General features: G+C 33.9%; 1 protein-coding gene and 1 long non-coding RNA gene across 4 annotated transcripts; one reads left to right on the plus strand and one right to left on the minus strand.

The window, feature by feature from the left end:
* The first annotated feature begins 6,256 nt into the window (after positions 1-6,256).
* Positions 6,257-7,782, plus strand: LOC148762555 (uncharacterized). Its single transcript, XR_016026258.1, has 3 exons — positions 6,257-6,335; positions 7,165-7,230; positions 7,701-7,782. It is a non-coding gene; the product is annotated as an uncharacterized LOC148762555 (long non-coding RNA).
* A 32,493-nt stretch (positions 7,783-40,275) lies between these two features.
* GCT (RNA polymerase II transcription mediator) lies at positions 40,276-59,854 on the minus strand. 3 transcript variants are annotated; one of them, XM_088806279.1, is made up of 22 exons: positions 59,399-59,854; positions 58,267-58,340; positions 57,986-58,125; positions 57,778-57,864; positions 57,480-57,567; positions 57,317-57,397; positions 54,607-54,684; positions 54,420-54,499; positions 54,236-54,314; positions 53,763-54,092; positions 53,259-53,318; positions 52,123-52,357; positions 51,151-51,420; positions 49,424-50,794; positions 48,936-49,203; positions 48,707-48,854; positions 47,069-47,156; positions 46,866-46,944; positions 45,397-45,692; positions 43,244-44,348; positions 42,588-42,956; positions 40,276-41,183 (listed from the first exon to the last, which is right to left on the minus strand). In XM_088806279.1, exons 1-22 carry the CDS (start codon positions 59,420-59,422, stop codon positions 40,576-40,578), a joined length of 5,958 nt encoding a protein of 1,985 aa, XP_088662405.1. In that variant the 5' UTR covers positions 59,423-59,854; the 3' UTR covers positions 40,276-40,575. The 3 variants fall into 3 exon arrangements, with proteins under 3 accessions (XP_088662405.1, XP_017976626.2, XP_088662406.1); XM_018121137.2 differs by having other exon boundaries at positions 57,986-58,134; XM_088806280.1 differs by lacking the exons at positions 57,986-58,125; positions 58,267-58,340; positions 59,399-59,854 and having other exon boundaries at positions 54,669-54,684; positions 57,778-57,830.
* Positions 59,855-72,089: the final 12,235 nt, after the last annotated feature.

Genomic DNA, 72,089 nt, shown 5'->3' on the forward strand with positions numbered 1-72,089 from the left:
CCTATTAGAGGGGCACGATAACCCTAATATATTCATACTTCAGTATGAGAGGCGCTGTTGGATAACTCCTGAGGTTAAAACTTTAGAGTTCCCTTCACGCCAAACCACCACGTGAGGGTGAACTCAGCCAACGCCAAGGTACAACTATGCTTTCAAAATAAAAACATGATTTATGTATACATAACTTTTTAATAGCCTTGGCGGTCTCGGTTGGGATAGCCCTCAGCCAAGGTATCCTTGATAACTAAGTATGAGAATGATTTTGGCACGAGCCAAAGTTTTAAGAAATTCATAAGCCATGTTGATTACTCGATTTATATGAATTGATTTTATTTTGTTGAAATGAGTTGAAAAGTGATGAATTGCAGTATGTTAACCTATTTTATCTGTCTTTATTTACTCAGCTTTAGATATTTTAGATGGTATTTGTTTACTCACTAGGATTATATAATCTCACTACCCTCTTTTCCACCCATTTCAAGCTCAGGATAGTCCGTAGATAACTCATTTCGTTGAGGGCTACAGTTAGACTTGCATCCTCAAAAAAAAAAAACTGTAGGTTTACCTCTTTTGATACTTTTGGTCATTCGTGGGCCCACGTGTCACTGTAAATTAAATTTTATACTTTGGTTATCTATATTACAGTATGTATGAATTTATTTAGCTTTTACGTTACAAAAATTATTTACTGGAAACTCTATAAATATTGTTTTATAAGAAAATAGAATATTTTATTGAATATTTTTATTATATTCAAATAGTCATAATTTCACTTTAAATGAATGTTTTAAATATCTAAACTTATTTTTGATTATGAAATATGTGTTTTCCACTTGTGTACTACATTTTTAGCTGGTTTCGAGATTTTTGAGGAAAAATGACCAAAATGTCCCTGTGTGACAGAAATAATTTTTTTTATTGATTTAAGTTGGAAATAGCTTAAAATCTTTTAGAATATGATATTTGGTAACGGTTACTCACAGAGGAAATGAGAAACTGATATTAAAGTTTTGCAGGGTTCCGGTTGACATTTCAGGTAATGAGTGTCAATCGAGATACCGCGACGGTTGTCACGGGCTCGAGGGGAGTACCAGGTCATGACAATTAGAGTGGTATCAGAGCTTTTGGTTTTAAAGATTAGAGATTTTGGGTTTAAAGTTGTTTTAAAAACCACAGTGTCAGTGTGGCCCAAGTTAAGTTAAGTTAAGTTAGGTTTGATAGAATAGAATAGGTGCATCTGCATATAGAATTTGAAGTTGTTTAGAGTCGTTCTGTTTCTTCTTATAGATCTTATGGGAGCATAAGTCATAGACAGGGAGCTATATGAATTCCTGTTCCCAGTAATCCACTTCCTTGTTAATGTCATGCAAAGGTCAGAAGTAAGGCCGTTGTCCGAGTTTAAGATGCCACTCGTGACCCGAGCCAGTGTTAGAGAGATCTTAAAACGAATGCTCTTAATGAAAGATTAATGAAATGATATATCCCTCCGATTAAGGATAGGGAAATTTGGAGTTGGACTAATAGGCCGTGATAATTTATTCATTTGGTGGAGTTATAATTGAACTCATGGTTGTCAATTGACAAAAAATTTGGGGACTATGGATTGTATTGGGGTTAATATAAAGGAGCACGTGTGATAATGGTAATAAGGGGCGCACTTTAATTAGAATGAATAATGATGGTTGTAATTCACTTGGAGTGTATAAATTAAGCATTGAGGTAATAGTAAACCCATACTTATGTGCATGAAGATAAGAACACTATGTTAATTGAGCTTGTTATGCCCATATAAAAGTGATGTTGGGATTTTGAAATATTTTATATGTGAATATGTGTTGAATAGGTACAGCAGCTTAGAGGGAACTATTGTTGATTTCAATTAAGCGATTGTGATATTTTAAGAATTGATTGGACCTATTGTAGTTCATGGATATAAGCACATGAATTAACTCGAGAGTGAGTATCAATGATTACTATAATTGATGTGTGGTTATGAAGTAAGAAGTTAGTAAACAAATATGCTCTAAGGATGAGCTTGAACTTTGCTATGCATAACAGGGGGAGACAAGGGATTAAAGGATTAGATGTGGAATTGGCAGCTTGAGGTTAAATGACTTGGAAATGTCAAATCTAGTCTAAGTGCCATATGAAGTTCTATAATTGAGACTGGTATACGAATTACTTGAAAGATCAATTTAAAAGTTTATTTGGTTCAAAGTGTGGCCTATGATACGAATGATCAGTCTTGAAGGTGATCTCTCCAGAGTAAGGAATTTAGAAAATGTTGATGTTTGGATATACTCTAAGAGAGAGAACTTCTGCATCCTAAGTTTAGGACAACTTTGATCTTATGATCGCAAAGGCAAGGTGTAATAACTAAGTAAATTATTCACTTAATAAATGTGATTATTGATGAATAAAGTCAAGATCTGAACATTTAGTGGTATACAATTTGATAATTATGTATTTTAGAGTTATTTGGAGACAATTCCTTCATCAAATTTGCACTAAATGCTATGGTAAAGGCATATCAATGTTAATATGGAAACGTATCCATGAATGATCTTAACATACCACCAAAGGAGAATTAAACATGTTGAAATTAATTTTTAATAGTGTGCACATGATAGAAAGCTAGTTTGTAGGTTGTAGTTTTCATGATCATGAAATATATAAAGATTATCAATATATGGACATACACTTGGAGTTGTAATTTACAAGTTTGAAATATTTAAGATATGATTAAATGGAATTAGCATTAGTTAAGGTACGTAAATCTTTTAATTAATTTCTGTGGAGTATGCATGATAGTAGAATGGAGGAACATAGTGTCGTGATAATATATGGTGAAGTTACTATACAATATAGAAAGAGTATTCTAAAGTGGGATTTATTAATTGTTGACAAGTGTTATAGGATGAGATAAATTTGAAAATATCGACTTAACCTATTATATGCGATAAGCACAAGAGGATATAAATGGTTATGAAAATTGTGACGTAAGCTTGGAGGGAAACCAAACTATTGAGAATGACTAGTGTAGTAACCTTAAATATAGATGAATCACATTGATTAAGTAAACTCCAACAGCCACCATGCCGCGGTGCTAAGAACACTTCATGTCTAGGACGCATGAATAAATTGAGACAGATGTGAAGTTGAACTTACGAGTTGACCTAAAGTCATTGAACTTGATTCTAAGTTTTGTTAACTGGAGTTTTAAGGTTTTGGAAGGTATCAATATGAATGAGTTAAAGCTGAAATGGTTAAAGGCATTCCCTTCGAGGGGGGAGCAAAAGGTCTGGGGTTTGAAACTTGGCGAGAAGGTCCTACAGGGCTTGTCATGCCTCCCTTAGGTGCGGGGTTCCGAGTAAGTCAAGTGATGGGGATCCAGACATAACAATACCTTGGAGTGGGCCTCGAAAGGGATGCCACGTAAATGGCTAAGGTACGGGTTAAGTGATCACATATTATGAGACATAAGTTTAAGATAGATATCCCCAAGGAAATACTCAAGAGAAGTTCTGCCATGGATCTCGTGAAAGCAAGCACTAAGTTATGCGGTTATAAAAAGGAAGTTGTAAGTTTAGAGTGATATTCATATTAACATTGAAAGGTACTTAAGGAGAATCTAGTTTCAAGTTTTGCAATTTCAAGTGCAATTTATAAATTGGCTAAGGGAGAATGATGTTATGTTCATATGAAAGAGTGGAGCAAAGGATGATTGAAGTTGACCTTGATAATGAAGTCAGATAATGAAACTTTCCTAATATATTATGTAAAATTGGAATTCGAAAATGCTTGAGGCATACATGATTTAAATGAGTCTGAGTCTTAAGTGACAAATCAATATCATAATGCAATAAGGATACAATATATGTAAGAGGCATGAAAGATAATCGAGGAATAAGGATGACTCTTAGGAATTATGGTATTGCATAACATGCAATGATCAAGTCAAGGAAAATTTTTGAAGTATCAATGGGATTATAAAGCATACACGCATAATAGATTATAATTCAATGGAGATGACATTGTGATGCAATGATAAATAGTATAAGGAAACTTAAGCATATAATTGGAAATGATAAGAAGAAAGCATAAGTATGTAAATGATGTGGAACTATGCACAGTGATGATGAGAATTTGTATGAATTATGAAGATTATTCTATTGAATCTTGGTTATGGATGGGAATGAACAAAGAGAAATTAGTTTGAAGGCATTTGAAAACAGAGACCCGTATACATAATGAGGAATATGGACATTTGAATGTGCATGTATACGTATGTGTGGAGTTAGTGATGTACCCAACTAAAATGAAGAATGGTTTTAGTGGTTTGAGATTTGAACTCAATATATTTGATGAGTGTATTGGTAATGTAACAATTAAGAATCTTATCAGAATTCAATTTATGGTAACCTAAGGAATTTTGGGGAAATAGTTAAGGGAATGTAATCTATAGTGCGATTAAGCCATATAAGATGGACTAATAGGATTAAGAAGATTGAAATTTCCTAAATACAAGGTAAACATGAAGTATGTGGAAATAATTGAAACCATTAATCTTCCCTAACGCTGAGGATATGTACAGGAATGAGTATGGCATGTTAATGATGCCATAAACTACACAATAATGTATGAGGATAGGATGAATGAATGAAAGTCGAAAAGTTTGATATGGAATAATGTAAAACCCGACCCTATAAATACATGTCATGACATAAATGCACTGAGTAGTATGTTATTATGCTAGGAAAAGCACCTAAGAATGGACAAAACTCGGTACCGTACCTAATGGTACACTTGAGTTGATTTAACCTCGAACTAGTTCAAATAGGAATTGTAGGATGAAATTTAATATTTTATAGTCAAGAAATGACTAAAAAAATGATTGTTCAGAGTTCGAGGGTTAATTTGGGGTAAAATTGGAAATTTTGATATTCAAGGGCAAAATCGTCATTTTGCCACCTAATATAATAATTTGATCATGGAGTGAAATTTTTGACCAAGATTAACTTTTTGGAGTATATTTTAATGATAGGAAGTGAAAAAGTTTAATTTTGGTGATTTCTTGAGTGTAGGGGCAAAATCGTAATTTTGCCACCCACGGATAAAATTTGAGATTTTGAGAGAATTTAGATCAAATTTGACAAATTGGAGAATGGTATGAGTATAAGGGATGAAAAATATGTCTATGGGCAATTTTTCAGTTTTTTGGGCAAAAATGTAATTTTTCACTTTTACGGGGGCAAAAGTGTAAATTTCAAAAATTACTCCACCGAGACTTTGGATAAGTCTGAGAATTTTATCTAAGCTATGGATATGTGGGACAAGTGTATGGTGAAAATTTGGAAACAAATGGATGAAATTTTAAAAATGGGCCAATGGGAAAGTGACACGTGGCATTTTTAAAAATGAAATAATATTATTTTAATGAAAAGTCAGCCCATTTAAACCCATTTTAAGTGCTGGCCGGCCATAAGGAAGAACAAGAGAGGAAATAGAGAGGAAAGGAAGAAAAAAAGAAAAACCAAAGAGAAACAAGAAAATTCAAAGGGAAATTCGCGGTTTTCGACCGTTTACGCGTCTAACGGTAAGATTTTTCGATTTTAGCTTGATTTCTACCTTTCCTATACCTTTATTTCCATTTAGCATGCTTGAGGAGAGAGATCAAAAAGTGATATCAAGGCCTGGACGAAATTCTAGGGGAGAGAAATTGAAATTTTTAGGTTTTGATTTTTAGTTAAATTGATAGTTTTAGTTAGTTAAATGTGTTTAGAAATTAAATTGGGCAAGAAATCATTAAATTTTCACAATACCCACTCTTGACTGGATGCTCAATGCTGTACAATGATGATGAATTGATTTTATTCTAAGGAAAATGAAGAGAAAATGATGAAAAATGATTAAACGTGATAGAAAAACAAAGTAGAAAATTAACCGACTTAATGTCCCATTTTTTGCCGAATTTTCCAAGGAAGGGAGTGAGCTGATTTTGTTGTTTTTAGAAGGTTATTGGCTGATATTTAATGGTTAGAAATGTTGGAGAGAGAATGGGATGATTTAGAGCTAAAATGGAGCGCGTTAGCAATTTATCGGGCAAAGAGCCAAAAATAGGTTAATACCGCGTTTAAGCCGGTTTAGGCTATTGCATTTCATACCATGCATTAGTATAGGATTTAAGTTAATTATATAGTGATTTAGCATCAATGTGATGAATTGTGTAAATTTTTGTAATGTGTCTAGGAGGAGAGCCTTCCGGAAAAGGCAAAGAAGTCGTACCCGACGAGTAGTGATCGGGGCGCTTAGAAAGCTTTTAGTTTGTACAAACGGTGAGTAAACTTATTATTATTGTAAATTATTTAGAGTTTATTTTTAAATGCCCTTTATGTATTTTATGAAATGAAAACGGGATTTTTGATGTTTTAGGAATAAATGTGATAAATAAAAATATATTGTATTGATTATGAAATTGAGTAATTGGAGGCTGAAAACTGACTTGAAAAATATATATTTTCCTAGGAATGGCTTATGAGAAATGAGTATATGTGGCTATATTTTGTGAGTGCATTTGGGAAATTTATGTAAGTTGATTTTACTATGCAGGCTGGATAAATAAATAAAAGCCACGTTATATTGTCGAAATTTTATTAAAATTGGTGGGTTAGTCACTGCAGTGACGGGTTTCCGTGGACTGCCTATTAGAGGGGCACGGTAAACCCAGTTATATAGTTACTCCGGTTGTAGAGGCGAGGAGGGTAACTCCCGGGGTAGTATTAGAGCTCACTTCACGTCGAACCGCCACGTGAATGTGTAACTCGGCCAACGCCAAGGAACGGCTGGTTTTAAAAAAAAAAATGTGTTTCACGTGTGAATATTTTAACACCCTTGGCGGACTCGATTAGATACCTCGGCTAAGGTATCCCTGAGGATTAGTTTTGGCTTGAGCCTTGTTTTAATAAAAGACATAAGCCTTAACAACTGTTTTGATAAATTACAAATATTTTATGGTTTAAGAAATAAATTGGAAACATTTTGAAATGGGTTGAAATTTGTTGTTTAAACTTGCCTCCATTTTACTCACCTTTAGATATTTATGATAATGTCTGTTTACTCATTGGGATTGTAAAATCTCACCCAACTCCTTTCCACCCATTTCAGGTTCAGTATAGGCTGTAGATAGCTGATCTCATCGAGGACTACCATTGGATCTGCATTTTCCAAACTGTAGGTTCACAGTCCTCTTTACTTTTGTTTATTCGGGGGCCCTCTTGTTATTGTAAATTAAATTAAATATTTTAGCTTACTGTATTTCAGTATGTATAAATTTATTTAGCTTTTACGCTATAAAAATTATTCACGTATAACTCTATAAATATTGTTTTATAAGAAAATAGAATATTTTCCTTAATATTTCTTTTATTTTCTTATTATATTCAAATAATCGTAATTTCGTTTTAAATGAAGATTTTAGACTTTTAAACTCATTTTGAATATGAATTATGTGTTTTGTACTTGTATATTACGTTTTAGCCAGTTTTCAAATTTTTGAGAAAAAAATGACCAAAATACCCATGCGTGGCGAAAATTTTATTTTGATTGTTTTTGATCTAAAATAGTATATATTCTCAAAAAAGTCGATATTTAACAATGATTGCTCACAGGAAAGGAAAGAAACTGATATGTAAGCCTTGCAGGATTTCGGTTGGCATTCCGGATAATGAGTGTCAATTGGGACATCGCGGCGATTGTCATGGGCTTGAGGGAGGTTCCGGGTCGTGACAAATGAAGTAATAAGATAGTGATTGGTATACCTAAATTGGTATAAAATGCGATCGAAATTGATATGATTGAGATGGAGTTATGGTTCAAGTTTAATGATAGTAACAGAAGCATGCTTGGTGTCTCGATATAAGATATCATAATTGTGAAGGTTACTGTTGATCTGATTTTAAAGGATAATAATAGACATAAGTGAAGTACTCAAGTTAAATTGGAGGTAAATGAGGTGAACAAATCGAAATTCCCTATAAAGGGGAGGACATAAGAAGTCGAGCATTTGATGAGAAAACAATATCCCTATCTTTTCTTTGAGTTCAGTAAATAAAATTTTGAGGTCAAAATTTTATTTTAAAGGGGGTAGTGTTGTCAAGCCTGGCTCTACAATATGCTTATTATACCATTCTTACATAAGAATGCATGTTTGCTTACTTGGGTACCTCAAAAATTGTTAAAGGACAGTAATGTACCAAATGGTTCAATTAAGTTGAATTACGCCTCGAACTAGTCCTAATAGAGATTTTAAGATGAAATTGAGAATTTTAAAACCCTAGAATGACTTAAAATGGTGATTCGAATTTCGAGGACCGATTTGGAGTCAAATTGGAATTTTCATGACCTAGGGGTAAAATGGTCATTTTGCCACCCAAGGTTAAGATGTGAGTGTTGGATGAAATTTTTGACTAAGATTGATCATTTGGAGTATAATTTGAGTTTGAGAAGTGAAGAATTTTAATTTCGGCATTTTTTCGAGCATAGGGGTAAAATAGTCATTTTGCCACCCAAGGGCAAAATTGTAATTTTACATCACCCAACACTTGTCCAGCACATGAATTTTACCCAATATTATCATGGATAATTGAGGAAATTTAAGTGGTGGAGAGAGATTGCTTAATGCGTAAGTATGACAAATGGACCAATGGAATGGTGACATGTGTCAAATTTTCATCCATTTATTATTTGGCTTAAAAATCAGCACAAAATCAGCCCATTTCTCTTCATATGGCCAGCCAAAGCAAGAACAAAGGAATAAAAGGAAGAACAAAACCCTAGGTGGAAAAATTCAAGGGAAAAGTGTGAAAATTCAAGGAAACAAGTGAAAAAAAGGTAAGATTTTTCAATTAAGCTTGTGATCTATCTTTCTTAAGCATTTTTCTTATTTTTCATGGTTGAATCACAAGATATCATGAAGGATAGTGTGCTTATCAAACCCTAGGAGAGAGAATTTGATGATGATTTAGATAGATTTTTAAGATATATGGATGGTTTTAGTTGTTTATGGTGTTAAGTGTAAGAATTAAGCTTGAAATTCACATATTCCTCATGAGTTCATCATTGGATGAATCTTCCTTGTAGAGTGTTGATGGTGGATTTGATTTTATTTCAAGTAAATTGGTTAGGAAATGATGAATTATGGTGAGAAAATCAAGCTTGAAAAATTATAGTGTTGATGCACCCACCATGGCCGAATTTTCCAAGAGAAAATGTGAGGATGATTTTGCCATATTTCAAGTTATTTAATTTGTGTTTGATGGTTTGGAGAATTGAAAGAAAAATGGAGTTAATTGGAGTTAAATTGAACGTATTGGCTAATTAATCGGGTGATAGATCGAATTAGGCCAATATCATTTTATTTAGGTACACAATTGAATTTGTGTAAAACACCGTGTTTAGACGATAATCCGAACAATTTACATCCCATTTCATGCATTAGTATAAAGCCTGAATTGGTTTTATAACAATTTAGCACAAATGTGGTAAATTGCTTGATTTTGCATTATGTTTAGGTGGTGAATCCTCCGAAAAAGGGCAAAGAAATTGCATCCGATGATCAATAGTCGGAGTACTCCAAAAATTCAAACTCCTGATATAGTGACTAACCTTATCATCATCTTGGTTATCTGAAGTGAATTTTAATTCGTTTTTGTGATTTTATGAAAAATGAATTTAAATGGTAAATTTTTAGGTTTTATAAACAAAATGTGTTTAAATGAAATGATTTTATAAAATTGTCTTGAAATTAAAAGATGGTTTTGAAAATGGAGTAATTGGAGACTAATTACTGTGTTATAAATCATGGTTTGAATTGAATGGCTTATGATAATAATTGCATGAATGGCTGAATTGGTATTTGTGTTGAAAATGTATGAACTGTTAATTTGCATTGAGAGGCTGTAAAATAAAATAATTGCCATGTCATGCTGTTGAATTTTATTGAATTGGTGGGTTATATATTGGTCACTGCAGTGGACGGGTTTCGTGGACCAGCTTATTAGAGGGGTACGGTAACCTTATTATATTCATACCTCAGTATGAGAGGCGCAGTTGGATAACTCTTGAGGTTAAAACTTTAGAGTTCACTTCACGCCAAAGCACCACGTGAGGGTGAACTCAGCCAACGCCAAGGTACGACTATGCTTTCAAAATAAAAACATGATTTATGCGTACATAACTTTTTAACAGCCTTGGCGGTCTCGGTTGGGATAGCTTTCGGCCAAGGTATCCTTGTTAACTGAGTATGAGAATGATTTTGACACGACCCAAAGTTTTAAGAAATTCATAAGCCATGTTGATTACTCGATTTATATGAATTGATTTTATTTGGTTGAAATGAGTTGAAAGGTGATGAATTACAGTATGTTAAACTATTTTATCTGTCTCCATTTACTCAGCTTTAGATATTTTAGATGGTATTTGTTTACTAACTAGGATTATATAATATCCCCACCCTCCTTTCCACCCATTTCAGACTCAGGATAGTCGATAGATAGCTCATTTCATTGAGGGCTACAGTTGGACTTGCATCCTAAAAAAAAAAACTGTAGGTTTACCTCTTTTGATACTTTTGGTCGTTTATGGGCCCACGTGTCACTGTAAATTAAATTTTATACTTTGGTTATCTATATTACAGTATGTATAAATTTATTTAGCTTTTACGCTACAAAAATTATTTACCGAAAACTCTTTAAATATTATTTTATAAGAAAATAGAATATTTTATTGAATATTTTTATTATATTCAAATAGTCATAATTTCTCTTTAAATAAATGTTTTAGATATCTAAACTTATTTTTTTATTATGAAATATGTGTTTTCCACTTGCGTATTACATGTTTAGCTGGTTTCGAGATTTTTGAAGAAAAATGACCAAAATGCCCCTGTGAGGCAGAAATCATTTTTTTTATTGATTTAAGTTGGAAATAGCTTAAAATCCTTTAGAACATGATATTTGGTAACGGTTACTCACAAGGGAAATGAGAAACTGATATTAAAGCCTTATGGGTTTTTGATTGACATTCCGGGAAATGAGTATCAATCGGGACACCGCGACGGTTGTCACAGGCTCGAAGGGAGTACCGAGTAGTGACAATTTCAGCTACATATTTTCCTAAATCCTACCTTGACCCTAGCCATACATTACAAGCTTGATAAAGTCTTAAGGATCCTGGAATAAGTGTTAGTCTACATTAATGCAAAGAGGGGTGAACAGCAAACATATGAAACTCTTGAGTATTTAAAAATATAACACGGGATTCCATTGAAAAATGAGCTTGCAATTTAGTGAAATGTGAACTTAAATAATGTTTATACTATGCTTAGGATGTTGAGGAAATAAGATGGCTTACGAGGAATTAAAAGTGATTTTTGTAATGGTGCAACTGATTTATAGTTTAATGTTTTTGATATTCATGTTTCTTTCTTTGGTTTTAGAGTTTTGCTCGAGGACTAGCAAAATGTTACCCATGGGGGATAATAAAGATTGAGATTAAGGCCACTGAAGTGCTTATGGCTAATGGACTAAGCTTCAAGCCGTATGTTGTGGATGATGAATTGAAAAATAGGGTGAATTTGTCAAGCTAGTGACTATAAAAAAGCATTTCTCGGGAGGCAATCCAAGTTTTTCTACACAGTCATTTTTTTTTAATAATCTTCTTTATGTTTCCTTATATTCATAATTTTTAGTTTTAATTTTAATTTTATCTGCTTATTTTCTCTTTTGTAGGTATTATGAATATTTTTTTCTCTTTTATTTATTCAAAAAAAATACATAGCACCCTTAGTGTCTTGGCACCAGGCACCTAGCACCACGACGCCATGTGTCACGACCTGGAACTTCCCTCGGGCCCATGACAACCGCCGTGACGTCCCAATTGACACTCATTACCCGAAATGCCAATCAGAACCCCGCAAGGCTTACATATCAGTTTCTTGCCTTTTCTGTGAGCAATCATTTTTAAACATTCCATTTTAAACAATTTCCAGTAGTTTCCTGCTCAAGTAAATCAAAAGACAAAAATATTTTAAAAAGATTTATAGATAAATATCACTATTCAAAATATTGATTAAAATATAGCATTTTTTTATATAAAACAATATTTATAGAAACACGTGTAAGAAATCTTTTTGTAACGTGTAAGTAAAATAAATTCACATATACAAAAATTTACAAAGTTATAATGTACAATAATGGTTACAATGACAAGTTGCCCAAAATACACCCAGTGTTGGTGCTAGAAACCTACTGTCTGTGTGGTAGAGATGTCAACTGGAATCTTCGACAAAATAGGGTATCTACGAGCTACCACAGACCTAAAATGTTTGGAAAGGAGGTGGGTGAGATTTTGCAATCCCAATGAGTAACTAGACATTATCATAAATATCTAAAGGCGAGTAACAGGGAGGTAAGTTTAAACAACAAATCACAAACCATTTCGTAATGTTTTCAATTTATTTCTTAAACTATAAAATATTTGTAATTTACCAAAACAGTTGTTAAGGCTTATGTCTTTTATAAAAGAAAACAAGGCTCAAGCCAAAACTAATCCTCAAGGATACCTTGGTTGAGGCATCTAACTGAGTCCTCCAAGGTTGTTATAACATTTACATGTGAAACACATTTTTATTTTTAAAACAAGTCGTTCCTTGGCGTTGGCCGAGTTACACATTCACGTGGGGTTTCGACGTGAAGTGAGCTCTAATATTACCCCGGGAGTTACCTTCCTCGCCTCTACAACTGGAGTAACTATATAACCATGTTTACCGTGCCCCTCTAGTAGGCAGTCTACGAAAACCTGTCACTGTAGTGACCAACCCACCAATTTTAATAAAATTTCGACAGTATAACGTGGCTTTTATTTATTTATCCATCCTGCATAGTAAAAATAACTTACATAAATTTCCCAATACACTTACAAAATATAGCCATATATACTCATATCTCATAAGTCATTCATAGGAAAATATATAATTTTCAAGACAGTTAACAACCTCCAATTACTCAATTTCATAATCAACACAATATATTTTTATTTGTCACATTTATTTCTAAAACATCAAAAATCTCGTTTTAATCTCGTTTTCATTTCATAAAATACATAAAGAGCATTTAAAAATAAACTCTAGATAATTTACAATAATAATAAGTTTACTCACCGTTTGTACAAACTAATTGCTTTTTAGGTGCCCCGATAACTACTCGTTGGGTATGATTTTCTTGCCTTTACCGGAAGGCTCTCCTCCTAGACACATTGCAAAAATTTACTCAATTCATCACATTAATACTAAATCACTATATATTTGACTTAAATCCTATACTAATGCATGGTATGAAATGCAATAGTCAAAAATGGCTTAAATGCGGTATTAACCTATTTTTGGCACTTTACCCGATAAGTTGCTAACGTGCTCCATTTTAGCTCTAAATTGTCCCATTTTCTCCACAACATTTCTAATCATTAAATATCAGCTAATAACCTTCTAAAATCACCAAAATCAGCTCACTTTCCTTCTTGGAAAATTCGGTCAAAAATGGGACATTTACTCGATTAATTTTCCACTTTGTTTTTCTATCACATTTAACCATTTTTCATCATTTTCTCTTCATTTCTCTTAGAATAAAAATCAGCTCATCATCATTGTACATCAATGCACATTCAGCCAAGGGTGGGTATTGTGGAAATTTAATGCTTTCTTGCCCAATTTAATTTCTAAACACATTTAACTAACTAAAACTACCAATTTAACTAAAAATCAAAACCTAAAAATTCCAAAATCTCTCTCCTAGAATTTCATCTAGCCCTTGATGTCACTTTTAGATCTCTCTCCTCAAGCATGCTAAATGGAAACAAAGGCATAGGAAAGGTAGAAATCAAGCTAAAGTAAAAAAATATTACCGTTAGACGCGTAAACGGGGGAAAAATGCAAATTCCCCTTTGAATTTTCTTGTTTCTCTTTGGTTTTTCTTTTTTTCTTCCTTTCCTCTCTATTTTCTCTCTTGTTCTCCCTTATGGCCAGCCAGCACTTAAAATGGGGTTTAAATGGGCTGACTTTTCATTAAAATAATATTATATCATTAAAAAAATGCCATGTGTCACTTTCCCATTGGCCCATTTTTAAAATTTCATCCATTTGTTTCCAAATTTTCACCATACACTTGTCCCACATATCCATAGCTTAGATAAAATTTTCAGACTTATCCAAAGTCTCGGTGGAGTAATTTTTGAAATTTACACTTTTGTCCCCGTAAAAGTCAAAAATTATATTTTTGCCCTAAAAACTGAAAAATTGCCCATAGACATATTTTTCATCCCTTATACTCATACCATTCTCCAATTTGTCAAATTTGATCTAAATTCTCTCAAAATCTCAAATTTTGTCCACGGGTGAAAAAATTACGATTTTTGCTCCTACACTCCAAAAATCACCATAATTAAACTTTTTCACTTTCTATCTTTAAATTATACTCCAAATAGTTAATCTTGGTAAAAAATTTCACTCCATTATCAAATTATTATCTTAGGTGGCAAAATGACAATTTTACCCCTGAACATCAAAATTTCCAATTTTACTCCAAATGAACCCTCGAACTCTGAACAATCATTTTTAGTCATTCCTAGACTATAAAATATTAAATTTCATCCTACAATTCCTATTTGAACTAGTTCAAGGTTAAATCAACTCAAGTGTACCATTAGGTATGATACCGGGTTTCGTCTTTTCTTAGGTGCTTTCTTAGCATAATAACATGCTACTTAGTGCATGTATGTCATGACATGTGTTTATAGAGTCGGGTTTTACACCATGGATGCTGTATATATTTTCCAGCAAGCCCATCACCGTGGCACCAGGCACCTAGCGCCATGGTGCCATGGATGCTGCATATATTTTCCAGCAAGCCAAGCGTCCTGTCGTTGGGTCGGGGGGTCTCCCCCTATATAAGCTCTCTCTCTTTCTTCCTCTTCCATTCAAACCCTAGCTAAAAATTTCTCAATTCCCTCTCTACCAAAACCAAAACTCTCCCAAACCCATTCATAAAACCTTCAAAAAACTCAAGTTTCTTCCACAAAAACACAAAATTCAAGGAGTTTTGCCAACTTTCTTCCATTAAAGTGTAGATTTTTGTTTCAAGTGAGTGTCAAATTGTCACGACCCAAATTCTGGGTCATGACCGGCGCATGGGCCTAATGGACGTAGTCCACTAAGCTAAAGCAAGCCTATTAATATGACCTGTTCATCATTCCATCAAAAGTTGCTAAGTCACATTTCATAACTTCGAATCAAAATAATGCTAACCATTGCCAACTCATAGTGGCATACTAATCAAAATATACATATATTGTCTAAAACATCTATTTTAATGATTTACATTGGTTTTGTCTATACACAACGAAAGAGTACTTGACTTTCAGCGGAAAGACTCGGGCAAAAGTACAGCTACAGAATGCCAAGACACCTACCAAGAGTCAAATCTACGAGGACACCTCGACCTAGTTACCGACTGCCTCCTGATATGAAAACATGAAGTTAAAAACGGTGAGTACAAACTCAGTGAGTGAACATAAAAAGGGAACAAGCAAACTAGAAGGAAAGTTTAAAGAAATCATGATGCATTTATTTTCAAAACAATGCAATTTAGTTTCGTTCTTATTAAAACCCCTCGTTAAACCCTTAAATGGTTAATCACTTGATAATGATGAATTCATACATAACAAAGAATTTGAAAAATGAAAGCTTCAGTGATATACAAGCAAGTCAAATGAAACGACGAGTCCTCGCTGCAACGAAGTTTTGGCTCAAGTTATTAGTTGGAGGAGGCTTTCTCAACTGGCCGAGGGTTTCTCTCTAAAATTCCTCATTTCAAACTTAATTAGATAAACCTCTAAATGTTGGGAGTCCATGATCAACTATGATGTAAATGAAATGGAAAAATATGGCAAAAACCAGCAAGGTAGCATACTGGACAGAAAGTTTCTCGCTGTAGTGAGATTCAAGCGGCCAAAACAGAAAGTTTCTCGCTACAGCGAGAACCAGGTCAGGCAAACCCCTCAAACTTGAGAGTTTCTCGCTGCAGCGAGAAACAAGGCACCAAAGAAAAGTTTCCATTCTCTCAAGAAGAAGACCATCTTGTTAAAATGACAAAATCAATGTGAAACACTAAAAAATTCCCAAAGTTCAACATGCCAAATTTTCACATGCATTACAACCATATGCTATATTCATGAGCTTTTATTTCATAAACATATATATATACATACATGCATAGATAAACACCAATATCACCATCATCTCACCCAGCTCATGTGCATCCCCCCACATCGTGCACATAGCTGGAGTCATCGTGTGCATCCCCCCACATCGTGCACAGTTAGTGCCATCATGTGCATCCCCCCACATTGTGCACACGGGCACTACCACTATCCATCTCCCTCACCACCGTCATCATCGGCAGGTGCACACTCACCCCGCATATGCACGGTTTCATTTGTCACACAATGGTACCATTTATGACATAGTATACATATATAGCAACATTACACAGACACATATAGATTCATCACACTATCCATTTCAAACATAAAAACATTTCATAAGGGCTTGTTCCCGTGCGAGTTTTGAAGATAAAACAAACAAAACGCTTTAGGGATTCAATCAAACATACTTGTATACATATTCCAAAACCTTTTTAATGCAAGTTCACTCACCGGTATTCGTTAAATCTTTACTCAACTTCAACTTCCTCTATTGGTCCAAATTGGGCGGTGGGGCTTCGTTGGAACCTATCATCACATTGGCATCACAATTAACTCAATCCATACAACTATAATTTCTAAAAGCTATTTCTTAAATTTAGCCCCACTAGTTATTACTAACTAGCTTCCAATTATCATTTGACTAGCTATCTATTTTCTCTACTCTAGCAACACTAGAAATAAATAAACAACCTTAATAATAAAACAACTCATAATTTCAATTGTTAGCCATTATCAACAACTAAAGAAATTTAACCTTAACTTATACTCACCTTGGTAGCTTGAAATTGAAATTTTTTTCAATAATTTTCAAGCTATTGTAGAAGATCCATCTTTCTCTCTCTAAAACCCTAGCTAGTGAGAGAAAGTATTAGTTTAAGACTTTTTAGGGTTTTTTTTTTTTTGTGAGAGGGTGAAAGAGCACAAAGGTTCTATGAAAGGGTGCACAAAAAGCATGAAAAGTAGAGCTAGCTTGAGAAAGTTATGGAAGCTTGAGGAGAACTCCAATGGAGGATGAAAGCAACATGAGATGGGAGGAAGAAGAAGAAGAAGAAGCTGTTGGAAGAAAATGATATTTATAGCTCATGCTTATCTAACTCCACTTAAATTACGAAAATGCCCTCAACAAGTTAGCTTGTTTTCCCCCAATCCTTTATGTAATCTTTTTACTCATTTAACATTGAAACAAAGTCCATAATGGTCTAAAAATGCTCAGGTTCACGAAAACTTAAAATTTGTGACCCAAGATGAAAAATGACTATTTTGCCTTTATCGTGAAAATCATCATCATTTTTATTTCTTTCGTCATTTTACCCATATTTTCATCATTCATTTATGCCTTAGGCCTTAATATTATTTTAAAAACTTACTTTTAGGGGCTCATTAAGGAAATAACGAAATTACCCCTGATCAGGGATGTCACGTCTACTTCTAGCTATGAGTCTATAAAGGTCAAGGTCTCACACAAATCTTCAAGAATCTTCGTTTATGGGAGAATTGATTATGTTAGGAGAGTTTTGTTGGTAATTAATGATGGGTTTTCAATACTTTTGATATTGTGTTAATTTTGCTTAAAGTTTTGGTGATTTATGTGGTGGATTTTGAGAATTTGATTGTTGATAATAGTGAATAGTTCTCAATTGGAGGATTTTATTATGGATTGTTGTTGATTTAGTGATTCTTGGTGATTTTCAAATTGCTGAAGTAGTTTACGGAGAGAATTGAGATACTTGTTGATTTTTTGGCCATTTTTGGTGTAATTAGACTTTGTGGTTTTAAGTTGAGTTTTGAGTTTGAGTTATTATGGCATCAAAAAGGGCTAGGACTAGTAGGACCAGTGGATTTGATTCAACAAAATTTGTGTCAACTAAGGCATTTAAACGCCATACTCAATCATTAATTCAAAAGTCTCTGATGCTAGAAAGAGGCATTTTGTGCCTTCCATTCATTATAGGTTTATTTTAGATATCATTGAAGAAAGAAAGTACGAAAACTATTGTGCTCAACCTGAGGCAAAAATTATACCAGTAATGCGTGAATTTTATGCGAATGCCTTCGAGCACAACAATGATGTTGTTTTTTGTAGAGGAAAAAGAGTGCCTTTTGATGGCTAGACTGTTAATAGATTCTACAACACACCGGAGATTGAGAATGATGAGTATGGTTAATATTGGAATGGAAAGGTGGACCTTGATGAACTCATAAATCTACTTTGCAACTTAGGCACAAAATGGAAAACATCTAAGGGGGTTCCAGTGTCATTCAAGGTTAGTGCGATGAAAAATAATTACAAGGTTTCGTATCACTTCATCGCAACCAAAATGCTTCTAGTTAAGCATCTTAGCAATGTCACCAAGGATAGAGCAATGTTGTTTTATACCATTATTATAGGTAAGTCCATTAACATTGGTCAGTTAATTTTCAATAATATTGTCTTTTTTGCTCAATCAACTAGGGATGGCCTCTGGTACCCATAGCTCATCATCGCATTGTGCAAGCAAGTCGAAGTTTAATGGATAAAAAATGAGAACTTTTGCACTTGAGAGCTCTTTTAAATGCTAGCATCATTCATCGGTTTCATACTCATGAGCAATCAACAGTTGGTGTGAGTTCATCTTCTGTACCACGACCTCCACCACGCCCTACGAACCTCACCATACCATAAAAACTAGTGCATCTTGAACACAAAATGGCACACCAGGGAAAATGTGTGAAGGTGATAGAGTAGATGCTGCGGGCTTGTGCACTACATATGGGGATGGACATGGCCACTTTTCCGTCCTTGCTAGAGGATCCCATAACTGATGATGATGAGGAAGAGGAGGAAGACTAGATCAAGAGTGTATTCGTTTCCTTATTTTCAGTAACATTGGGGATAATGTTAGCTTTAAGTTGGGGGGAGCTTATGTTTAAGCTTTGATTTTTATTTCTTGAGTTTTAATGTTTTTGAATGTTGACGTTTAGTAGATTGTTAGTTTTCAAGTTGCTGATGTTTTTGTGAAAAATAATAGTAACTACAGTTAGTTGCACCATTTTCTTTGTTCACTTATCCAATGAAGAAAAATAGTTATCTTGTATCTTGTGCTCTTAGTGAAGGTGAATATTATTTGAGTATTATGTTGAATTCATTTGCTAAGTATCTTGTAGAATGTGATTTTTCCATAATTTGAGCACATGTTTCCTGCTTTGAATGATTGTGTACATTTAAAAATAGTTTATGTGAGTGTACTTTTTTATTATAGTCTAAAGTTCTAGAATTTATTTGAGTTTTTCTTGAGAAAAAATTCTGGGCTACACTTAGTCAGGGAAATAACTTAGGCAATCTTTGGATCGTTTGACCTTTTCGAGCCTACCTTGCTATACTATTATCCTTAGTCACCTTTTTTTGTGCTTAAGTTTTTTTCCTTTTCTTTATTAAACACATAACGAATTACCCTTAGCCTTTAAATAACTTCCACTTTAACACCAATCACTCCTATTTACATAAATCATTTTAGGGAGTGTAATTAAGTTAAGCAATGAAGAAAGAAAGAAAGAAAAGGTTGAGTTATTGAGAAAAATGCCCAATATTTTTGCTCACCCCTTTACCTAACATAAAACGAAATAAGTTTGAGGGTGTTAAATTGTGAAGGAGAAAGAAAAGACAAAAGAAGAAGAAAAAGATGAAAAAAAAATAAAATAAAGTGTTTAATTAAGGAAAAAGGGTGAAAAAAAGAGAAAAAGGGTAACTAGGAGGAATGAAAAATAAAGCTCATTATGGGTCCCAGAATATAATACCCCTAATTGTTTTTTACATGGCCTATATGTGATAGTGGCTAAATTATTGAAAAGTAAATTTGAACCCTGATGTATATGCATGTAGAGTATGTGTATTAACTATATTATAGAGAGAATGATCTTAAAGTTGTTGTATATTTGGAGACTTCTTTAATGATATGTGGATGTGTTAAGTGTAGGAAGTATGCCTTATGATACTTAGGCAATAATTTTATGAACATATTTGAGGAATCTAATGATGTGATGCTTAGATTGAAGCCTTGATCTTATGTTTAAGTATTTGACTAAGGATTTGAGTCATATATGAATAGTTTGAGGTTGTGAAGGAGATTTAGAATGGGTTTAGGCTTCAAAAAGAGCAAATTTTACAAATCTAGACCAAAAAAGTTAATCCTAGTGTATAGAAGGTCAATCCTGTGAAGTAAAAAGCAAAGGAAATCATACATTCTGTCTCAAGATCAACTATAGTCCCTACATAGTCAATCCTAAGAAGGAAAAATTGAAAGAAATGTGAACATTCTAGTCCAAGATCAACTATAGACCCTCCATAATTGATCTTCTGAAGCAAAATCGACTAAAAATAGACTTTCAGGTCTAGGATTGACTATAGACTATCCATAGTCGATCCTGTGAAGGAGAAAAGGGGTGAAACACAAACTTTTTGGTCCAGGATTGACTACAAACCTCCAATAGTCGATCTTAGACCTCCAAATTAGATTAAAATGGGCTTAAAAGCCCCAAAAACCCAATTTTCTCTTCATTTTCTTCCTATTTCTTCATTCTCTACCCATTTTCTCCTAAATCTTACACTCTTCAAACCCATCAGTCTTTAGCAAGAAATCAAGGATTCTAAGTGTTAAAGGAAGGAGATTTAACTCTTAAAAGCTTGATTTGTGATTTTTACTTTCTCTCTCTAAAACCTAAAGCTTTAATTCTCAAGAATGAATTTTTGAAGCACTTGGAGTTGTTTGGAGTAAATTTAAAGCTTGGGAAACACTTCTAAAGGTAAGATTAAGCATTTTCATTGATTCATTTTCAATTTAACTATTGATAACTTAGATTTGATTTGGTCCAGCTTTGAAGAAATTGGCTCTTTTGAAGTTGACTAGAGATTTGGGGTAAATATTTGTGCAATCTAGCTTCTAAGGTATTGGTTTAGCTCATTATTGAAAGATTTGAGCTTATATGTTAGATTACTAAGAATTTGCTTAATTTTAGAAAAGCTGGCATTTTTCAAAAGCCAGGATTTAATTAGTCACATAATGTTTTGATGTGTTCTAAAGGGGGAAACAAAGAAAATTGGCTCGTCGGCAAGCCAGAGGATGATTGGAGGCTAAAGCTAAGCTTGGCAGTGGGAGAACTTCCAATTTGTCATAGTGAGTGGATTAATCAAATGCTTGTGATGCATAACACATGGAAAATTTGCTGCATTAGTATTATATTATGAATGTAAGTCTAGTTGAATATGCCTAGGCTATAGAACGATGTATGTATACATGTGTGTGTGATTGCCTAGATGGTTGTTCCTATGCTAGTATATTGTTGATGTACATGTTGGTATATGTGTTTGCTTGTGAATGCCATTGGGAAGCATGAGCTGTTAGATATCTAGGTGATGTATGATTTTACTAGCTATTAGACATGTTGTGGTTAACCAGAGTGACAGTGATACTATAATATGGGATTCAATTGCGCATTGGTTGATGGAATATTGATGTATGATTCTAATGTGATGTTATTCATGTATATGCGGTTATTAGGGCATGATTAAATTAAAAATGAGGTTGTTGATGTATGTGTAGCTAGTTAGCCATGACTATTAAGGCACTTAGGACTTAATGAGCTTATTGATAAATGAAGCTTGATAAATGTGATCGCCAATATGTGTGGACATATGGAAGAATAGAGACATGATGGTCTCATTATGGAATTATGTTTTGTCCGAGGAATAAATTCCAAATGTTGATTTAACTTAAGGTTGAGTGGATCCCGTTACCCTATGACTATATGTATGCATGAAGGGATGGTGGTAAACAGGGGCTGTGGTTTAGTCTCACCTGTGATTCCCACTTACAATACCATGATTCCACCCGTCAAGAGATTACTTCAGGCGATGCCACTGACGGGAGATTACTCTGGGCGATGCTGACCATCGGGAGACTACTTTAGTCGATGATATGATTTTTCGCCAACTACTTTGGCGTTGGGCATGATTTGATTCTTCGGTCATTTCTTCGACACATGCGTGACTTGTGTTCCACTAATGGCTTTGCCTTGTGCGTGATTTGTTTCTCCACTAGTTGGCCACTGTGTGTGATTTAACTATGTCCAGGGAAGGACCACTTGTTGATTTGAATTGATTTATATACAACATGTGATAGTGTAACACCTTGTACTTTGATATGCTGATTAATAGAACTTGTCGGATATCAATTGAGGATGAATTAATAATATAAAAAGTGATTCGAAAGTGAATCAGGGCATAATAAGATATTTTGGGTGCTAAAGAGACAAGTGAAAAATTTTAGAATAAAATAATATTAAAATATTAATATTTTATTCAATGTCAAAATTTTCCATGAAGAATGAGTATATGGTCAATCTAAGTAGGGGAGAAGAAGAATGAGGAAATTTCAAAGAAGAATGACGTTAATGGGGCTCATGTGTTTTTATTAAATAAAGCTAGCGCGAGTAAGTAAATATTTAAATATTTCGGTGATACCGTGTTGAAGCATGAACTTGATATTTTATTGATAGAAGTGTTAAGGAAGAACAATGGAAAGAAATTAGAATTAAGATATTATGGGAGGATGCAATTAAAAAGAGTGAAAACCTTGGAAGGTAAAATGGTAATTTTTCCATTAAGCTGGTCAAAGCTTCCAAAGGAAGCTTTGACTCTTCATTCTTATCCCATGGCTGGTTCTTATCTCCGGCCACAAGATATTTTCCTCTTTTCCTCCATGCTCCACACCATTTTCAAGCTTTCATGCCAATTTCACCCTACCACCATGCATTTGAAAAGAAAAATGGCTATGTTTTGCAAGGAAAACCATACTCTTGGAAAGAAAATAGATGAGATCAATTGGGAGAAAGAAGAATAGAAAGAAAGAAAGGAGAAAGGAAAGAAAGAAAGGAGAAAGAAAAAGAGAGAAAGGAAGAAAAAGCTTGGTATTGGTGATTCAAGCAAGGAAAGGTAAGGATTCTTGTTTTTGGTTTGAGTAATCTTTGAAAATGAGTTAGTGACTAAGCGAAATGTCTTGTGGCAGCAAAGATTGGCTTGATTGGAGAAAAATTGGTAACATACAAGCCAATAAACCCGTGGGTACATGATGGACTCAAAGTGAAAAAGGAAAGCGGTAAGCTTAACACTATGTTTTAAAGCCTACGGTTAGTTGAATATTGTGAGGAATTATGGTTGTTGAAAGGATCTATTTGCATAAGCTAGTTGAAAATTGTTAAGTTTGTATGGCATGTCATTTGAAAGAAATGAAAAAGAAATATTGTGGATGGAGAATTGATAAACAAAGTATTAAAAGTTAGATAGATAATGATGCATATAAACTTGGAAATAATTGAGTAAAAGTGAGAATGATTGTTGCTGCCATATATGTAGTTTATGTGAGAAATACATGATGAATTTGAATAAAGATCGTTGGAAAGGTTGAAATGGGCACTTGATGTTATAAACAAGTTGCCGATACTTATAGTTTAAAGAATTACGCAAGTAAAGGATAAAGGCAACTATTGTAAAAATGTGTCAAGATATAAGTTAGTTGAATAAGGATTCATGATTGAAGGAAAAAGAGAAGTAGAAACGATGTACACTAAAAATATTGAATTTGGATTGTTGCTAGGAAGTGCAAAAGTAAAGATAGTAGACTGTGGTGGCGTGTTGGAGGAAATAACGAGCGACCGGCAAGTAGAAATAGCTAGATACACCTCCGAACTAATAGCGATGTAATATCCCCCTATCGTAAGGTGAGTGAACTTGTATTAAAATGTTTTGGGATAAATGCATACGTGTTTAATTGAATCATCTGAAATGTTTTATTGGACTTTTCTTTAAAACGTGCATGGGAACAAGCCCTTGATGAAATGTTTTTATGTGGTAAAATATGTGATTTAATGAAACCATGTGTTCCTATATTATGTGGATATGTGTGTTATGCTTTGAGTGATAATGTTGTATAATAACTATAACCGAGCACGTGAAGGTGCTGGTGGTGTGCAGTGTGGGAGTGCACATGCCGGTAATGATGTGAGTGGGAGTGCGTATGATGATATTGAAATGTGCGTGTAGGGAGTGCACATGATGATATATTGAAATGTACGTGTAGGGAGTGCACATGATGATATATTAAAATGTGCGAGTAGAAAGTGCACATGATGATATTGCCTTGTGCATGTAGGGAGTGCACATGAGCTGAGTAAGGAGGCGGTGGTGTACATGTATATATATACATATATATATATATATATATGTGCTATAGACAAGTTATGAAAATAAAAAATGTGATTGTACTATATGCTATAGAATGCCTTTCCACGGCAGCGAGATTCGCTCTGCTATGCTTGCCTTGCTTGAATTTCCTAAATGTTTTAACATGAGTTGAAAAACAACATGGCATCAAGTTTTGTTGATAATATATAAAATTGCATTGTTTTTACACAAGTGCATCATGTTTTCGAAAAGCTTTCCGTATCATTTGCTTGTTCCCTTCTTATTTTCACTCACTAGGTTTATACTCACTCTTTTTAACTTCATGTTTTCAAATTCGGAGGTAGTTGGGACCTAGATTAAATAGTCCATTTGTGTTTGCCATTTGGTAGGTACCATGGTATCCTGTAGCGGCACCCGCGCCCAAAGTCAATCCGCTGATAGTCAAGGTCTCTTATCAGTGTATATATTTATTGAAATGTAAATTATGAGATTTTTATGCACTCTGTATGTTGATTAATTACCCCTGTCGGTTAGGGTTGAAGAATGTAACCTTATTTTAGGGGATGTTATATATATATATATATATATATATATATATATATAAATATATACTTGGTTCTCATGATCTAATTTCAAAAGAACATTCATTAGAAATTTTGAGTAATAGATCTTAAAGAAAGAGAATCTTGCTTGGGTTTCGTGGGCTATGCCTATTGGGCCTTTGCACCGGTCATGGCTTGGGAATTGGGCTGTGACAGGTAGCCTTGGAGAGGCTTAGATAAACATGATATGAATCGACATGATACTCCGGCAACTAGAGTGTGCCGTGGAGAATGATGTGACTGACTTTGATTGCCTTTAAGGGTAAGCCTAATGATATGTGTGATGATTTTTAAAGGTCTTAGATATAATGATATGTCCTATATTTAGAGATGTTTGCTAGATCATGTAGATGCACTAGGAGTGCAATATTCATTATGTATATAACTTTGATTATGTGCACCACTCACTGAGCATTATAGTACTCACACATTTTGTACCATGTGTAGATAAATAGGCCACTAGACAGAGTGTGGCAAGGGTCATCTATTGACAGACTGATTTTGGCATCAGGTAAGTTCCCCATTTTGGTCATTCCAGTCGGGTTAGGTCCACACTAGCTTCCGTACTCTAAATTTCAAGCTTAGAAAGAAATATATTCTAGATATTGTAGGCACTGAGTGCCATGTAATATTCTGTACTAAAGGTTGTTATGTACAAACTCGCCTTGAATGGTCAATGTGTAACCTTATGATGATTGTATGAATTGTGCACCAGGGATATTGTCTATTATGTTGAAGTTGAACCTTATTTATGAATATTTGGTTATGAAATCCCTTGGCTATACGTTATTTGATTTTGTATCCTAAGGCTTGCTCAGGTCTCGTGGGCTTTGCCTACCAGGCTTGTGCATCGATCACAGACCACCAGACTTGGGTCGTGACATAGAATGATTATGTGCTTAAGGTGATTTGAGCTATGTCTTTTCCTAAATCCTACCTTGACACTAGCCATATATTACAAGCTTGATAAAGTCCTAAGGATCCTTGAGTAAGTGTTAGCCCATATTAGTGGAGAGAGGGATGAAAAGCAAACATATGAAACTCGTGACTAATTTGAATTTTTCACAACCATAAACCTATCCAAATGGCATGATATTCATTGTAAGAAACTACACACACATGGAATCCATTTGAATACTGTTTTCAATTGAGTTAAAATGTAAACTTGAGCAAAATTTATGCTTTGCTTTGAATAGGGAAATAAGATAACTAATGAGGAAATTAAAAAGTTGAACCTTGATTTGGTGCAATAGATGTATGATTAATTGGTTTCACCTTTCATACTTCTTTCTTTTGTTTTAAAGTTTTGCTTGAACACTAGTAAAATATTAAGTTTGGGGGTGTGATAACTCTATTATATAGAGTTATCTTGCACTATTTTTGGGCTTAAAAATAGCTAAGTCCTTGTGTTTTTAAGTTATTTTTAGGTAATTGTCATGTTTTTCATTAATAAATCCCATGCATGTTTAATTATTTTAGTTCAAGTGATTTTAATTTAATTTCATAATAAAAATCCCAATTTGAACCATCACTGACTTGTTTGCATTGTTATTGAAGGTTTTTATTTGCAAGAGAGCTCATTCAAGGATGAACCGTGCAACTTGGCTTGATGTGTTTCCTAAACATGATATAGTGTTTTCAGTGCAACTCAAGCTATAGAAGTCTAATCATTGTGATTCTTAGACCACTGCAAATCTAAGAGGAAAGGCGACAACTTTCATGTTTATCACTTTAGCTAGTTCTGGTCGGATCATGGTCAAAATTGCATTGGAAGCTAAAGAACTGCTGTAGACAACACAACAATAAATAGAGAATCTGGTGCCTAGGTACAGGCCACCCTTCAACATGTAACAACTAGGGACAGAGAGCCTAGTCCCTAACCACCAACCTCTCGGTGCCTAGGCACCAGCATAGGGAATTAATTTTGCACATGTCCGTTTTTATCATTTAGGGCTTTTTAGTGGGTGATATACATATGCCATTTTAAGTGGGTTTTTGAAGGCTGGAGGTAGAGAATATTTTCTAGAAAAAGAGGGTTTCTACAAAAGAATGAGGGTAAATCAAGGAGATTTGCTTCTAAAAGCTATAACAAATCATTTCTCTCACTATTTTTTTCTTTATCTCTCTATCTTTTGTTGTAGATGATGGGTTTGGCTATGAACAGCATGCTCAAAATACGCAGCGAAAAGAAAATTAAAACCTCATAACTAAACAACTAAAACATGCCTCCACCCATGGATCACCTTGGTGATATTAAACACATAAAAGCACAAAATAAATTATTATTCAGAAAGCTACCTTGCCAAGTAATTTCGTAATCACAATGGCACTTCTCGAAGCAATCTTGTGAACACCACAAGGAACAAAAACCCCAGCCAATAAGTGTTTGGCTTCTAACGGTAGTACACACGATTGCACCTGAACCTTCATCAAATGAGAGAGTTTTTAACTATACTTTGTGCTAGCAAAGATGACAACAATTGTCCTTCTTTTTCACAATCTTAGCCAAACCTTTCCTGAAAATTGCTTCATAAGCAATTTTCTCTTTCACACAAAGGGAGTGGTTGCAAAAAGAGAAAACGTTTTTCTTTTTTTGAAAAAAATTAGTTTTTCTTGAATTGTGAAAAACTCTCACATGGAAAAATAGTAAAAAGGTGACTTATATAGTTAGGTTAAAATAACTTCAATTTTGCAATTAAGCCCTCAATATTATAACACATTATAATATTGGGCCCATTACTTAATTAAACTCTTTTAATTAAGTCCTTGAAAATTAAAATAAAAATTAATTTCCTTTATATTTTGCAATCAAGGCCTTATAATTATAACTATTTATAATTATGCCTAAAACTTAATTAAACTCTATTAATTAAGCTTATAAAAGTTAATTACCTAGCATGTGATTTAAGTCTAACTTAAATCATCACTCTTCCAATTTAATTCAAATGCAATCATTGTGTGACCCATTAGATTCCTAACATGTTGGCAATGGAATTGATTAATGGCTTAATTGATTAATATAAATTTCAATCAATTAATTTATAATCAATTTCATAGACCAAGATTGGCATCTAGCAATGCATGATGGCCACCCAATTGTTAGGAGAGTCAAAGGGTTCTTTGACAATCTTTTAATGTTCAATCTATCAGTGTAATTCATTCCCTGATAATATATCCTAGAGATGATAAGAGCTTGGTATAGTGCCTACTCTTATTAACCTTCATATTTGTTCCTGTAGTTATAACATTAGCTTTGTAGAGAGTTATGAAACTTTTTTCATAATCTCTATGTTGCCTTGGCCAAGGACTTCAACAAGCTACTGTTAACCAAGAATTGATAGGATATGTCCTCTAAAACAATTGAGGTGATGATTCCTATCTTGACCACTCATTTGCCTTCACATGCTTCATATTATACCCAAAAGCATCTTGTTTTGGCATCCTTGGTTAGGCACCCGTAAGGATAAAATCAAAACATAGCATTCCACACATAAGACAACCTAGTGTCCCAAGTCTAAGGAGTATTTACACAATTGACACATGAAAAGTGTTGCATAGACACTGGAGTGTATTACAAAATGCATTTCTCATGGTGGGTCATGTTTAGTGAACTTACTCTCTTAGGCAAGCACCTATATTCTAGTTCCAAGTATCTCTATACTTCAATCTATGAGATTGATTGCTTACTTCCAAAGTAAGGAACACAGAATATACCAATCTCTAAGCATCATTGATGTTCAGTCTCAATGATACAATGACCAAGAACATTTTGAGATTATGCTTTGATGCATAAGGATCTCATAACTGCAACCCATTATAGTTCCCTTGCAAGGCATACTAATCTCATGGACTTAATCCAATTAGAGTTATAACTCATTATAATTGATGTCTTATTGATGAAGGAAAACTTCTAATCATTCAACATGAATGATATTGTTGCATGAAAGGAATCAAGCCGAAACTAATTTTAATTGGCTGTAAGGCTCACCCAACAGTAGTAATGATTTATTTTCTAGCAGTATTGAACTTTGCTGTAACAATGATGAACTAAATAGCTTTTATCTAGGATTTTGATGGATTTCTACATGTAACATGGATTATTTGTTGCTCTTTTTTACTTATTTTGAATGGACATGTTGATGTTTATTCAAATCTAAATTTATTGACCATTGATTGCTTGATCACCAATTAAATGGTTGTGGTATCTAAATGAGACTTGACAAAGTTAGTATAGATTAGACCTGGGTTTGGGTAATATGTGTTCATATCACTTATAAATTAAATGCCTTGATTAGCAACTAAGGTCGACATATGCCTAGAAGCCACATATAGTCTAAGTAGAAATTGTGCTTACAGAACCTAGTTTAATTGAATACTATAGACATGTAGAAACCCAATTAATTTAGGCAATTGTATAAATACCTAGACATAGGATTGTGCATGCATTTTGATTCTAGACTAGCATCAATCCCAATTGAATTAAGTAATTAGAGAAATAGCAATCCAAATGAAATGTTGAATGAAACCATAATCCTAGACTTTTAAAATACTGCTTTCAGATTATTTTGCCTTACATTTCTTTAATTAGCTTAATTAATTAGTTTGTTTTCATCATTTTTCACTTTTTGGTTAGCTTGGATAAGGTTAGCTTGAACCAATTTTAGTACTTAGTGAAGAAATATAGCCAACACCTCATAGGATTAACACTTGTACTTATCGTTTTATTACTTTTTCACAGCACGTGCACTTGTGTGTTAGTTTAAATTCATATAGGATTTAAGCCCACAACACTTCCCAGTCAAGGATTTTTAACCCAACTTCACTAGAACTGGTGCAATTAACTGCTTCCACCAAGCTTTGACAAGGTGAGCTTTTAACTAAGCTCCAACCTTTTTACAACAAGTCCTAAGTTTACCCTTCTTAGACTAGCCCTTAGAGTGTCTTGCACACTCTAAGTAAACAAGAAATAGAAGATAAAAGAAGGTACAAATTATCACCTAACTTATCTAAGTTGTAAAAACTTCATCATAAAAACTTTCACAAAGGTTACAGCACCTTTAAGAATAGGTCTTATAGTCCAAGCCTGGTTAAAGAATTCTATTCTAGTATTGCTTTGAAATGAAGGGAATTAATAGATTCTGATGACTATGATGAAGATGGTTTGAATGTTTATCTGAATGGAAAAGAATTTATTATGACTGTTGAAGATTTAGGAAGCTTGCTGAAAATAGAATGTGAAGAAGGTGAATTTGAGTTGCTTGAAAAATATGATCCGTCTTCATTGTGGGAGATCATCATTGGGAGGAAGGAAAAATATTCCTCAAAGAGCAATTTTGGACTGATAATCAGTCCTCAGATTAGGATTTTACATTATTTTATAGCAGCAAACATTCAAGGTAGAAGTGGAAGCCTTACCTACATCAGCCCCCAAGACCTTTAGCTATTGGAACATGCCTTTAACGGGGTATCTCTGAATCTAATAAGATATATGATTGAAAAAATGAGAATTGCCTGCAGACTTGATAAGGTTAACCTACCGTATGGGAATGTAATTACATCCCTTATACAGAAGAAAGGAATATGGGCAAAACGGTATGGTATGGACTTGGTAAAAACCAGAGATCAAGCTATTTATTATGGAAGCTTGGTTAAAATGGGATATGTGCTCGATGGAGAAAGGTTCATTAAGACCCCCAAAACTAGTTCAAGAAAAGAACACAGCCTACCTGCTCAATCTAAAAAAGCCTCTTCCAGATTCTCAAATGAAGTAACTCTTAATTTGCTCATGAGGATTGATGGTAAGCTGATTAACCAAGGAGAAAAGCTCTAGAAAGTTGGAGAGAAAACCACTAAGTTGGAAAACAAGCTGAAAGAGAAGGAAAGCATGCCATCTGAACTTGTGGCTACAAACAACTCTACAACATCTAGCACTACACCAACACCGCAAGGTGCTGAAGGTTCAACTAAACCAACAGAAAAATCTACTCCTCAGGTTGAAAGTCATGGCATTCAAGTTGAAGGTTGCACCTACAAATCTGTCAGTCTTGTTTTGCAGTCTGAAGACTCTCACAAGGGGATGATCAGCCAGACAAGACACCCTTTTTCTGAACCTCAAAGCAAAAATGATTTAGAATAAGGGACAAAAGTAGTTGGTTCAGGGATAGAAAAACAGCAGGCCTCTCCTCCAAATTCAGAGGAAGTTTCCATTATGGATGTCTTCCACCAAATGATTAAGGAAGGACAAGCTGAAAAAGACACTGTTAGGACAGAAACTTAAAAAGATGTTAGAGATGTAGGAAAAAGGAAGAAACCTGCATCAGCCCCTATAGTAAAGGCAAAATTCGAGAAAGAAAAAGCCACTGCAACACCATCAACTAAGGCAAAACTACCAACCAAGGGAAAGAAGACTATGGCCACCAAGATAGCTTTTCTTAAGAGAAAAAAGTCTTCCAAGTTGGCAGAGAGATCCAGACCAGTTTCAGCCTCTTCTCCTAAGAATTCAATCCCTATCTCAAACAAGTCTTCCCCTAGAAAGTCATCACCTCTTCGAGAGCCCTCTCTTTTTCCTATAAACCCTTTCTATGACACTGAATCCTCACCCTCTGACACATCAAATGAATAAAAGCCCTTTCTTTTGATGCTGACAAAAAAAGGGAGTAGAATGGGTGCAGAAACCAGAGAATAAATTTTTAAAAAAATGTTAGGGTGGAGGAACCAAGAACCTAGGAAAGAAAAAAAAGCAGAATCAAGAGTAGGAACTTAGAAAATAAGGAGATAAGAAGGAAAATTATCCAAGGGTAATTTCAGAATACTTTTTTTATTAACTGCTATTTGTGCCATGGTGGCACTTGAACACTTAAGTTTAATTCTGTTGCTTATATGGTTGTGTGTGAAAAGTGATTGCTGAAATGTCTATGTTGTTTAACTGCTACAAATTGAAGTCTGCTGATATTTTGTTATCTTGGTATTTTTACTGTCATGAACAAAATCTGCTAATGCTATGCTGATATTGATCTACAAGCTGATAAATGATTTTTAATATGGCATTGAGAATATATAGATGTTGTGTATAGAATGTCAATTGAATCATAAAGGGAATAGATAAAATCTGATGACTGTATGGTGTTGACAAAACTCTACCAAATTCTTTATGAAAAATCTATCAACATTCATTGTTGTAAATCATTCCAGATTTCTACACATGTATATACACATATATAGCCTAAGTGTACAATGTCATTCTCTCTATATGACAAGAATAAAATTTGCTGGAATAAAAGTAAGCAAAATACGCACACACTAAGGGGGAGCATACACTTAGGGGGAGTAATCCTCATTTTCTGCAGAAAACTGAAAAGAGTAAAAAGACACTATGCTGTTAATCAAGGAATGTTTTGTCATCATCAAAAAGGGGGAGATTGTTGGTTTGAAAAATCACTTTGGGGTTTTAGTTGAGCCCGTGAAAAACTAGTGTAAAAGGTTTTGGCTAAGCCTGGTAAAAGTCATTGTATAGCTTGGTGAAAGCTTGTGAATTTCACCGATTCTTAGTGAAGTTGTGGGAAAATCCTTGGTTGGACAATCAAGGAAGTGGATGTAGGTCTTAGACCGAACCATTCTAAATTGTTGTGCATCTTATACTCTATTTTTATTTTCTTAAGTTCTAGAAATTAGTTTTCAATATTGTTAATAGCCAAATTGTGCTATTCACCCCCCCACTAGCACATATTATGGGGACCAACATTTACTTCTCGGATGGCAGTCATTTTTGGTTTTTAGCTCTTTAGTAGGCTTTTAAAGAGTCTTTTTACTAGCTCCTATTCAGCTATGACTTTTCTTAGCTGATGAAGCTTATTGACTATATTGGTGCATCGGTCATACATTGAAGTTATGTCCTCACTACGTTCCATTTTGAACATTTCATAATTATGGGTGAGAAAAGTGATTTTGGACTCCTTAACTTGAGAAGTCCCATCATGGATAATCCCAAGCTTTTCCCAAGCTAGAAATTTTGTTGAATTCAACAAAGGTTAAAGCACAATGAAGAATGTTGATGGCTTTGAAATTTATTTAGACTTTTCTCATTTCAGCCTTAATCCACTATTCCCTAAATTTGGGATTTTTTTAGCCCATGATCAGATTTGTGCTAGTGGGAGTGTAAGGATCATTTGTAATAACATTTCACATCTCATAGTTTATAGCTCTAATGTAAAATGATATTCTAGTGATCCAATATTTGGTAGTTTGATCCATCAAATAGAATAAGCCTATTTGTGGATTGTCCTTCAGCCACATTTGTGTTTTGTGTAGCCATTGGATCTCCTCTAAGGATGTTAAGTCTTAAATCAAAGGGTTAATCTCTGATGCCACTTGTTGGTCCTAAAAGGAGTGTTAGAGGGGGTCAATAGCACTTAAAAATATTTTAAGGGTAGGTTTTGAAATTTAAAATTTGTTTGGAAGATTTATGTCATGACCCAAATTTCGGGCCACGATTGGCGCATGGGCCCAGTGGACGTAGCCCACTAAGCCCAAGCAAGCCTCTTTACGTAATCTTGTTCACTATCCCATCAAATTTTCATCACCATTACTAGACCACCATTTGTAATTTGCAACTAGACGTATTTTCATAATACAACATAGATACCAAAGATTTACATTTGTATGATCTCAAAATAAGGTTATTCATAGCCATCTCATAATGGCACCATCATTCCAAACTATACATGCATTGTTAGCAAAGTGATTCCTAGCAATTTACATTTAATGTTCATGTACTCATATAAAAGACTTCTTACGACCAGCGGAGTGACTTTGGTGAGGGTACAGATATCGAATGCCATGATACCTACCAAGAGTGAATGCAAGTGGACGCCTTAGTCTCGGTCCCATCTATCTACGAATCTGAAATAATGCAATTTAAAAGAGTGAGTATAAACTCAGTGAGTGAACATAAGAAGAGAACAGGCAACGACAATGAATGTTTTATAAAACATAATCACTTACGATAAACCATGCAATTTAGTCTAAATTTTTTTTTAGTTAAAACCCCTCATTTCAAACTTTGAATGTTTAATCCCTTAATGTTACAAGATCCATGATGAACCATAAAGTTGAATAGAATGAAAATTTCAGCAATGACCAAGCAAGACAAACAAATAGAGGGTTTTCTCGCTATAGCGAAAAGGCATTCTTGGTTTGCATATACTTCAGTTTTTCAAGCATATCTCCCACTATAGAAGTCCAATTGACATGATTTTTAGGTCATTAGAAAGCTAAGAGGCTGGGTACAACTTTTCTGTTTATAACTTTGCCCAGTTTTGATTAGAAGGTGGTCAAAATCTTTGTCAAATTGAAAGCACTGCACCAGAATTTTGGAACCAGTTAAGAGTTTCTCGCTACAGCAAGAAGCTTCAGGAAATTTCTCACTGCAGCGAAAACCAGGCTAGTGTAACCCCCCTCTAACCCGAGAGTTTCTCACTATAGCGAGAATGAATCTCGCTGTAGCAAGAAACAGAGCAATTTAGTTAAAAGGGGTATTGTTACATCAAAAAGCCATTTTCTTGCTGAAATGAAAAGCAATTTAGGATCAATTAACAATGCCAACATACAACACAATCACAATTATTTTTATAAACTTTCTATAACATATATACATATATATCTATATACATACATCATCATGCAGACCATCCCTCCACACTCAGCTCATGTGCACTCCCTACTAGCACATAACCGAGTCATCATCAGCTCATGTGCACTCCCATACCGCATATAGCTGGGTCATCATCAGCTCATGTGCACTCCCACACCGCACATAGCTAGGTCATCATTATCACACAATAAGAGCATCCAAAGCATAATATACATATCAATATAATGTGATAACGCATGAACTATTCATATTGCACATTTCACAAGATAGAAACATTTCATCAAGGGCTTGTTCCCCAAGTATTTTTTTTTAAAGCAAAAACAAATGAAACTTTCAAATGATTTATTTAAACATGTAGGCACTTCCCAAAACATTTTGAAATGCAAGTTCACTCACCGGTATTTCTTAAATCTTATATTGACTCCAACTTCCACTAATGCTCCGATTGGAGATGTGGGGTCTCATTGGAACCTTGGTAGCTTTATAATTGAATTCCTTTCCAAATATTTTCAAGCTATTATAGAAGCTCCCTCTTTCTCTCTCTTAAACACCTAGCTAGTGAGAGGAAGTATGGAAGTAAGACTTTTTAAGGGTTTTAAAGTGAGAGAATGAAAGAGCACAAAAGGTTGTATGAAAAAGTGTACAAAAGCATGAAAATTAAAGTTAACTTGAGAGAAGTTATGGAGGTTTCAAAATAAGCTTCCATGAAGGATGAAAGAAACGTGAGATGGGAGGAAGAAGAAGAAGAAGAAGCTGCTAGAAAATGATATTTATAGCTAAAGTTTATCCAAACTCCACTTAAATTACGAAATGCCCTTAACAAGTAGGCTTTGTCTTCCTCTAATCCTTTGTGCAATCTTTTTACTCTTTTGCCATTGAGACAAAGTCCATAATAGTCTAGAAATACTCAAGTTCACGAAAACTTCAAAATTTCAACCTAAGATGAAAAATGACCATTTTGCCCCTACCTTGGAAATCATCATTATTTCTATTTTCTTCATCATTTTATCCTTATTTTCATCATTCATTTATGACTTAGGCCTACTTAGGCCTTAATAATGTTTGAAAGCATAATTTTAGGGGCTCACTAAGGAAATGATGAAATTACCACTAGTCCGTCATATCGCATTTACTTCTAGCTACGAGTCTATAAAGATCAAGGTCTCACGATTTAAGATGAATGGTTTGAAAATTTGTTAAGGTTAGCAAAACACCAAGTAAAGAGAGGTTAAGAGAAGTGAACAAAACACAATATTTATAGTGGTTCAATCCACCTGACCTAAATCCACTACCTTGATCTTCCCAGGATTTTCAATTTAACTTCACTAGATCCAATGGAATTAAAAGCTTTCACTAAACTTTTACAAGGTGAGCTTCTAACCCAAATTCCAACCCTATTACAATAAGTCCTAAGCTTACTCTTTCTTAGACTACCTTTTAGAGTGTCTTACACACTCTAAGTAAACAAAAAATAGAAGATAAAAGGAGGTACAAATGATTAGTTGTACAAACTTCAGCTTAAATACTTTCACAAAGATAAAAGTGGAATACAAGTGTAAAAGAGAACATTTTTGCTCTTCTAAACTCTTGGTAGCTTCTCTTAACCTTTTTTGACCATTAGAGAGGGTTTAAATACTTGGAAAATCAATTTTGACCGTTGGAGACATAAACTAGTCGTTACAAATAGTTTCTAATTGTTATTTTGTCTTTTGGTTCATAAATTCAATTATATTGACAATGCTTCATTAACTGGTTAAAGACAGTCTTTGACTTATAACTAGTTAACTAATTAATAACTTTCCATTTTAAAGCACCTTTAAACACTGTTTTTCATCACTCTTCAACTGATTAGAGTTCTTTTATTTCATCCTTAACTAATTAAAAAGGGCTCCAACCAATTAAGAATTCTTCAACTTTGAATCTCTTGGTTTAGTGCCTTTAGATAGTCAACATCACTTTGAATTTGAGTTTCAACACTTCTAGGTGCTTCACGTTTGAGCTTTAATCAATTAGCCCCTTTGCTTAAACAATTAGCAAGCTTTTGTGTTTCTCTTACGGCACCCTCTTAATCAGTTAAGTCTTATGCTAACTAATTAAGGCTTTTCTATCTTGCTTTTGTATAGCGCTTAGCTTGATGTTAATCAATTAACATTGTTCTATCTTCATTTGGTTCTTTTTTCTTTGCTTCTTTAACTGATTAACTTGTCTTATAATTAAGCAAGCTTTTTGACTTGCTTTCAAATAACAAATATATTAAGGGTTTTAAACTTTGTCTTGCACACTTAAATAAAGTAATTAGACATCAATGAATGGAAATATTTTGCTATCATCAAAAACACATGGAGTCATCATATAAGTGAGAATGTCAATTATATTATGACCCAAGAAGTTCAAACCAAATCAAACAACGCAACAGGAAAAACAGTTGAAGTGTAATATAATTGAAATTCTTAGATTTGATTATGTATATTTAAATTTGGATATAGATTGAATTAGATTAAGATAAGGATTTAAGGGATTATTAATCTATAAATAGGTCCCTAATAACTTTCTGATATAGAGTTATTTAGACTTAATTTTGATTGTAATTTAGCTTAGTTCTTGTAGTAATGCATAAAAATTAGTAGCTTTTATTTAATTATTTTAAGTTAGTTAATTCAAGTGAGTCAATCCAATATTAAGTAATTTTATGATTAATTTGGCATTAATGTGATTTAGATAGGTTGTTATTGATTTGTTTGTACTTTTGTAAGTTTAATGAAGGAAGAATTTTAATGAAAGAACGAGAGCAATTTTGATGTGTAGACTTACACTACACATATTTTGTTTTTTTGACTATAACTATCTCTACAGAACTTCAAATGAGATGAATATTAGACCATTGTAAAGATAAGAGAAAAATCTACAACTTTCATGTTTACCACTTTTCTTAGTTCAGCTTGAAAGGTGGTCAAAAATCTTATCAAAGTTAAAATGCTGCAGTAGTCCTAGAGCAATTATGATCTCTACTAATTAATTGGTCGAGGCAGTGGGTCACATAGTCTGATGAGGAAATCTTGATTGGAATTGACTTCTTTCTTCACCCAACTTGCCCTAACTTCAAAACCCTATAAAAACAACTTTTCAGAGGACTTCTAGGAGAGAATGAAACACTAAATTGAAAGCTAAGAATCAAGCTGCAAATTCATTGAAACTGAAAAGAATTGGAAGGATTCAAGGAGATTTGGTGATCAAGATTACAATTCTTGAGTTTTTTTTATCTTTTTTATTCTCTTATTTTCTTGGTTTTGTTTTTAATGTTTAAACTTTATTTGATAATGATGTATGACTTGATGAGAAACTAATTCATTTATGGTCAAAATACCTAGAAAGTCCCTGTACTAGGGTATTTTCTTCAATTTAGTCACTCTACTCAAAATCGTAACATTTTAGTCCCTTAATTTTGAGAATTGCTACAATTTAGTCCTTATAACATTTTTCGCCAAAATAGACTGTTACGATGCTGACGTGACATCATATGCTGACATGGCATATAAAGGGGGTTTTTTCAATGCTGATGTGGCACTGTCACATCACACTTCAAGGTTGGGTCGATGACATGGCAATGCCACATTACCATCATGATGACATGGCATTGCTAGGTCACCCTATGGGTATGGATTGCCACGTGGCACGTCAAGAGGCTACCACGTGGAGCGTCAAAGAGGTTGCCACCTGGCACATTAGATGCTGACATGTGGCAATTTATTCTTCACAAGAAGCACTTATTAAGAATTGAACCCAAGACCTCTAGGAAATAAAGCAGTATCGTTATCATCACACCTAAACTCTTGCTTTTAATAATATTTTGCTTGAATTTCTTTTCTTCTTTCTTCTTTCTTATTTTTGTCTTTCTTTTCATAAAACTACATCATTTTGGAGCCTTCTTATACTTTCAAAACCCACAACCATAAAAACCCTTTGGAACCTTCTTCTCAAACGACGTAATTTTATAGAAAGAAAGAAGAAAAGAAAAAAATTCAAGCAAGATATTATTAAATATAAAAGTTTAGGTGTGATGGTAAAAACATTGGTTTATTTGTCAAAGGTCCTGGGTTCAAATCTTAACAAGTGCTTCTTTTGAAGAATAAATTGCCACATATCAGCATCTAAGCATGTCACGTGGCAATCCATATCCATAAAGCAATTCCCAAAATTAAGGGACTAAATTGAAGAAAATACCCTAGTATAGGGATTTCCCAAGTATTTTGACCATTCATTTATCTAAGATTATAATTGAACTCAATATGTAATCTGATTTATTTATCTTTCTTTTACTTATATTTGATGGATATAAGTTCTTTATTTTATTCTGTTCTTAATGCTTCTGATTGCCTGATCACCAATTAGATTGAATTAGAAGTCTAGGTTAAACCTTAACGAAGAAGATTTAGGTAGACCTTGAATAGAATAACGTATGATCAAATACACTTAGTTGAGTAGGTGATTTTATTTGCATATAGGGTAGACATACACTTATAAGCCATACGTAGCCAAAATTAGAGTATGAACTTAATGAATCTGTCTTTAATTTAATTTGCATAGATATATAGTAAATTAATTAAGAGATATATTTTTATGAGAAACTCGATAGAGACTTGTAAATAATTTAAGACTCTAGGTTAGCAACTTAATCCATTAAACTAAGTTAAGAAAGAAATATAATAATCAGATGAAATGTTGAGGGACTTCATAATTTTAGGTCTGGTAATCACTAGTAGTTAATAAAATAATTTTGGTTGAGTAAATTTAAAGTAGTTTTAGTTTTTAAATTTTGTTTTTTTGAATTTAAATTTTAGTGTTTGGATAAAATTAAGGTGTGTAATTTTAGTAATTAATAATAATAATTAATTTAATTCTCTGTTATATCGACACTCTACTCATTATTATAATATCTTCGCAATACGTATACTTGCGTTGGTAGAAAATTAAACAACATTCCCTCACTTCATTTGTAAATACACACTTGAATATTTCTTTCCAATTATATTTGATAACAAAAATAAAAGAATTTTAGAATTTCTTCTTCTAACTCTTTAAAATTGATATTTTGGATATTTAAGTTAACTTGACAATTTGAAAGATAAAGTTCCAAGTTCCAATAGCTTTTTGGTTTTTAAAGCATTCATTACTTTAAAATTGAATCACATTTTCAATCCAGAATTGATTAAATGATGATAATTGAGTTTAATCAACTCAAATCGACCGTGAATCAAGTCCAATATAATCAAACTACGTAACTCAGGTGGGGCTTGAATCTTGAGTTTCTTAATCAAGTCAAATTCAAATTTTGATTGCACTCAAGTATTTAATTCATTAATTGATACATGATCTCCGTTTAAAAAGCATGATTCGAATTCCCCCTCCCTCAATTATAAAAAAAAAAAAAAGTATTCAAGGCCTGATTCAACAAAATAATACCCCTAGCACTAGAAATTTAAATGAAAATTTCCCTACACGAAAAGGGCAACAGAGTAAATTGATTTCATTTGGCAAAATTATAGACCACGGAGACAAAATTGAACATCTTTTCTACCAGGGACTGCAATGTTACAATTTATGGATTAGATTGCATAACAGTAACAGCCGTCCTAAGTTAGTTTAATACCATAACTGATAGATCTAACTATTTTTTTTCCTTTTCAGAAATTCACAGCTTGGGACGAATTTGAGACCTCAAATCACACCTACATTTAACATGTTACAATTTATTTTACAGTATGGACATAAACCATGGAGCTTTGTTTTGCTGCTTCTTAAACTTGTGTCTTATCCGGTGGCCGAGAGAGCTCCTTTTCAGCAAAATGGAGCAATCTCCTCAATCTCAAAACCATATCACAGTGGAAGGGCAGTGCAGTTCGCCGCTCCAAGTATCCTGGACTAACTGTCATCCATGACAGAGCATGAAGCTCCGCTGCTACAGACTTCAAAATCAAATGGTTATCAATTTCAAAATCTCTAGCTTCAGAGATCAAAGTCCTTCCTGCCGGCTTTGCAATTCCTCTGATTACTTTATCTTGGCTAACATTATTACCTCCACAATAATCAATGAGACTGACGGAAAGAACTGAAGGCCATTCGTCTTTTGTGTAATTTCTATAGTCTTTCCTCACAGAAGGTACAGCCTTTGAAACCACAAAACCGGTAGAAAGGGGGATGGCAGAGCCCTTGCTGTGTAGAAGATGAGCAAGCGGTGGTGATTCAGCAGTGAGACATATTGGGAGCTGAAGAGGTGTTGGAGGTAGGAAGCGCATGCTAGGTGATGGGATTAACATGTAAGAAGCGGATGTTGAACCCAGAGATTTCACAGGAGTGAACCCTTCTGTGTAGCCTGATTGACCCATACCACTAACACCCTGAGTTCCTGGTGCACAATGAAATGATCTTAGTAAATATATATATATATATACATATAACAAATATGCATAGCATATACATCTCATTTTCACTTTTCTTAGATGTAAAACTGAAACAAAAGAAATGACTCCATATTGTTGACCAGCTTGGAACTTGTGTTTACAGTTTTCCAGTCATGTAATCCTGATTCCTGCTGCAAAGTTCTAACTTCTCCAACGGCTATTTTTCTTCTAAATGGTTAGAATTTGAAAGCTAACTATAAAATGACTAAAAGGGTACATAAACAGTAAGTAGAACATTAGATTGAAGGATTTGTGTCAAACAATTGAAGTATTCAAGTTCATTGAGCTTAAACTCTTCTTGTTGTGAGTTTATTTGAGTTGTATTCTTGTATTGAAATCAGTTGTGATTTTAAGTTGTAAACTTGTGAGCCTCAGTGAGGGAAACACTCTTTGGGATTATAACTTGGGTTTTGAGCTTGTGATGACTCACATTATAAAAAGTTTGAGGAGGCCATTAACCCCACTGGTTTAGTAAAGTTGAGATTCAAATCCTAGGAAAGGGCTGTCAAGGTAGCATATGTAGGTCAATGGGACCAAACCACTATAAATCACTTCCCACCACTGCCCACTTGACAAGATCTTGCACTCTTCAACAAAGAGTCAAATCATGCCCTTTGTAGAAGATGAAGACCAGATCCAACACTATTCTAGTAAATTGGTCTACCCAAATCTAGAACTAAATCTGGCACTGGTCTACTTGACTTCATAATACCAGATCTGGCCTCCATTGAGATCTTGCTAATATTCTCCAAAATACTAGTTGGACTGGCAACAAGTGCATGATCAAATGGCAGCCCATCTCCCGTTCACCGCTTCACTCTAATTTCTCCCCTCTTTTTTATATCCCTCTCCCCTCATTCTTTCCCTCTTTCGTCTATCCTTCCAGCCCATTTCTTCTTTTTTATTTTTTCTTCTTTAGTTTGCCCATAAGTACTAGTTGTCAACAACAGTCAGTAAAATGCTGTCAGCTCTTGCATACAAAGACTCCACATCATGTTTTTCATAATTAAAAATTCACACTTCAGCACCACATCAGCACACTTAATGATTTAGTATTAATGGACTCACCGATTTTCTTTGATTGCAAAGTGCATAACGATAAGACAACTTGAACTGTTGAAATATTATTTGGGAGACTACTGAACATATGACAATTGGACAGGTATCTCCCAAGAATTTAACCAAAAACAACTTAATGAAGTCATGTTGTGCAAAAGATGCTAATCAACTAAGCATCCAAGCTTTCAACTAGAGTACTATGTGTTAAACGGAAAAAAAAAAAAACCATTTAAAGCATCATTTAATATTATTAAAATGATAATTAATCAAAAGAGAGACTAATAGCTCACCAGGAGACAGTGAATCTGCTTGGAACACTAGCTGTAAAGAATGGTCAACTGAAACTGAAACAAAGCTGATACTCTGCACCCACTGAAGCAATCCCCTGCAGCTGTCAACTAATGTATGTCCACCCATAAGCTGTTTTCTTGCAGCAGGTTGTCCTAAACCACCTTTCATGAAACCAGCTTTTGTGTGTGGGCTGTACAAAGGACTCGGTGAGGAAGGCAGAGTTCTATCTTGAATCAAACTCATCTCCTGCTGCTGCAAAGAAGTTCCATTTGTGCTAGTAGGCATGCCATCAGGAACAGATCTGCGCAACTGTAGAGGCCATTTTTTCACCTCAGATCCACCAACTAAATAGATGGCTTTTTGCCACTCTAGTCACAGAGCAAAAGAAAACACAACATCAAGGCCAAGTAAACAGAAGTAAACAAAATGGTGAACTTTAGCATTATGCATCCTTTAAAAATGCTTGCAACTAATAAGCTAACAGATTATAGTTGCAAGAATAAAACAACATAGAAAGAGAAGCATAGTTTATATTGAAGAACGCAGCATGTAACTGTTACAGATAGGCAAAACTGCAACAAGGCTATGGACAATAATTTTCTGACTAAAAGAAAAATAAAATGTAAACTGTCACAGAATGAACAAACTGATATACCTAGGTATTCAAGCTCATAGAAATTTCCAATGCGAGTAATCACAAAGTCTCTAGGCTTGACAACACCAGTATCAGGAGAAGCACATGTCTGAAGTATTTGACAGCCTTGCTGCAGAACTTGTACAAAAAGGCATTGTAGACCTTTCGTGTCCTGTCTACTGCTAATTCCCCCAAATGGGAATATGTCGCAGTCAAGCAATTCCCCCCTTGCATCGGTCCAGATGCATACCAGCCACCGCCAATCTTCTGTCCATCCATAGCAGCAATGTAAGCTTGGAGTCTTGTTATTACCAGAACTAACACCATCAGACTCCGATCCATCCAGCTGAGAGCCTGAGCCAGGATCAATACTTCCTGCTGAATTTGCAGTCTGCATGAAGGCTCCACTACTTTCATCCGATACTGTCTTTGAAGTTTCAGAGGTTGAATTACCAAAAGCTGTCGGTGAAATTCCATGCTCCACAGAACCAGACTCTGCAAGAATAAAAAGTGGTTCAAACATGTAGCAAACTTCATCTTGATAGAAGAAATCCCCATTTCTGTTTGGATCACAACTTAATCCTCCTGCTCTTGACGTTTGCCATGAATTGTCCCAAGCACCACCCCTCAAGCTGGAATCAATTTCACCCTCTCTAGGAAGAGAAGACCCTGGGATTCGAGAACCAACACAATCCTTCCACATTCCTGGAATAGATGTCATAGGAGTCAAGACAGAATGAGGTCTACTAGATAGTGATGATGACAGGCTTACATCATTCGTGGATCCTCGTGAAATTCGCCGAGCTTTGTTGTATATAGTGAAAGCTGTCTCCTTCAGAATGACAAGTTCATTAAAAGGTGGGCTTGTAACCCTAAAAATGGCATCAACTGTCACAATCTGTAGTACCAATTTAGGAACACTAAAGCCTGAAACTACTGGAATATTTGATATCGATGCTTCATCTGCTGCTGCTGAGCTGCTTAATGCCTTCCCCACCTGACTGTACAATACAGATCTCCTTTCTCTATCTGAGGGCAGAATAATTGATCCAATAGCAATAGAAGATTCGACAACTGTTTTTAGGACTGCGGTAGGCTCAGGGAAGGGGCACACCACATATATTACCTAAACACAAGAAACCAACACAATAGGTTTCACAAAATAGAGTGGCCGTAAGCAATAATAAAGCAAGTTTATGAGACAAAAGTCAGATGGTGGATGGTTTAAAACAGTTAAGGTAAGCAGCATAGAACTCTGCTTAAGGGTTGATTTCACATTTAATTAAACAAGTAGTCTTAATTTATAAATTACAAAGTAAGATAATAATAGTATAGAATGTCAACTCCTCAAAAATACAGCTCCCCCTGTCTAAAAATATTGGTCCAACTTAGCATTTTTTGGATGTCCCAATGTGTTAATCCCACTAACTAGAGCAGATAAACTTCTATGTTGAAATTTCTATTATATCCCTAAATTCATAACAAGCTACTCCTAACAAAAAAAAAAATCATTGCAGTCAACATTTTTTTTTAAATTTGGTGCTTTTCAAACATGAATCAACAAATAGAGATGGAAAGTGCATTCTAAATCCTCCCACCAACTTATAGTAACTGGGTAAACTACTTCAACATAACTGAATGCCATGAAAATGTTTGTAAAAGGGGAAAAAGAAGTTGATAACAGGAAAAAACATTCACAATGCATGCACTGTCAAGTAAAGGACAACCAAGCTATGGTCTACTTTAGACAGGAATATATTAGTTGGGAACCTACCATGCTCTAAATAACACGGAATAATGACAAAATTCAGAGAAAACTTTCCAATTGCAGCATCTAATATTGAAGAAGAAACAACATACCTATCTCAGGAACAAAATCATGCACTCCATAAAGAAAGGCACATATTGATTGTAAATGGATCTTGACAATCAGTAAATATAAACCAAAACAGAGTGCACAAAAACATTATACAAGGTAATTGAAATTTATACTTCAGTCTAAAATAATGAATTTCAAACATTCCTTTTCTATAATTAATAAATCACTGGAAGGAAATGAACAGACTTTTCTTTATCCCTTTGTGTTGAAGGGAATATGGTCCAGCCATCAGCAAACAAGTAACATGTACAGAGAACCATTTAAGTAAAAGAACCACATGGAACATTCCACTTACCATGCAAGGGCCGCTTATTCCTTCCTTTTGGTTTGTAGACAAAAATTGGCTAAGTTTCAATGCTTTAAGTGCCTTAGAAAGAGACTTGAGGTAGCAAGCCAGGTCCCATCCATTTGACAGAGAAAGAAAATAATCACTTATTGATCCTAGGAGAGATGCATTACTGCTTTCTATCTTCATTGATTGGGGGCAATCAAGTAGGACAAAGCCAGAAGAAGACCATTTCCCTGAGTCCATCTCCATCTGGTTTCCCAAACTCTGAGGTGAGTGGGTTCCCAGTTTGCATGTCTCATATACTGAGGAAAAATATACAGTGAGACAAACAATCAAATAGAAAACAAAAGGTCAAAGTTTGAATTTAGTTCTTTTACTATTTCAATTCAGCAATTTGAGTCCCTCTACTTTAATTTTAATGAATTTTGTCCTTACAATTTTATTAAAGGTAGATTTAAAGACAATTGACAATTTACCATAAATTTGGATGACATAGCATTCTGGAAATGACATGGCATGATGAGGTGGATTAATATTTTTGCCCATGTGGCAAATATCAGCCCAAAAAACTTATACTTTAATTAAATAATAATTAATATTTCTTAGATTGTAAAAAAAATAATTTTTAAGAATATTTTTATTAAAAATAAAGTTTTTTATGCTAATGTGTGGCACATGGCTAAAAATATTCCGGTTGGCATGCCACATATCAAGAAAAGGCCATGTGGCCAAAGTTAATGGCAGAATTTCAACACCATTATCAGTTGTCCTTAAATCAAGGTTTAATAAATGTATAAAGATTAAATTCATTAAAATTGAGGTAGAGTCAGAAACCGCTGAATTGAAACAGTAAAGAGACTAAATTCAGACTTTGACCAACACAAAAGGTATTAGCTTTTAATTCAAAAATACAAAATGCTAACTAGATGGGAAACAAAAGGTATTAGCAGTCAGCATCAATGTGTTCACTAGAGCTAAATTGATGGAAGTCACAAGCAAGTCATAGGGCTTCTGCCCTTCGATGTCTCAACAAACCCACATTTTGGGTGAAACCACAGCTGTAAGTTCTAAAATTAATAACACTTCAGAAGAAGAGCCGAAAATGATGGCATCCTTGGCAAAAGCTAATTCTATTGAGATCATGGGCAGGGCTCCGGAGACTCAATTCCCTTAGAGACAAAAGGATCAACTTATCCTAAGTAGCATAACAACACTCTTCTGGTATCAACACAACTCCAAAACCATTCATTTCTTCCAATTAAGAATCATGCTGTTAGCTGTCTACACTTCCCCACATAATCCATGTCAGGTTGACAAATCCATACTGAAAGAAACATAAATTTCTTTCCATCTAGGCATGCATAAAAGCACAAAACTACGGCTACTCTGAACTATGTAGCAATAGCCTGAATATTAAGTTCAGAAAAAAAATTCAACCTCAAGAAAATAATAATGCATCAAAATCCCATACTCACCAGTTCCTAGTTGTTGGAAAAAATCAGCAGCGGCAGAAGTAAGGGGATCAATATCTGGGCATATAACAGAATAAATTATCTGCAGTAATTTTTTGAGCCAAAAGTTCAGATTAGTAACAGAAAGCAACTTCTGAAATCACATCAACTGAGAGGCTAAAGGTTATCTTCAATTTTGCCACAGCAAGCCATGTCAAGAATCTTACAGGTTTTGGTAGAGCATATGGCTCAAGAGGAGCCTTTTCCCAAAGCTGCAAAGAGTTTGCTGAAGTTTTAAGCCAATCATCCTGGTACCTGTAATCATTTGCACTCATTTGTTCGTATTTCATAATTTATAGAGCTAACTGCAAAGACTGACTAGTGTGTCAACTTCATTTAATTATAATAAGGCTTACTTTGGTTAACTGCATTTAAGTTCACATGTGATTAACCGTTCAACTTACCAATTGCAAGCCATGTCATGCTGTACATGTAATATATAAGTTAGATGTCTCAACAAATTCAACTGATCTACCCAAATCTTAATTGATCTCTTATTAATAATACATTTCTACACTGTTTATTTCCCTTTCGAAACCTAATTGTATCAACTTAATAGATTGTAAGAGGATTCAAGAGTAGTAGATACTCCACAACTTTCTCTTTCCTGTTTTGTAAATAGAGTTTCATCCAACCACCAGATAGCAAACTTAGCAACTGTCTATAAACTAAATATCCTGCAGCCTTTTGTATACGAAACTAACACTAAGTGCAGATTACATGCAGTCTAAGTCAAAGAGTGACAAACTCAACCTAATATCAAACAATCCAAGGAAAAAGCAAAATCCATATAGGGAAAAGATTATTCACAGTCAATTATAATGTTATTGTCGAAGTTTAAAACCCTAATAAATCTCAACTGAATCTATTTGGCTTAGGGAGAAAGAACACGACTTAGCTATTATGCTCAAGTATATATAAAAGCTCATTTAAAAACTTGATGGTGGCACTGGCATCAAACAAGTTCATAAATAAGCTAATATTAAGCCAAATCCAACCTCTATTTCAAGATTGGCCCAATATCATACCTCCTACCCTAGGTTATTCAAAACTCAAAGGCAAATTAGGAAAGAACAGATGCATGTTAATTCTGGCAAACAAAGTATCCTTTGTTTCTTTTTTATTTTTATTTGGGGGGGGGGGGGGGGGGGGGGGCACAGTGTGTGGGGGAGACCATGACACCGTGAGTTAATACCAACAGATTATATTTTCTTTTTTGTCTTGATACACCCTTCTTCCTTACACCCCAAGTTTTACGTCTTTGCAAATTAAAATATCAAGAACCTACCAGACTCATCTAAGACTCATTACCATTTCCAGGCTAATAGCAATGCAAGAGACTGCTTGAATTGTTAGTAAACATAATGCTAACATTAAAAAGCTAAAATAAAGAAAAAACAATGGCTAAACTTAATTGACTCATTATGATTGTTGAGAATTTCTCAGCACAATAGACCATTTCAAAGGAATTTAAATTTTACAGCATAGGAGCCTCCTTAGATATGAATCCCATTCATACAAATAGTTCAACCATCCAAATGAATTTGTATCAGTATTAATCATCATACTCTTTGTAGAATAAACATATCTTTGGGGTTCTACTCATCATCTTCAGCTGTATGCCAAACAAATTCTCCAATATGAAGCCAGAGGCAGTTTCACCAAAGGGCCTTGCACAGGTAATTTTCTTTCCCAAAAATAAATATTTTTGTTAGGCCATTTGATATTGACTTAAGCAAACTTGGGATTTAAAATCTCATATCTTGATGTTAAAGTTATATTGGTTACAAATGGAGGACACTTACCCAACAAGTATTGCAGGTGATGGGAGAACAAAAAGTGTTGGTCTTAGCCGGGTGCACTGTTGTTGCTCTGACTCAGAACCAGAGATTTCTTGGTTCAGTCTCCTTTGGCTGGTCTCTTCAACTTTACCTCCATCCAATGCACCAGTCACTGAATAAATTGAAAAACCCCTTCAGTATGTCAAATTTCTTCAAAGTCTCACAAATATAGTGTATTAGAATGTAAACATACCTTTAAGGACAGATGACCCACCAACAGAAGTTTGAGATGGACTCATTGCTTCTCCCACAGAGTGAGTTACGGTAGTTGAAGAATCTCGGCACTCATTTGTATTGGACTCAGCAGATGATCCATCAGCAGAGGCTCCAACATCACCTGATTGACCACGGCCTTTGCACCAGTCAGTGACAGACAAAGGACCATCTAAATTGCCAAATGCAGATTTTAAGGCTGATTTGATGTCAGAGTGCAGCAAACTGATTACAGAAGAAGCATGAATCTGAAAGAAAATATTCTCTGCATAAGAATCATTATATAATAAAATGTCAAAGTTTTCTGGTCCATTTAATCCTCACACACATGGTCAGACAGTGAAAATTAAAAGATTTCGATCTTATTTGACATGACAACTATCAGCTACACCACAGGAATTTACTCCTAGGTATAGTATCCATAGATATTAGTGCAATTACAAATCTAGATGCTGAAGAAATGCTCACATTAGCAGAAAGTGGATCTACTAACTCCACACCAGCAATGTCCAAGGAATGGCAAGAAGCCAAAGTCCCTCCGCAACCTGCATGGACCATGGAAGGCCCACAACAAAATCCTCGCCTCCAATGCTCTTGTAATGCAAGCCAACTGTAAGGACCATCACCACAATCTGCATCCAGTACCAAATCAACAAAGGAAGTAGCTTGCTGGACCAGTAACACAATGCCATCCAGAAGCTCCTGAAGCGGTTGCCTTTGCCCATAAGAGAGGATACTATCCTCATTAAATGAATTATGGGTTAAGGATGGGCTGGCTTCAATACTCGGTGAAGCAGCAGGCTTTGAAACTTTTGGAACTCCAACAGTGCGCCATACACCAACAGGAGCATTAAGGTGCCCATCTAGCATTCCTCCATCAATATCACCAGCAATTCTGACAGGTATAGATTCTTTCTTCTTCACCTCATACCTGCTAGATACATTGTCTGTCATACTACTAGGGTCACCAGGAAGATGGTTTAAAACAGACCTTCCTGCAGGCCTACTCAAGCTAATAGTTGCAAGGCTCATGGGAGATAGAAGTATGTGTCGCATCCTCAACATGGAAGCTTGGAACATAGCACATTCCACATCAGTTGCAAGCACAGTCTTCATAGATAAAAGGATATGCTCTTTGCCACATATGCCCTGTGTCATTTTCCTGTCAGCAGATTTAACTGCATTCATTGAATTAAAATTAGCAAACTGAGATGTTCCTGAAACCTCATTCGTAACACTGCTATCATTATGTGTAAGCAATTTCCCATCATATCTCTCTTTCCTGGTCTCCACAGGAGTGTAATATTTCTTGAGTTGGTACGTGGCACTCAAATCATGCCCTCCAGGGTAGGCTTTCAGATTCATAGGCATGCCAGTCTTCTCATCTAATCCATCAAAGCAAGGAGAAGAGGGCGGTGTTGCACCATATATGTAATTGTTTGGGCTTGAATTAGAACTCTCTGCTTTATGAGACTTTGGGAGATATGGTTTTTTGAAAATTGATGACGAATCACTTGCAGGAGTTTCTACTGCTCCATATTCTGTTGCAAATGTCATCAGTGCTTCAGCTTTCATTAAATGATCAAACTCACCGGTAGAAGAAGCTAAAGTGTGGTTCAATGGACCAGATGTGACAGCACTGCTTGTGACCTCTTGACTTTTGCTCAAACACTCCTCTATGGCCACTGGAGGATGTGGAGTAAAGCTATCAAAGGAAGGAAGACATACAGGCAAAAGCATCTGATCTGAAACATCCATTACCCCAGCTGGACTGCTTCCTGCATCTCCACAATCTGGAGCAGCAAACATAATTGCCGACGACTCTGCAGTTCCTGGGGGCTTCACAAAAGAAAGACCATGATGAGATCAATTAAAGCTTAATCATGTCAAGAAAAAAGAGATGTTAACGAAAAGACTCAATGCAGGCTAACACCAGCTGTAACTTCAAATAACACGATAAAAAAGAAGGGGTTAAAAAAAAATACATTCACAAAGTTTACTTGAAATGAACTTTTCGCACTATTCACTTGACATTCACAGCTTGAACCAAATCGCTCAACAAATGTATATGAACTCCAAATATAAAACATTTAAGAATTTCCCTTCTCTATGTTAAGAATTTAAGCTGAAAATGGTACGAATATATAATAAAATGCAGTTTTTCATGATAGAATCTATAGAAATATAAGAATTACCTCCCCAAATGGAAGTACATCATTTTCAAAGAAGTCACCAAAATCTCCAAATTCAGAAAGAAGAGATTGGATATCCATGACAATTCCTCTGTCATCATCATCCCAATCCCAATTAGATCCAATTTGATCATTTCCAACGGCTGTAATGGCTGAATGGTTAACTTCCATGGAACCAATATTAGACTTGTATGCATCTTGAGATGAAGCATTCGTAACTGTAATCGCTTGACCATATGACTCTGTAATCCCAATTCGAGGACGCTTGGAACCCTGCAGAGAAATTTGCACTAGTTATTTCAATGAACCCACAATTATATTAATTTGAAAAGAGTAGAGTTAAGAAAAATGTTACTGACTCTGATTCAAAGAGTCAAAATGGTTTCACATTCAAATGCCATACGGGAGTCTATGTTATTTCCTAAGTAAATGCTCAAAATGTGTGAGGAAAAGGAGCCCATTGCAGTCCAACCATACAAGCAGTGAAAAAGAGATGAAGACATTACCATTCAGGAGAAAAACTAAACCCTACTTTCTGGGCTTCAAGCATGTTGTAATTATAGTCACAGTCAAGTCAGATGAACATTTCAGGAATTTCCGTCCAAACTGATTGGAAAGCAGACGGCGAAAAGAGAAGAGCAGTTATGGCTTTTACTAAACAGACACCATTTACAATTCAAAAAATAAACAAAATAGTCAATTCGAGACCAAGAAACTTAAACAAAGCACATACAACCCTAAGTGTTCAAAAAATGAAGGCACAAACATTTACATGTTTCTGTGTTCCTCTATTTTCTGAGTCGAAAAAGTAAATAATAACACAGGAACATGCAAACATAGCGCTTCTTTGGGTGGATATTATGCTTGCATGGATGATACCCTTCTCCCATTTAAAATTGACACAAGTGTTTGCATTCATCAACAACACATAAAATTTAAGACAAAAGTAACTAGACAAAGTAGATAAAAGAGCACCATTTTTAGGCAATCAATCTCCATCTGATCATTAGAAGATAAGCCTGACTGTCTACATGATGAATCTGCATCTGCCTCAAGGTCACGAGCTCCTGTGGTCACACTATCACTGGAACTACTGCTTATGGAACTTATGCTGCTATTATTACTATTGCTGCTGCTGTTATAACAGTGCTGTGTGTGTATTCCACTGAATTCAACCCAAGATCTTTCCATGGAATCTATATTGCCATCACTGCAAAATTAATAGTAGGATAAACGGGAGAAATGAAGATTCAGGGGACTAAATCTGGATGCTATAATAGTTACATGTTCATGATTTGGTTCACATGTTAGTCATCGTGGACAATGATTCACCTTGACACTAAAATAGTCAGGTCTAAATGTTTGTGAAGAATGCATTTTAGACAGGCATGCCTGCTAGTCCCTTCAAGGAGACCATAGGGAAAATATGCAGCATCCACTGCAATCATCTATCCTATTGCAAGGAAAATTGAAAAGAACTAGAGAATTTACCAGATGCATCCACACAAACAGTCATGTAGAATTAAAATTTTTGTTTTTTAATTGAGTGATATTAAAAAAGGGATAGATCACTCACAATTGTGAGGGTAGCCCTATTTCCACGCACTTTTTCTTCTCCCACGAAAACAAGTCGCATTTCCTGACTTGTGGGTCCTGCCTACCTATTCAAATAATAACTGACATTTGCATCAAGCAGTCATACTGTGCATGGAGATAGGGGCGCCCTGATTGTGATTTTGCCTCCTAAAATAGGAAGCTTCTGGTTGTTTCTTCGATTTGTTCCATTGTGCTAACTTGTTTGTGGCTTACATTTGGGTGTTCTTGAAATTCATATTCAATTTTGCTAGAGCGGATATTAAGGTCCTTCTGTGCTTCTATAATTTTCTACATTTAGAATGGTCATTCCATTGGGTGTTTTTTTTTTTTTTTTTGAAATGTCATTTCATGGGTTGTTTGCAAGGCTTGTTTGCTTGGTTGTGAATTCATTGGCGCACAGTTCTAATGGTTAAATACTTAAATGAACACCAGAAGAAGGAAATGCATGAAAATTGATAAATAAATAAATAAATAAGAGAATAAGAGGGCAGCAAGGAGAGAGAGAGATCACTAACCAATGCCTAAGCAAAGACGAAGCAGCCAACGAAGGTCCTATCCAATTTTGTAACCAGAATCTGCCAGATCACATATTCAGACTCAGCAGATAAAACAGAAAATGGAGCTACAACTCACTTGAGATCAACCAAAACCTCAGCATGAACCTAGAACTACAACAGCATCAGTAACAATTATCTATACCAAAGATCACTCAACTAGGTGGCTATTACCTAAACAAAACCAGATTAAAGCTTCTGCATGTGTGTCACACATAATTTAAGAGATATGAAGAGGAAGGAAAATAGAGGGCATAGAAGTAGTACATCAGTTTCATTAGTTCATCTTTACAAAGACCTTGACCATACATCACTATCAAAATTCTTAAAGGATGCTATGCTTTATATTTGACACAAATACTAGATACCACCTTCTTGAACTAATTGACTTGCCAGTTTTCAATCTAGATCACTGCTAACAAATAAATTTAGGCAGCAAGAAAATACCATTGAATTCAAACATACCTTCTCAAAGAGGATCTCGCAAAGGATGTTTGCAAGACTGGGACAAGCACAGCTTCAGATGGATAGATAAATGTTTTTTCAAGTACAGATAAGAGATCAAGTGATCCCTTCTGATCATCTCTTCCTGCTGCAGAAGCTTCAGTAGGATGATGCTTGGGTAAATTCCTGATATTGGCGTTTGAGTTTAATGCCTTGTCACTTCCAGATTTTGAGCAACCAAGAGTAACTTTAACATAGCAGTTTTGGCCCCATAACTGGCAACCAGAACCTTGAGAAGTATGATATGGTAGACCTATAAAACCATTAAAGGTCCTAATTTTGCCAGAGCCGCTGAAAAAGGAAAAATTTAATAGCAGAAAGAAAATATCAGTCCAAGCACTGTCACCATGGGGAATAAGTAAGTTATATATAAACAAAAGAGGAAACAAATAGTGAAAATAATATAAAATTAATAAATCAAAAACATAGTCCACCTGAAATAGACTTGCTTGACAAGATCATTTGGACTACATCCTGAAAGCCTACCACGCATTCCATGCGGGGAAATTATCACTGTAAAATAACATCAAACAAAAACACAATTAGAAGGTTCTAGAACTTGTGAGCCAACCTTGATATCTTATATGATATGTTGGTTAAGATTCTTTGTACACAAACCAGGAAGCAAGTAACTGGAATTTTTGGAAGAATGCTCTAGAACTTTTTCTATGTCACTAGTTGAAAGTGCTCGGATATGCCTGAAAAGAGAATTAAATAGGTACCAAAAGTATTGTATTACAGGAGATATCATAAAGCAACCCAATGCAAACTGCTTAAAAAAAATAAGATGCTAGGCTTCACGAACTTTGAGGATATTATGGTATGTACAAAAATTGATTCTTGAGTAGCGGCAAAGATGAACTCAACTGTAGGCTGTGCTCTCCTGCAAAACAATAATAAATATTATTCCAAAAGGGGAAAACATAGCCAGCATGTTTCAGCAAAATATAAGTAGGATAATAAGATCGTTTGCTCTAATACCACTTGATGTAGCCAGAAGGTTTAGGGCAATTAGAACTCAACAATTAGAGCTTGAATAAGGTTGAATGTGTTTGAAACAATAGAAAGATAATTGGGTTTTAAAGAAACCTCTTGAATAAAAATTCAAAATAAACAAAGATAATAATAATAATAAGTCCTTGCCTATTTATACTAGTTAAAATAAATCCTAATCAAATAGTAATGCTAATCCTAAATAAAGACTTAAAGTACTAAAATCCTAATAAAGATAGAAAAAGAATTCCAAACTAAATAGAATAAAGATAATAAAATCCTAAACCAACTAAAATACTAAATAAAATAGAATTCTAGATGCACCTACATCAATTCATCTTTCTAAAGACACTTTCCCTCTCTTGGTTTTTATTAGTCACAGCCCCTTTTTCCTCTTTTTGGTGGGGGCAATATTCCTAAGCATGGTGGTGCATTAATAAGAACAGCCCTAGGCAAAGGAGGCATTCTAGGTCATGGTAGAGGCCAAGCAAACATCCTAGGCCTCAAGGACAATGGAGTTAGAGGTGGAACTGTCAGCTTTTAACCAAATTGGGGTGGTGGCACTAGTAATTGCTCAGCAGCATCAGTCCAAAGGCTGATGGTGATGCCACAAACACCAAGGCAATCCATACTAAGCAAAAGATGGCACTAGAAATTATTATTTTGTACCGAAAACATATGGCCAAAAATAACTGTTCAAATCTTGATGCATGGTAGATAAGGTATCTGATGTGGCAACTTATGTGGTCATTTTAACATTAATATAAATAGATATTTTTTTCAATAAAAATTGGCCAAAAATAACCATTCAAATATTGATGCACGGCAGATGAGGTATCTGATGTGGCAACTTATGCAGTTACTTAAACATTTGCTTAATAGCACACTTACCAAGAGCTTGGCTGCTTGCAATCAAATTTTGCGGCATGTGGTTGTTTATATTAAAAGTTCAAGGAGAATTTTAGTCAAAGACTTAAAATTTAGGGACAGTTTGTGTAATTTTGCAAAACTTAATTGTAGTAATAAAGGTTAATAATTACTTGAAAAAAAAATCAACTAAAAATCATATTAATATATAATACCAAAAGCTGAGTTTAATAATAACACAAGGTATGAGGTACCAACTCAAGTGGAATAATTCAAAAAGGGTCTAGTTCACAGGTGCTTTTATAGGCAATTATTAAAATTAATTAAAATACTATTTCAAGAAATGGTTTTTCATTTAATGCACTATTCTCACCAACTTCAAGAGAAGACACACATAAGTTATGAAATTCTTTCTATAAATATCACCTTAATGAGTGCCTTCCCATTCAAAAAAAAATCCAATTAAATAATAAATATATACATAAAAACAAGAATAAATGTCTTCATTCTTATAAATTAGGATATGGGTCCTACATACTTGTAAACTTCATGTAAACTTCTTCTTGAACAATTTTTTCTCTCTTCTAAAATACTATACACATAGTGCTCCAAACTCTTCTCCCTCCTATATCTTCAGATAACAACACTTGAAACTCTAACTTTTTACCTCCTGTAAAATTTGTTTATTTTCATCTGTGTAGTAGGTATGTAGAGGACTAGAGCAAAGATTAAAGGACAACAACATTTAAAGGATTCAACAAAAGGAAAGATTGAATAAATTGATAATTTCAAACAAACAATAAAGATCATAATGGACTTTCTTTTATCAAATAGGATCACAAAGCCAAACTCCTTAGAATTTTGTGTTAATCCATAAGGTCACGAATCTCTATAAGCATAGGGAGTTCTATTCAAGGTCCTATCTATGTAAAGGGATCATCTTCCCAACAATTTGTATTCCAGTTTTAGCACCACGTTCTCCAATCTATAGACCTTCAACTTATGAAAAGAAACTTCCTCCAATAAGGTATAATTATAGCAGAGTGTGTTTACTGTTACATAAATTCACCATCAGTATTTCTTTCAAAAGGAGAAAAAAAATAATGCCAAGCAGAAAATAAAGGCTCTCACAATACAGAACATAAATCTTTTCAAAATTATAAAGTCTGGCTCAGGACTTAAGAAGGGGACCAAAATTGTAAAATCACGTAGAATGAACACAAGAATGCACTAACCATATGTTGCAAAAAGCATGTATCGAGGAATTAGTAGAAACTGAAATATAAATAAGTATGCATAAAACCTGGTCTTCACAAGCAACACAACAAAGCCACACAGGATAACGAAGTAAACAACATCACAAAAATCCCTTTGACTTTTGCATGTTTGTTTTAAGAAAAACAGATGAAACATAAGTAATGCTGGCATAGACAAATCATTGAGGCAGAATGCTTTAAAATGAAATTAAACATTTCAATTGCAAGAGATTCTGATCTTAGCAATAATGATACTAGCATAGCAAGTGTCAAACAAGAAAAGCATTAAATAATTTCTTTTTTTATGTGTTAACAGAGTTGCAATAATCATGGTCTCTACTGCCATCAATATCTACTTGTAAAAATTAAACTACTATCAACCAACAGAAAGGTAAATACCTGAAACATTCTTCAATTTGAGGAGGATGATACTTTGAAAATACATCACCAAATCTCATGTAGGAGAATCCATGAAGTGCCCTATAAATTTAAATATATCCAGGTCAAGACATATCCAATATAACATTACTGCTTCTGGTGTAGGAAATGGATGAAACAAAACCTTTCTATGTGATTCCTTAAAGCCTGAGAAAGGGCAGCAGCAACCTCTTCTGAGTCACCAGGAGCCAACCAAAGTCCAGAAGCGACAACTTCAAAAAAATAAAGAAATAAATAAAATAGTGCAATTCATACAGTCATACAGCATAAACATAAATGCCATGTAGAAAACCAACGAAAGTTAGTATAGAAAGCAGACTGGCCGCTCCTAATCTACAGGTCCCTAATAGACAACTATGTATATGCGTTCAAGTGTGCAAACACATAAAACAAAAAAAAAAAGGTCAATGAATATGAGATACCTCTTAACCTGGACACTGCAGATTGAGCTGATTCCTGGACAGATACATGACGTCCCGGGATGAAAAGCCACAGCTTAATTTTCTCATCTATAAAGCAATTAGGTCGTAAAGGACCATTGGATATGGTACATTAGTATAGTGTATTTTTTTCCTTCAAAGTTAAATCACAGAGAAGTTTGTCGTCAATGACCGCAGTTTGGACCCTAACCTGGATTATGCAGACCTTGAGATGGATCCCATGGCCCAACAAAGGAATTGGTCCATGTACTGAGGAATCCTTCCTTCTGCAGCTGCAGGTGGGATGAGAGAACTAGCAACGTAGCAGCATCTTTCTGCTCTGCTTTTATGCTGTGCAGCCTCAAAAACAAATTATAAATTTCTGATTATTTACATTTTGTAACTCTAAATACAGAATTATCATTTAAACTTCTTAAATGCTCCAAGCAGACTGTAGAAAGATGAGAATAAAAAGATGCCTTGGATTCTAACCTTTTGTCTGGCAGAGAGTTTAAATCAGACTCAACTGGTAGAAACTGGAACCATGATATTTGACTTAGACCTCCCTGCAGAAATGGTCCATGTTATAAAATTAACTTAAGCTGTAGGCACTAGAATTCAAAAAAGTTGGTAACTACCAAATTTAGAACCACTTGACATGTATGCTTACAAAGTCAGGCCAAATCAGCAGAACAATTCAATCCATGTTAAATGAAATATATCAGTCGTGAAAATAGAATTAGTGGACAGGTTCTCATTCTCATCAGAAAAGTTGCACGGCATTTTCAGTGCACAAAATTAAACAACTAAAATAAAATAAAAATAAAAATTGTGCGATCAAATGAATATACTGTTTAGTTTATAAGCACCACAGACAGAAAGCATTCCATCAAGAACCACTCAACCCAAAAGCTTAGCTGTTATGTGAGGGTACAAAAATAATTTTCACTAACAAGCATGGCACAACCCCAATGGAGAAAGCACGGCCAATGTATAGGTCTACCAATAGCTGGTGTCGAATTGAATACTTTAACAGAAAAAAGGTAGCCAAAATTCAAACTTTGGACTATATTGTCAAAGAGACTCTAAAACTTTGTTAAACGTCCAACCTAAAACAAATTGGCAATAGGAAGATAGAGTAACTTTAATACAAGACACTGTCCAAAGACACAAACAAACAAACAGCATATCAAATAGGTAATAAGCCATCTTAGCTCTGATACCTTGTCAAGAACAACTCAAGCGGAAAGCTTAAGCTGTTATGTAAGGGTCCAAAGACAAAGCAGACAAAGACATAGTATATAGAAGGCCTAATCCCTAAAATCTAATGCAAATAGATTCTAAACAAGACAACTGAAAGAACGCTCAAGGCTGAACCATGTTGGACGAAGCGAAAAAAATACATCCTCTGACGTAAAACTTCCCTGATTTCACCAACAACTAAATTAAATAGCATTTTGAACAAAAGAAAATTAAATAGCACTTAAGAAACCCTAATTCTTTAAAGAAACAAGAAAAGAAAAAGCAGAAGCAAAGGCTATGATAATAAGCAGCAGATTAGAAATTACGCAAAGAAACAAAAATATTGAAATAAAAGAGTTTGGTAAAGATAGAAGCGACATACGATTCTAAAAACATTTGTCCACATGACTGGATAATATCTGCGAAGATGCTCTCTCTCTCTCCTGCTGTTGTTCTTCACTTCGACTGCGCAAAAGCGTTCATTGCTAGCTTAATAAATCAACCGCACCGCAATTGATTTTGAGTTTCTTGTCATTTTGCAGTTGAAGACCAGAGACCAAGGGAATAAGCGATCACGGCTTTTAGGGTTTGATGATTAGGCTTTCACCCCTCCTCTCTCTCTCTCTGCGTCAACTTACAACTGAACCCAACTCTCTCAAGGAAAATCTTTAAAAAGAAAATTAGCAAATTATTTAGAAAGAAGGAAGTCGAAAACTAGTGCAAGACTTTGGTTAGAGGGAAAGGACATGGTGGAAGAAAATCAACGAGACGCAAACGAAATGGAAGATGGCAACGGAAAAACCCAATCCATGCTACCATTCGAGCCCGCTCGGATACGTGTTACTATTTTCGCTATAGTTGTAATATTAAAATTTAAATAATTTGAACTGAATGCATAGGAATATTTTATTTTATTAATATGAAAGAGAAAATAATCCTTCTAGCAATTTTAAATTAAATGTTCTACTTTCCTATTTTATTTTAGAACATTTTAAAATCAAAACAAAAAATTTTTTTTCAATATTACCCTTTGATAGAGAGCAAGTTTTGTCCTTAATTGATATTATAGCATGTTTGGTTAGGGGGAATGGCCCTTTATTCTCAAGAAATTTTAATTTTTTTGTTTGATTAAAAAATGGTCTAAAGAATAGCCATTCCTATGGAATGGTTATTCTCCAAAATCCTTTAAAATAAAAAAAAAACTAATACCACCCTCTCCCATGGTATTAGCTATTCCATGATTGAGAAATAAATTTAAAAATTGATAAAAACAAAAATACCCCTTACAAGTTTAAAAAATTACAACTTCATTTGTACAAAATATTATTTTTCTCCCTCTCTTCTTTCTCTCACTTGATTCCAACTTTTAATAAAATATTAATATTAAATTATAAATAAAATATTAATATTTAAATTATCAATTATTAATAAAATAAATTATAAATTATTCCTATTTAAAAACAAAATAAATTAAAATAAATAAACATAATATCATTTAAATTATATAAACAATATTAATAATTAAATCATCAATTATTAATATTTTAAATAAATTACCAATTATTAATATTTAAAAAATAAAATAAAAAATTAATCATAATAATATTTAAATTAAATTAAATATTAATATTTAAATTATCTATTATTAATATTTTAAATAAATAATCAATTATTAATTTCAAAAATAAAATAAAATAAAATAATTGATCATAATAATATTTAAATTAAATAAAATATTAATATTTTAAAATATAAATAATTAAATTATAAATAAATATTAATATTGAAATTATCAATTATTAATATTTTAAATAAATCATCAATTATTAATATTTTTAAAAATAAAATAAAATAAAAATTAATCATAATAATATTTAAATTAAATAAAATATTAATATTTAAATAAAATAAAATATTAATATTTAAATTATTAATTATTAATATTTTAATTAAATTCTAGATTATTAATATTTAAAAAATCTAATAAAAATAAAATGTTATATAAACAGTAAAGAGTGTTTTTGTCTTTTTATTTTCTATTTCTTTCTTATTCTAAAATTATTGTTACCAACCAAATATTACAATAAGTCATAATAATTATTCATGTTCTATTCCCTTTGTCATACCAAACTAAGTAATAACTATTTTATTCTATTCCCACCTCATTCTATTTCCACATAATAACTATTCTATTTCATTCCTATTTATTCCGCCAACCAAACGTACCATTATGGTATTTAAATCGAGCAAGCATGCTTCTATGATGTCTTAAGTAGTGCTTATTTGAACACTACTCCATGGGTGGACATATTCGCAATCTGTTTGTGCATAATGTTTGACCTCCTCATTGGTAGGGAGTAAGTACTAGTCATGTGATCGAAGTTGACACATGTTTACTTTTACCGAGGTTAGTTTACTTGGACCCAAAATTCCTAGACTTGTTTACTCAAGACTCCATTATTTGGACTCAACTATCCTTGTCGGTCCAATCTCATAGCTATTTCATCACAACCGATGCAAGCGAGACCATTACTACAGTCTCTACTTACCACCATGCTTGCCCAGTGACAACAAATGACATCCATTAGGGCATCTTCAAGTGGGACAACGCCACTATCCTTGTGATCCACGAACAGAAATTCCCAAGGCAAGCAAGGGATATACGTTGATAATACAAGGTAAGCCCACAATGTGGTGAATCATGACACTTTATATCTACGTGGTATCGTAAGGGAATTACGTTTTGCCTTTGCAAATTTGTCACATGTATCCCATTTTGAAGACCAAGTCTGTTGACACATTCTTTAGTACTCAAGGCTCTAATTTGACATGTTCAAACTAGAATTCAATTTAGTTTGTGAATCATTGCATTAATATAAAACTTTAGAATTCTTATGTACATGTAGCCTTTTTCAATCATAAGGTTAAACCAAAATTTCTACATTCAAACTGGGAGTCTAACTTTTAATCAATTATGCGTTTCCATCATTATTGCCATCATCATAATACACATATTTCCAAGAAGTGTAAACACCAAGGGTAGTGATATTTCTACCTCACTATCAAGGTAAGTCTCGAGGATACTTGTCTCAAGAGTTAGTGGTATTTCTGTCGCACTAATTAGGCAACATAGAAGGCATCATATGAAATGCCAATGATAAACACTATTCACTTTGCTCACATTAACATCACTTGCATAAGTTTCACTACTCAAAATCTTAAAGCATGTAGTCTTAACCACCATGCCACTTAACACAGCCATTCAAGCCTCTCAACATAATAAATACCACACATCTTTTGGTTTAACACATTAGATTTCTCACAATCATTTACATAAGTCTTCCATGCAATACATTTGATAACATAGACAGTAGATGCTAAATTCATTTCATAGACAATACTCATTCACTTTTAACAACATAACACATCACACACTATTCAATTAAAGTCTAGTCTTAACTTTTTGTTATATTAAACATTTCACTGCAATTCCAAAAATAATCTTTCTATTACAAGTATATATTGTTTGTCCAACATACATTATATATAGTCATTCATTTAAATTTTACTAGCAAATCAAAACTACGATTTAGTTGTGTCATACTTGCAACATACATCTTGAAATTCCATCCCCATAACCCTATTACAACAAGATTATCTCTCAAAAGGTAATTTCATTTGTGCCAAGCAGTCATAACTATGGTTAACTATCCAATGACCATACTAGCATCATCCATTATGTGCATATCATCTTTATATCACGTGATTTCAAACATTTATACTTGTCTATCCAAGTTGCACTTGAGATTTGGAAACTATCTACTCTAAATTTCATAGATTAATCATCTCATAGTGCTTAATTGCTTATAACGGATTCCAATCATTATGAATTCCAAGTTCTTGACCTTAAGCCAAAAGGAAAATCATAAGCACCAATCAATAGTATCAGTTAATGTTAATGTGTGTTCATTTCACTTAGAAATTGAGTGACTTGATTAGCAATTAGGGTAGACATATGCCTAATGCCACATACAACCAAATTAGAACTCATGCTTAAAGAGCATATCTTAATTGATTCTTATAGACATATAGTGACCCAATTAGGTTAGGTGTTTGTGCAAACATCTCGATCGATACTCATATATAAATGTGGATTTTGTGAAATACCACATCGAGTAAGAGGATAAGTTAGAAAATCCTTAAATGAGCATATAGATTACATGTTTTGAATATTAAACTTAGTTTTAACCTTCTAAAAGAATTCATTAACACTTGGTTAACTGTCACTTTTCAAGCAAAAATTTTTCTAAGTTTAAAAGGGCTAAAAAAATGTGATTTTCATAACACAATTTTTTGAAAATAAAAAATAACGATGATGATTCCCTTGATATTTAGATGACCAAAAATGATTTTTTCATAATTTTTAGAGTACGTTTGCTATGGTAAATGGAAGCCACAAATTTAATTTCAATCGAACTTTTTCGATTTTGTTCTTAAAACCAAAATTTAGATTTTGATTCTTTTGGATTTTAATTTTTTTTATATTTTTATAGAATCTAAATGGAGGGTTGTTTGCTTATTTACATTAAATACCATTTTAGTAAATGTCTTTATTTTTACTTCTTTCGTTTTTACTCTCCATTTACTTATGATATTTGATGTAAATAAGCTAGGTAGGTTTTATAGGTCTCAAAAACTACATTTTGTTTCAAATGTATCAATACATGTTCATAATGTATTGATACATATGGTCATGTATTGATACAATTTTTTCATAACCAAATGTATTGATACATGGTCCAAATGTATTGATACATTTCATCATTTTCAGAAAAATAAATGGGACAAAACTATATTTTCACACTCAAAATCATAAATACCTCACATTCTTCAAGGGTTTTTAACCCTTTGTTGTTTTTTAAGGTATTTATCTCAACTTAAGTTCTTTCAACCTATTTTTGATGCAAATCTTTATCTTTGATCATTAAAAAGCTTGGTTTTGAGTTTTAATGGTAAAAATGACATTTCTATTTATTGAAAACTTTAAATCTTGATTTCTAGCTTTTGAAAATATGATTTTGTTGCCCAAATTTTCTGTCGGTGATTAAAGCTTAAAGCTTTTGTAATTTTCTTAAGCATCGAAGCTCACCTAAGGTAAAGATAAAAGATTTATGGGTTTCTAAGCACAGAATTTAACTAAAAAATTAGTTTAGTTAAATCCAAATAGTTAAAGTACCTATGTGATTACTACGAGATTATTATTCTAGGTAATGATAGTGTTGATTATTGTATGATAGGAATACTTGAAAACTCCACGGATTTTGCTGAAACAGAGTTGTGATTGGAGCTAGGAATTGACTCTCCAATTAAGTGAGTGGATATACCTTTTTAATTATTTTAATATGTAAAGTTATCATGATTTTTATGAAAATGATTGTTTAAGCATATTAAAATATCATTTCCATAAATGGCTTATCAAAGATTTTGAACTACAAGGTTTTTATGAAGTTTTCAAGAAAATGTTCAAAGAACTAGATTTGATAATGGTTTGTGTTATGTGTGACACAATGCTTTTTAAATTGTTTATGAATCTACTATGTATGTAAATATGTTATTATGTATTAATTTTCAACAAAGGGAGACAAGCCTTTTTAAGTTTGTAATCCACTCGATTACTTCGGCTTATAGGTTAATGTGGGTACGAGATATTTCTATGGTTAAAGTATGAATGTCATTATACACATGTTAGATACAATGCATCATGATAAGAATGTTGGATGTATGAGTTCCATTTAAGTGATTATGGCATGTATGCCATGAGATATATGTGTTAAGCATATCATGTACACTATGGGCTAAGCAAGTGAGTGATTTATGAGATTATGAAATATATGCCATGAGATGTATGTGTTGAGATAGTCATATAATCTATGGGCTAAGCATGATGATGATTTATAAAAAATGTCATATGTTCATGATGCAAACGAAGGATGAGAATGATCTTAAATTTAAGAGATCTTATGATGATTGTGGGTGAGGTCGATGTGCCACTCAAACAACTATGATGATTGTTCACATGAGGTGACCTAGATGGTAGTGAGGATTTTGTCCACTACCTACCTAAGTGGGGTAGGACTACTTGATAGATCGTGGATGAGGCAGATGTGCCATTCACGAGAGCACACTAGAAACCCAAAATAATGGGGGTTAAACCACTATTCGTTAGAATAAGGCGACCCACTAACATAAGGAATGTTATGATGAATGCGTTTGATGAGTTTAAGGAATGATTGAATGAGTATTATTTAATGCTTTATGTTTAAATGCTTATTTTATGATTGAATAATTATCGATAATATTATTCACATTGTAATGAGGAGTAATGGCTTGGATAGATAAAACCTTCACTTAGGAAATGATCCCTTAATGTTAGAAAGACTTATGAATGGTTTAGATTTAGAATATTGCCCAAAAATTAGATTCTGTGGGAAAAGTATCGATACATGCTCCATATTTATCGATCCATTTTAAACAAAATGCTACAGGAGGTGTTACATATGCAATGTATCGATACATTTTCAAAAGTATCGATAGACTTATTGCATGTATCGATACATTCAAGAATGTATCAATAGAATTGTTGCAGAAAAGGATTTCCAAGTGGTTTTAAAAGGTTTTCAAGGATAAACGAGTTCTAATATTTTAAGCAAAGTAATTTTCCATGCAATGTTATTTAAAGGATGTTTAAAATGCTATGTTATAAGATCATTAGGGTAATGATGTTGAATTTACAAATCATATGTATTTACAATTACATGGTTACGAAAAACTCTTCCCCTTGGCTTGTCCCCTTCTGTGTAGCTATTCACGGAGTCTTTGTAACTCATATTGAAATACCCCATACTTTGATATGGTGATAAATAAAGTTGATCGAATGCAAATTGAGGTCAATTAAAATTTTTAAAAGTGATAAAATACGAAAGAAGTAGTTTAGGATAAAATATTTCGCAAGTGAGAAAATAACAATAAAATAATAATAATTTTATCGGAGGAGAATTTGTGAGATAAAAGGCGATTTGGAAGTCAAGTGAGGCATAATAAGGTATTTTGGGTACCAAGGAGACAAGATAAAATTTTTAGAATAAAATAATATTTTATTAATGAAATAATATTAAAATATTAATATTTAGCCTGACATCGAAATCAGTCATGAAGAAAGATCATACGGTTGATCCAAGTGGGGGAGAAGATGACAAGCCCGACTCTATAAAAATATTTGTCATGACATACATGTGATGGATAGCATGTTTGCATGCTAGGAGAGTCCCGAAAAATTTACAAAAGTCGGCATTGTACCTAGACGTACAACTAAGTTGATTTAAGCGTCAACTAGATCAAATAGAGAATTTATGATGAAATTAAGAATTTTAAAGTCTCAGAATGGTTTAATATGGTGATTCGGAGTTCGAGGATCAATTTGGAGTCAAACCAAAATTTTCGCTATCCAAGGGCAAAATGGTCATTTGCCACCTAGGGACAAAATGGGAATTTTTAGAAAAGATTTTTTTGGCCCCATTTGACTTATTGGAGTATAATTTGACTTATTGGAGTAAGATTTGAGGTTTAGAAGTGAAAATTTTTAATTTCGATATAATTTGGAGTAAAAGGGTAAAATGGTAATTTTGCCACCTCAGGGGCAAAATCGTAATTTTCCACCACCAGGACATTTTTCCAGCACATGGTCTTCCTTACCCTCATTTTGACCATTGACTAATTGTGTGGTGGAGATAAAAAGGATTAAAATTTTAAAAGTTTAAAAAATGGACCAATAAGAAAATGCCATGTGTCATACCTTTATTATTTTATTGTTTCTTTATAAAAAGGCATAAAATCAGCCCATTTTCTTCATATGGCCGGCCAAGCAAGGAAGAAAGAGAAAGAGAGGAAGAACAAAGGGAAAAACAAGAAAACCTAGGTGGAAATTCAAAGAAAAACTGAAGAAGTCAAGGAAACGAGCTAGGTAAGTTAGAATTTCTTTAGTTCTCCTTGATACCTAGCTTACCCATGCTTTTGTTCTTGATTTCCATGGTTGAATATTGAGTTATTATGATGAATTCAATTCTGAAAAATGGGTATGGAAGAGGAATTGTTGTTAGATTAATTTGATTTTAAGTTATGTTAGTGTTTTTAGTTAGTTTAGCATATTTAGGAATAAAACAACAAGAAAAGAATTTATTTTCCTCCATTACTATTATTGGCCGAATTTTCTAAGGGAATATTGGCTGATAATCTTGATGTTTATTTGAGGAATTATGATGAATAATGATGAATTATGAGCCTAGAAAAATAATGGGAATTTTCGGAGCAAAAATACGAATTTTTACCCACTAGGGGTATTTTCGTAATTTGCTATCGAGACTGATAAATTGAATCTCATTCACAGTCACTAAGGTAATTTAAGTATAATTGGAGTGTAAAAAGTGAGAAGAATTGATTTGGAGTTAAATTGGAGATAATAGGCCGAATTAGGTCAGTACCGTTATTAAGCGGTAGTCGGATAAGTTGTATATCATATCATGCATCTATATCGAGCCTGAATTGATTTTTATAATGGTCAAGCATTGATGTGATGAATTATGTACTGTACATTGTGGATAGGTGGTGAGCAAAGTACACTAGTAAAAGTACAGAGATTGTGCTTGGAGACTGGGATTAGGAGTACATCGACTCTTAGAACAGTAAGTGAACTTATTATCGTCTTAATTATCTAGAGTAGTATTATACAAGTGTGTGATTTTATGAAAAATGAGTTTAAATGGTAAATTTCTATGTTTTAGGAAAAATTGTGATTTTATAAAATGATTTTATAAATTTTCTGGAAAATCGAATACTGGTTTTGAAAATAGAGTAATTGGAGACTGCCTGCTTGTGTTGTAAATTTATGGTTTTAAATTGAATGGCTTATGACAATATATGAGCTTGAATGGCTAAACTGATTTTGGTGTTAGAATTATTTATACTGTGTATTCAGCCTTGAGAGGCTAGGTTGCGATAAATTGCCATGTCATGCTAGAATGAATTTTATTGATTGGTGGATTATATATTAATTATTCACTGCAGAGGGGGTTCCGTAGACCAGCCTATTAGAGGGGTAGGGTAAACTTCATTATATTCTTACCTCGAACGGAGAGACGCGTAGGGTATCTCCTGGGGTAAAGCTTAGGGTTCACTTCATGCCAAACCACCACGTGAAGGGGAACTTAGCCAACGCCAAGGAACAACTGTATTTTTCTCAAACTAAAAATATATTTTAAGTGTATACGAAATTTTAACAGCCTTGGCGGACTCGGTTGGATGCCTTGCGCAAGGTATCACCGAGTATGAGTTTTGGCACGAGCCAAAGTTTTAAGAAATTCATAAGCCAAGTTGATTACTCGATTTTCATGGATTGATTTTATTTGGTTGAAAGGTAATGAAATTACAGTATGATGACTTATTTTAATTATCTCCATTTACTCGACTTTAGATAGTTTAGATGGTATCTGTTTACTCACTGAGATTTTATAATCTCGCCACCCTCATTTCCTCACATTTCAGGCTCAGGGAATTCCATAGTTAGTTGACTTTGACAAGGATTTCATTTGGACTCGAATCGGTAAAAGTTGTAGGTTTTCAGCTTTTGATGCATTTTGGATAGATGTGGGCCCACGTGTCACTGTAAAGAAATTTTATGCTTTGGTTATTTACTTTATAGTATATATGAATATAATTAACTTTTACACTATAAGAATTATGTACCGATAACTTTATGAAAATTATTTTACAAGAAAATAGTTTATTTTATTGAATATTTTTATTATATTCAAATGGTCAAATTTTCACTTCAAATAAACGTTTTAGATACTCAATTTGTTTTTAAATCATTAAATATATATTTTCTGCTTACCTACTACATTTTTAGCAAGTTCTGAGATTTTCAACAAAAATGACGAAAATGCCCATGTGAGCCAGAAAACAATATGTTGTGTTCTGATTTGGAAATGATTTGTAATCCTTCGAATTTTGATATTTGATAACTATTGCTCACCGGGGAAGTGCGAAAGCTGATACGAGATCCTTGCAAGGTTTCGATCGGCATTCGAGGTGAAGAATGTCTGTAGAGGCCTCGCAGCGGTTATCACGGGCCCGATGGAGAGTTTCGGGTCGTGACACACATGTTATTTTCCCTCACTATTTTTGTTTCGAATTAGTGATAGCACTTTCTTACTAACTGCTAGTGTCACGGAGACGTGATCCGTTCATTCCTCATTGGTAGGTGTCTAACAACCTTTTGATGCCTAGTGAATCGAGTTTCGTTGATGAGTCAATCTATTATGTTTATGTTTATAGACTATGAACATGTTTTATGGATTATGAGTATGTTACAATAATGTAGTCAAATGTTTAGGCATATTACATTATGAATGTTATATTAAATGTATGAAGTGGCTTAAGAGCTTATATGGACACCTGAGGGTGTTGAGACATGTAAATATTATGGTGCACTGAGAACATGACACTCTGATGATATATGAAATGTTTTACACTTACATTAATATGTTGAGAAGTTCCATATATGTGTAATGTTGCGTATGATGGTACGCATGAGTTGATATTGTATGCCTATGGATGTTTATGTATGCTTTCGCATTAATGAATGTCTAATGATATATGTTAAAGAAGCTTGCTTGGGCTTAGCGGGCGATACCTATCTAGGTTCATACGCTAATCATGTTCCATCATAAATGGGATGTGACATATTCTAAGCTAGCATCACTACCCATTGATTTAAGTATTAAGAGAAATATTAGTCCAAATGAAATGTTGAATGAAACCATAATCCTAGACTTTTAGTCCACTTCTTTTCTATTAATTTTAGCTGCCATTTCTTTAGTTTAGCATTATTAATTAAATAATGTCTTTAATTAATTTTCAAATTTTGGTTTGTTTGGATAAGATTAAGGTGCCATAATTTTAATAATTAGCAAGAATTTAGGCATAATTCCTTGTGAGATACGATACTTACTTATCTCTGTTTTACTTGTGTGACATGTGCACTTACATGTGTAAAGTCCGCAACAATGACAAATTAGAAAAAGAGATGGAACAACTAGTTCAAGTAAGTAATTATGAGGTCTGGGAAACAATCAAACATGGCCCTTCTAACTTATACAAGGAAATAAGCATTCGAGACTCAAGTGACATTTGTGTGCTACAATTTAACAACAAAGTCTTGCATATTCTTTTCTCTACACTTGGAAAGAGAGAATATATCCAAGTATCCATGCATAAAAATGTCGAAGAATTTTATGAAAGAAAAAAGAACTTAGAAGATAAATGCTCATCAAACAATAAAGAAACTAATGAAAAGATATCAGATAAGTTCAAAGTCTCGAATCAAGGATGGAAGCATGTACTTGAAACATCAATGAGAATGATGGTGAAAAATCTTGTTGAATTGACACGAATCTTCATGAACACATCATCAAAAGTTTAGTAAGACTTGAAAAGGTAAATCTTTTGTCCTTCAATTTATTCTTTTTGGTGTTTGAAGCAAATTTAGAATGAATGCATTCTAGATACATCTATTTGGGTGATTTGTTAAAATGTCTGCATAATTGCTGCACTTGTATAACATTCATGCATGAGCATTACCCAAGTCAAAGGATTAATGCTGTTGAACCTTTTGTTTCTCTAAAAAGGATTTTTTTTTTTCAAACAAGAGTTTCAATCCTCAAAGCTATTTAAGTGGAAGAATTAATTTCTCAAGTCTCAAAGAATCGACTTCTACACGTAGCAATAGTCAAATTCTACTATTTTGCTTCATAAGAATCGATTTCTCATCAAAAGAAAATTAACAATTTGTTTTAGAAAATTCATCTGAAGATTTTCATAAGCTAAAAAAAATAATCTTTTTATTTTCAAGAGTTAATTCTTAAAGAGTCGAATAAAGCTCAAAAGAAATTAAGGCATAGGAAATGTAAGATGAAGTAGGCTTAAGGCAAAGTAACCAAAAAGGTAGATGAATTAGTTTTCAAGTGAAAATTCCTTTTTAAACAAGAGTAGTGAGAATATTTTAAAAGATTATAGCAGAAACAAAAACAAATATGAGTTAAAAGTAAATGCGTAGAAAATTAAAAAGTACTTACCCAGATTTTTATAGAGCTTTGGCCTTAGCTGCCTACGTCCTCTCCCTTGATAACATAAGGAGTTTGAATCCACTAATAAACTACCTTTCAAGGAGTAGGCATAACCTTCACACAAACACTATTTTTTCAAGGATAAAGCATAACCATTCACAAAGTCTTTCTCTTTCCAAGGTTAAAACATAACCTTTCACAAAGTCTCTACCTTTTCAAGGTTAAAGCACAACCCCTTTACCTTTCTAATGGAGGTATAACCGATACTACCTTTTTCGTGGAGGTATAACCAAATACAATAATGGATTACAAAGATTTTAGCTTTTTGACCTTTAACAAAGTGGATGAGCTATTAGGCAAAAAAAGATGAGAACTATCTGAGAAATAAAGACTGATGAAATAATATCTCACCTTAGAAAGTCGCAGAGGTGATGAAAGGAATAAAATTTCTGGTTTTCTTTTCACTCTTTCTAGAAAAAAAAGGAACTTTAAGCTTTTTCTTGTTTTAGTGTTCTTTGTTAAAAAGGAATGATCTTTCTCTTGTTTTCCACTTTTTCTCTTCCCTCTTTCTTTTCCTTTTAAAGTCTCTTAAACGGTTATTTATAGGTGTAGAAGTTTCTTGCCTTTTGGAGTAAGATTCAGAAAGAATTTCTGCGGTCCATGCTAGCTATCTCATTTTTGTCATGTATGTAAAATCGACATGTTTTGCCTAAGGTGTAGATTCTTCAGATTTTTGGAAAATCTGCACCTTTCTATTTTTCCTAAGAATCAACATGCTCTTCACTTGGTGTTGATTCTTCGAGTTGTCCTTCAGATCTGCACTTCTCTGTCCTTTCTCAAAATCAACATTTTGTGCTCTTGGTGTTGATTCTTCTTGTAAATTTAGCACAAGGT

The sequence above is a fragment of the Theobroma cacao genome, chromosome 5 (assembly GCF_053813885.1).
Source record: "Theobroma cacao isolate CCN51 chromosome 5, ASM5381388v1, whole genome shotgun sequence".
NCBI classification, from domain to species: domain Eukaryota; kingdom Viridiplantae; phylum Streptophyta; class Magnoliopsida; order Malvales; family Malvaceae; genus Theobroma; species Theobroma cacao.

Bases quoted from the DNA above. Each gene is read 5' to 3' on its own strand.
- GCT (XM_018121137.2), bottom strand. From the start codon at position 59,422: ATGTGGACAAATGTTTTTAGAATC. The intron at 57,398-57,479 runs GTTTTGTTTCAT...TTAAATTTATAG, and splicing joins TTAAGGAATCACATAGAAAG to GGCACTTCATGGATTCTCCT. The intron at 47,157-48,706 runs GTAAGTGTCCTC...AAATGATTACAG, and splicing joins TCACCTGCAATACTTGTTGG to GTACCAGGATGATTGGCTTA.